Here is a 72,089-nt window from a genome sequence, read left to right as displayed (position 1 = left end):
TCCATATGATGTGTATAAAGTTGTTGTAAATGTATTTGTGAAGATCTCCTCTGTTCAGTATCTCTCTTGGGATAATTAGTACATTATGAAAATACAGTTAAAATGATGCTACACTTGGTGAAATCAGTTCAACATGAAGGTCAAAGGGCTGAATGGCCTACTCCTGCTCCTATTTCTTGTATTCTTATGTTCTCATGGAGATGGAATCAAGCTTCACAAGTGTTATTGAGGCTGCACCCATCCAGGCAAGTGGAGACTATTCCATCACACTCCTCACTTGTGCCTTGATAGTGAATTTAGTGGTAATTATGCAGCTGTATTAAGGTAAAAATAGTCACAAAATGAATGAAAATTTGAAAAGAGTGATGGAAGAGAGAACCTCCTGTAATCATCTACTGACTGAATTTGCCCCAGTACAAACGCCTTGACACAGGTTAATCATGGGACAGTATATAGAGTTTACTGAAATTATTGTCTGTATAACGTCTATCTGATATGAGGATGCTGTGATTGCTTCCCAAAGAAATAGCTGTTATTCATCGCAGATTAAATTAAAAAAAACATGTATTCAGCACAGTAGTGAATCTCACTTGGCAAAGTTTTATGGTGTAACCCCTGACCACATGGAGTCATAAAATAGTGCACAGAAGGAAGACATATAGAGCTGTCTGCACCAGCCTTGGAAGAGCAATCCAATCAGTCACACTCACCTGCTCTTTCCCATATTTCTGTATTTTTTTTCTCCTTTAACTATTTACCCAACTCCCTTTTGAAAGCTTCTGTGTTCACTCCAAAGCCTAAGTACTCATTGTATAAAAGCATTTTACCTCACGTTGCTTCTGATTCATTTGCCAATCACCTTAAATGGGTGCCTTTACTTTATAGGACATTGAAAAAAGTTCTTCTTTATTTAATTTATTTAAACCATTCATGATTTTAAGCACCTCTATCAAACCTCCTCTCAACATCTTTTGCTTCAAGGGGAACAACCCCAGCTGCATTAGTCTATCCACGTAACCATAATCCTTCATCCTTAGAATCCTTTAGTAATTCTCTCTTGTGCACTGTACACAGCATTCAAGTCCTTCCTAAGTTGTGACGCCCAAAACTGGTCACAATACTCCAGCTGGAAATTAACTAGTGTTCTACAAAGGTTTAGCATAACTTACTGGCTTATGTATTTGATGCCTCTATTTAAAACATTTTATTATTTTTCATGTTTTGTGAGTTGCAGTGGACTGGGTAATAAAACATAGGTTGTCCAGTACTAATTTACATACATTTAAGGGTACAGAATTATTTCGAAATTTTATTCTCAGAAACATATTTACAAACAGTTTCAATATTACATGCTTTAGCAATAATGAAGGCTAGAAAGGTGCAGAGAAAATTTCTACAGGTGATCTCATTCATTTAAGAGAATTTGAAATCAGATAATACATCTATGAGATCATGTATGCCTCAAAAGGTCCATCAAGTTGTTCAAGTGGCACCCTAGTTTCAAGTATACAGTGTCCAAATCAAACAGAAACTCACTGGACCTCAAGACATTCAGGAGATTCCTGGACCACAGTCAAAAATGGGCTCGTCAGGAATACTGCAACAACTGATGGATAAGTTTCTTCATTTAATGGTCTAGGATCTGTGTTCGTTAATGGCGTTCATTGACCACATTGTTATCCAAGAAGCTTTTGACCCTTTTTGCTTGAGTTAAACAGATTGTGGGATCAAAGCTCTTTTCAGGGTTTTGCAACTGAATCAGTTCTGAGGAACACAAGATTACATTTACTTATGTTCCCGTAGTTACAAAGATAAATATTTGCAGCAGTGGCCAATACTACATGAAACAGGATGTTGACTATGTTCCTGGAATCAAGAAAATATCATCTATGGAAAGGAATTAGCCAGGCTTGAATAAAAGTGTTGTGAAAATTAAGTATATGTTCTTGGATTTTACATATTGTTTTGGAGAACATTGCTTCAAGATATGGCCTGTGAAAGGAGGGTGCTTTTTTATGCACATCAGAGGAAGAAGTGAAGTTTTTGAAGAGTGTTGCTTTAAATATTTACTGGTATAAACAACAGGAAGTCAACATTCTTTCTATATTACACATGCAGGATGGAAAAATACAGCTGACTAAAGAAAAGAACAATTGAAAGCTGAGGTCCAAGAAAAATACTTTCAACACCAAAGCTCTGGCTTTAGAAACCTCATTGGATGGGGGCTTGTGTTTTTGTATCTTGTGTTGAACTTAGTGGGAAGAATTTTCCCCCCGTTAGGGGGGAGGTGCAGGAGTGGGTGTGGGCAGGTGCGACTCCGATCGGCGCATGCACGTGAAAGAGTGAATTGATCTCCCTGAGGCTAAGTGCAGCCTCAGGGAGATTGGCTCAGAATTAAAACTTTGAAGGTAAATGTTGAAAAAATTTCTCTGATATGTCCCCTCATGTGACGCTGTCACAGGAGTTGGGACATGTCCATCACTTTAACTCAAACATTTATTAAATATTGTAAAACACTCATGAAACCTCATCCCGCCCATGGAAGAAGTTTCAGGCTTTTTCTGAAACCCGCCAGAGCTCCCGGCCTGCCCGCCAACTGTAAAGTTGGTTGAGCAGGTCCATTGACAGGTCGGCGGGCGCACAGCTCATTCGGCTGCGCCCCCACCGACCTGAAAATGGAGATGATGCGGGGTGATGTCGGGAGTTCCGCCCAATGTCATCCCACGTCATTTTACGCGTCGGTGAGGGGCCCTGCCCCCCGCTTGCTGACCTAAAGATCCTGCCCATTGTTATTGTATCCATTATCAAAAAGCAGCTGCGAGGACTGAACGTTGTCCGATGTCCACAGAGGCCACAGTCTAATCATTCAAACAAATCTTCTTGGCATTCAACCTCTTTGTCATCAAAGGTGGAGATTACTGGGGCCAGGATTTCCTGTGCCCGTCAGCGTCGGGCGTGTTCGATGGCATGAGTGGACAATATGGCACGATTGTCCGCTCAGCCCACTGATGGCAGGCCACGTTTCCTGCCATTGGACTTGGAAACCTCATTGTAATCAGCATATCATTATAAGGCCAGTCCGCCGGACACATCGCTCCTCGCTGGATTGTCTGCCCACGTCGGCAGGAAAATACACCAACGTGTTTCATAACAGCACATAAGAGACGTGCGCCTGGTGAGCTGCACTTCGCTCAGGACTTCAAGGTTTGTTTGCCTACCTTGCTTCGGGCAGCACTTGCAGGCATCAGCGCCAGGCTTCACAGGCAGCACCACATCACTTTTAGGGGGTCTCACAGGTAGGTCTTTTCCTACCAGATCACCCATATGTGAGTGGCTTTTCAATGGCTGCAGGGCAAGGTCTTGCTTGGCGAAGGGGGAGAAGTGGCCTCAGGTAAGGGAAGAGGCTGCAGGACGAGAGCTGCACTGGGGAAGGAGGGTATCCCACGGTGTGTGTGGGGGCACATGTTAATCCGTGCAAGTGGCCTCAAGCTGGTGAGGGCTGAGGAGGCAGTCTCCAGAGGATGTGAGGCCAAATGGACATGTGAGGGTATGTGTGTGAGAATGGGTAGTGATGTCCCTTAAGCTGGCAGTGAGCGAGATGTCAGTGAATGTGTGATGGGCTTGAGTGTGTGAGTTTAGAGTGATGAGATGTTTGCCATACCCTGGCTACATGGATGAGATCATTCAACCTCTATCTGCATTGGATGCCCAACCTCTTCTGTGCAGCATTGGTACTGACCGCTTCTGCCACTGCCTGCCATGCTGGATAGATGATGTCCCTGCCTGTCCTGTGGTCAAAGCAGGGGTAGAGGACATCACAGCGGGCCTCCATGGTGTCCAAATGGCATTCCAGTGATGTGTCATTAAACCTAGGGGCTGTAGTCTTTTTGCATTTCATGGACATCTTCCCTGCAGTAGTCATGGGCTGGAAGCATTGAGATATATGCGCGTGGCTAGACTTCAAATATGGTGCCTGGCGTGATGAAGCGGTGAGGTGATGATAGCGTGACAGCCATATAAGAGCCTCTCCGCCATGGAAATGACGTGTTTCCTGGGAACGCATAAGTAATTTGGTGGGTTTGGGACGAAATGGCGTGGAAACCTGCAATTGTGGCCGGTGAATAAAACATCTCTTTACCCGCCCGCTACCATGCTTCGTGCGAATCTGGGACAATTCTGCCATGTGTCTTGTTGAGCAACATTTCGGAAGTTGATGTTTTCCATCATATGTTTTATTTTGAACAGGATTATATCAGGAAATACTAAAACAGAAGCAGATGAAATAGCCCCAAACTGTTGCTTTCTGGTCTAGCAATAAATTGACAATCAGGAAAGGTAACATGGCTTAAAAACAAACCAAGAACCCAGAAAGTGTCAGCTTGTCTCAGTTTTTAGCACACCTAACTTGCATTCTGACGTTGTGAGTTCACATCCCACTATGGACTAGATTACATAATTTAGAAAGACATTTCAATGCAATACTGAGGGAGTGCTGTGCCATTCCTTGGATGAGATGTTAAACTGAAGTTCCGCCTGTGTTTTTAGGTGGATATTTATGATCCCATGGCAGCATTTGAAGCAGAGAAGGGACTTCTATCACTGTCCTGCCAACATTGTTCCCTCAAAGCATCATAACAAAAAACAGATTCTCATCAGTCATTCGTGCACAGTGTGGATGAATTGAATGCTGGATATGCATACAAAAGACAGGATCAGCTGTAATTCATTGGCGTGAAACAACCCTGAGGACACGTTAAAGTGATACACAAATGGAAGTTATTCCTTTATCTTCAACTTCTAGTTGGGATACTTCTTTAAATCCTTTAAGGACTTTGGGATTCTGAGTGACTGTTGACATGCACAGTAACTGATGTCAAGGGAACCTTCCAGTGAACTGGGCATGTGGACCGTGCTGTGATTTTGAAAATAATCATCTTGCCTTATATGAAGCTTGTTAAAGATTGCATGTTGTTGCTCAGAAATTTGGAGTTTGTGAACACACATAACTGTTACTTGAACAATTTGGGATAGATTTATATCAATATCACCTGGGCAGTAACCTGGCAGGGCAGATCATCACCATTCCTACAACCCATCTGATTTTCATTCTATTAATTTCAGTGGAATGTAGAATAAAGTGGAAACAATAAAGAATACATAGTCCTCTCTGTCAGAATAGCGGCCAGCTGCTGAAGCCAAAACTTCCCTCATTGCACATCTGTACTTATGTCCCCTTTGGAAGAGGTTGCTGATAAAGCAGCTTGTTAATTATATGAGACATTTGAAATTGAATATCAGTACAGGTCTGCACTAATTGGCCTGCTGGCTGAGATTATCAAATTCATGAGGTAAAAATCTGACATGAGGAAATCCAGATGCACTTGTAATATGATGGACAGGAGCCCGGCACAGACAGAAATGGATGAGCTTTCAAGCATTAATTATTTTAAAGGAAAATATACCTGTAAGATTGGTCTTCATGAAGTTATCATGAGAAACATATTGTGACAAGTTAAAAATACCATTAATGATCTGACCATGTATTGTTGGCCAGGTTTGTTGTTGTACAGTCAAAATCCTTTTTTACTTATTGTACAGGCCAATACACTTTATCTGAAACCCTTGCGGCCAATTGCGTTTCGTTATTCAGATATGTTCGTTTTTCCGATCCATTAACATTACAATAGCCTAAGCCTAAACTAGCTATAGTCTACAAGTATTCGGTTCTTTCTCCATTTGCCAACTCTAATACCCTCTACTTCTTACCTGTTAATACTTATCATATCTGTAATATTACATTGCTTTATTAATACAAGTTAACTGCATAGCCATTGAAAAGAAGTTTGGTTTTTCGATGTGCTTGGTTTTCAGATGTACAGATAAAGGATATTTGACATGTATCAGAAAGAAAATCTGTTTAACAGTAACAAACACACAAACAGGCACCACTGTAGTTAAAGATAGAAATTAGGCTCATAGACTCATAGGTTTAATAATAAAGTCTTCATCGGAACAAAATATTCCTGTATCAGATTCTTATTGCTGGCAGAAGATGGATGGAATGAAAAGAACAATAATTTGCAACCCTACCTGCCAACTTGCATCCCTCACTTAAAGGTCATAGTCCTAAGATTGTTTCCTGTAATGCACTTAAACTTGAATTTGATCCACTCATGATATTGTGGCTGCAAAGTTAGGCTCCATAATGTTGATGGCATTGGTGCTACAGCTGCCCAGTGTACTGAAAATAGCGGCCAATCGACTCTATTTTTTATTCATTCATGCGATGTGGGCTTCGCTGTCTAGGCCTGCATTTATTGCCTGTCCCTGACTTACAGTAAGCTGCTTTAACTTTCTTTTGCTGCCACAGAGTTAGTGGTAGTACTTTGTACTATGTTGTTACAACCACATAAGAAGGGGTGACATGAGTCCCCTATTCTACCACTCCAAGTCTGACTGTGAATTTAGAGAGGGTGTGCTTTGCCAATACTGCAGGAGTCCCACTATGTACGCTTTCAGATTACAAAGAATTAGCCAGGCAGTTTTTCTGAGTATAAACACAAAACAAGATAAGTTTATTGAAACTATTTCCCATATTAAAAATAAACTAGGTAAATTGCAACCACCACACACATCACACATATTCCTTGGGTCCACACACACACTGGTACAGATGGTAGGATATAACGATAATTTTAGGGTTTACTTTACTGTTCATGAAGAAGATAAAACAAACAAAGGAATAGACAGTTAACTGTCCTTTGGCTGGTCTCAATGTGGTGATTCCATGTTGCAGCTGTTTTGTCACTTGTCTTCCTGGGTGCAGTTTTATGGGTCAGATTTCCATGTTTTAATCCCAAAAGATTTCGGTTTGCAGTAGATTGCTCAGGGTGGTTATTTTGCAAACCTGGTTGCAATACTTTTGGGAGTGAGAGAGAGAGAAAGCTTTGTTGCAGCCTTTCAGTACAACGTTCAGATCTCTGATCTCTCTGGCTTGGTAACAGTTTTTAATGTCCTGCTGGCTATATATTCCACAGGAATTCAATGACTCCAGTCTGCTGTAGTCATTGTTCTTTATAACAGGTAATTGCATTTTGATGTCTCATCTCAGGAACTTTTGAAGAGTTTCAGGATAGTGTGAAAGCCAACAGGAGACTGGGTCTTTCTTGTTCGCCAGGAGGGTTTGGGTGTCAGTTCTATTTTCATCCCACTTGGGTGGAATGCAAGTTGTATATTTCAGCTGGCTGGCAGCCCTCCATTGTCTTAATAAGATTACGGTTCATTGTGTTTTTTAAATCCAGCCAGAGAAAGAAGAATTAGAAACTGTATCTTCTTTTTAAAAAGCACATTCATAACAGTGTTGTGCAAGGAGTTCTCAAAATTGTTGGAGTCAAAAGAGGATGGTGTCTGTCTTTCTCAAGGAGTTAGGTGAAGTCTGTTGGTCTGTCAGCAAAAAAACTTCCTATCACTCATGAGGGCTATAGTTGTGGTATACCTGTGGATGCTCACAACAGGGACATGGGGTACAGGCTGCAGGGATGGGTAGCTGTGCGCCAAAGAAGGAGGAAGAGAAGGGCTCTCAATACAAGGGCACACCCACCAAGGATGTTCAGGGATTTCTTCTCCTATCTCCACATCAGCCAGGAGCAGCGTCAGAGCAGCCAATGTTTCATCCAGGAAGCGATCACTGTCCAACCGGACCTGCAGATGCAAAGCAGGGCAGGGGTGGCACAGCCAGTATCTGTGAAGGTCACTGCAGCCCTCAACTTCTAAACCAATGGATCCTTTCAGCTGGAGCCAGTGATAATGCCAACATCTCATAGTTCACCTGCTTAGTTGCATCAGTAAGGTCTTGTACGTCAGGGGCTGAATTTTACGTCCCACAGGCAGGTGCGCGCCTGACCCGATTGGGCGTATAATCATGCAAGAAGTCAGGTGAGCTTCTCGACGTCATTGAACACTTGTGGGATATTTCGTTTGGTGGGCATGCGCAGAAGCCAGAAGTGCGCCTACTGACAATTAAGAGGGCAATTAAGCCCATTAATGGTGCAAGTGTCTCTGATTTTTCATGGCCCCTCCAACCTTATGGTTGGCAGATGGGTGAATTGGCTAGGTGGACTTTGCATTTTTCATCAAACCTCATCCAAGGGTGGGATGAAATTTCCGTTATGAAATAAAATAAAAATAAATATCTGTGATCAGCGTTTTTATCAGCTATATTTTCAGGTGATTGATTGTGATGCATGTTCTATTTTTTTCAGCTTTTAAAACCTTTAATTGATGATGTTAAGGCCTGCAGCTCCCTGAGGCAGGTTTCTGCCTTCAGGGAGCATTCTCGTAGCGCTCACCCGTGCCCATGGTGACATCATTGCCTGCCCCCTGCCTGCTCCACCCTGGCAGCGCTGAGCTTTTCAGTGCGTGTTTCATGCTGGCTGGCTGTTAATTGGCCGCTTACCATTCGTGGTCCGTTTCCCAACCACTCCCGGGCCCGCCGCTCGGGTGCACTCGCCAAAGGTAAAATTCAGGCCCAGGAGAAGAGACATCATAGTCTCCCTCAAGTCAAAGGGAAGCAGGAAGCAATGGTCATGTAACTTTTCCAGGATAATAGGATTCAGAATGCAGCCGTCAACTGCAGGCTCCTGGCTCTGTGGGCGCCTCATCTCAAAAGTGAGGTTTACTGGAACTACAAACGGCTCCATTCCCTCAATGTGCAGTTGGTGTGCAACCATGCACAGAGCATCACATCAGTGAATGCCCACTACTCTGGCAGCAGCCATGATGCTTTCATCCTGTAATGCCACCTGTACCTGCTGTATTCGAGCCACCATGAAGTACCAAAGGCTGGCTGCTTTTTGACAAGAGCTTGTGCCCTACAAGCTGGCTCAACTCCTCCACCATTCAACCACATCTGGACAACAGCACACAGCCAGAGCTGCCGCCAGGAACATCATGGAGCAAATCATCATTGTTCTTAAACAGCAGTTCAGATGCCTTCACTGCTTGGGGAGAGGTCTTCAGCATGTCTCAAATACCCAGTTTCATGTTCCATAATGTGGTTCTCATGAGGCTGCAGCCATTCCTGCTAGACCTTTGGACCTTGGGAGGAGGAAGAGGAGGGGGAGGAGGAAGAGAGGAGGGATCCGGGATCTACTCCAGACAGGGTCTCCTCGAGCAATTAGTCAAACTCCGGTTCCCCTAAAAGTATCGTCACATCACCAGTGCCCAACTTTCCAGCTATTCATCCCTTTACTACGAATCATGACAGCAACCTCTTGGTTAAAAACTGGAAATAAAAGACACCCTATAAAAACATTTCACACCGATTTTATTGTATAACACATACAAAACTGAACTCTTCATCCTTGTGTATTCCCTTTATTTCTGTTGTCTGGGTGCCTTTGCTTGGCTTAGTGCTCATGTAAAATGTTACCTCAGTGGCTGCAGCCACTATCGAAGGCTGCTGACCTTCAGTTGGGGGGACTGCAGATGACCTTGCAGGATGACTGTTATGACCGATGCAGTTGGTAAAGCAGGGTTATTTTTAAAAATCCCAGAGGGAAACTTTAAACAACTGTCATAATCAATAATTTTAAGTCTTATGTTTGAGATGTGACTCTAAACTCAGGAGTCAGACTTTTTGTTTTTGTTTTGGATTTCCAGCATCCACAGTTTTTTGCTTTTATACCAGTTTGAGGTTTTGCATTAAACTAAATGAAACATTTTATTAATTTACACTGGTTAAAATATATATACACATGGCTACAAATTACTATTATCATAACTTTTAACAAATTCCCAAATTAATCTCCATTAAGGCAACAATAACCCATAGACTTAACCAAAACACCAGGCAAAACATTTTCACCTTACGAATTCAAAATGAGGTTCTTTACACTGTGGAGCCAGTTAGAGACTTGCAGCTGCCTTTTGATCTTACATTGCCTCTGACTGCACATCTGAAAACTACTGAAATTACACTTACCAGCCCCATTGAATATTAATTCTCATTGTATCAACAACCTCTTTGAACGTCACCTTTTAACAATGAAACCCCTTTCATAATACCAATTTTATTAGTAATATAAACATATGGCTTGGTAACTGTCAGAAAGGTGTCAAGTTTTCAGCCCACTTCCTGAATGCTCTATTCAAAAAATGCAAATGCACATTATCTCTCTTACAAATCAAATCATATCAAAGCACCCAAATTAGCTGGTTTTAATTCAATTAAGACATCCCCATAGGCTAACCTCTATTTTAAAAGAAAAATATTTTCCAAAATATTATGTACATTAATAGCTTCATGACAATGACCTTGAGCAGTGCTGGATCTTGAGGGTTCATTTTTGGATTGTCCCATCTCAGCATGGGTAGCAGTATTCTGGGCTGGCTGAGAGGTATCAACAAGGCAACTGGTGGAGTGACAGGGTGGGGTCACGAATGCTGTCATCCTGAAAGAGAACAACAGGATTGTGCTCCAAGGAGCCACTGCCATTTTCCGGGAAGCAACCTCAGCAATTCTAGTAACCTGCTCAATCACAGATTGCTGAATCACTGTGAAAGCCTGCAAGCTCCTTTCAGCACTGAGATTCACAGTAATGATGGCAGCAGCCTGAGCCTGCACGGCACCAAGCATGAATCCCATGACCTAAGTCTTCTAATGCAGAGATAAAAACAAAAAACTGCAGATGCTGGGAATCCAAAACAAAAACAGAATTACCTGGAAAAACTCAGCAGGTCTGGCAGCATCGGCGGAGAAGAAAAGAGTTGACGTTTCGAGTCCTCATGACCCTTCAACAGAATGACCCTTCTAATGCAGCATTAAAATGTTGGATGGCTTCTGCCTGTGCTTCAAAGAAAGCTGGAACATTGACCACTAGAGGCTGCATCACAGCTGGGTCTGCAAGTGCTGTCATAGATTTGGCCAGTCCTGTATCTGACCTGGCGGCTGGGAGTACCAGATCAAGTCATGGTGCTTTTTAATCAAACATAGGCTGTTGCTCACAGCCTTCATAGTAAGACTGCACTGGCTGATCATGTGTGAGTTTTTGGATCACTGAAAGGATAAATGCAGAAGGGTTGGGGTGAGAGAGGGGGGCGTGGTTGGGTGGAAAGCAAGAGGTCCATGGTCACACCATCTGCAGCTTGTACTTTGTGTCAGAAAGCAGAGTAAGGGTGAAGTTGGTTTTGAAAACTTGCAAAAAGCAGGAATATACATATCCTGGATGTTCTTGCAAGGCCTCAGTCACTACAATGCCAATAATTGACAGCACCATCTCCTCCAGAGGGACCCAGGAGATGCAGGTATGCCTGTCTCCTACTGGCTTTCTGCTGCTGCCTCTTGTTGTGTGCAGCTGTGTCATACATGAGAGATGAAAGTGTGTCATTAGGCTGGATTTAATGCATCCCAAGCCCCCTACCTTCACTCACCTTTGGTTTGGGGCCCCATGATGATTCTGAACTTCTGATGGATGCATTGCCATCAGCTGCCGCCGCTCCTGCTTATGCTGGTGGCAGCTTCTGATTGGCTGGCAGCGTTACCGGGCAGGACTTCTGCCGCTGGGGACCTCAATCATGTGGAGGTTATGACGGTGGCCACTTAAGTATCTGTAATGGACTGGAGACTGTCGGACCTCCCCCACAGAACTGATGGGGGCTCCTCGCTGGTTCTCTAAACAGTGGGTGAGAGCCCCATTGGCCCGACACAGCCTCAGACATTAAATGTGTTGCAATGTGTTTGGGTCATGTGTTTGTCATAGGTCAATAACTGGAAGTATGTGGAAGTTGTGAAATGCGGGCCTGAAGCTTGTAGTCGTGGTAAGTGTGTGAGGGTGAGCTAGTTGCTGCTGGGTGAGTATTGGGAATGTGGTGCATTGAACAGATCCATCGTGGTGAGATCACAGCACATAGACTGTCAGTTCTGTGGCCTGAATTTTTCAGGCGGCAGGCGGCAGGCGGGCTTGGCGGGAGCAGGCAGGGGTGGTTGTGGAGCCGATCGCCGTCCATGATTGGCTCCACGCCGCCATTTTACATGGGCGGGCCAATTAAGGCCCGCCCAGTGTAATACGTGAGCCGTAGCGCTCAGCACTACCTGTGCGGATTGGGGGGAGGAGGGAGCATCGCGGCCAGTGATCTTTCGCGCATGCGTGAAGCTGCACGGAGCTGCCTCAGGGAGATTGAATCGACATGGAAATAATTAAATAAAAGGATTAAAAATTTATTTAAACATGTCCCATCTCATGTGACTGTGTCACATGAGATGGGACATGTTTTTAGATTTCGGAAATTTTAAAAATTTATTTAATAAAAGCTTCAGGAAACCTCATTTCACTCGTGGATGAGGTTTCCTAAAAAAACGCGAAAGCCACTTGGCCTTTTTGCCTGCCTGTCAACCGTAAGATTGGACGGGCAACTTTAACAATTACAATAATGACTTTGCTAATGGCCTTAATAGGCCAGTTACATTTTGGCGGGCGCGCAGCTAACTCCGGTGCGTGCCCGCCGAACGAAATATCGCGGGACTGCGCGGTGATGCTAGGATGCATGCCCAATGTCATTGCTTGTAATTTTAAGCATTGGCATGTTGGGCCCGCCCCCACACGCTGACTGAAAAATCCTGCCCTGTGAGTGGGACAGCAAGTCGGGATGATCAGCTCCGGGTTAGCTCAGTCAGGAAAGGCAAGTGACCAGAATGTGGGCTGGATCAATATTGAGCGAGGGAGAGTCCAACGAAAGAAACAAAAGAAAGTCCTAAAAATTGGCCAGGGAAGGTTGCAATTATATCGCATGTGGAAAAGCGCATGAAAGCAGCTACAGTGACACTCATCCCAGGTACTATAAGAGAAGGAAGGTCAAAGGGATATTGTCAAAATGTCCACAAAATCCCCCACTCTGAATTGGGGAGCAGCTGACCTCTTATCCGAATTCAGAATTTTTAAACAGTGTGCGGAGCTATGGTTCCTTGATTCAGGTGTGTCTGAACCAGAAAAGCAAAGCATAAAAAATTGCCTAGCAATTGGGAATGAACAGGCTGAACCTCAGAATTAACAGCAGAAGAGCTAAAGAATTCCTCAACTGTAAACTTGTTGAGTGTACACATTCGAACAACAGGATTGAGAACCTGGAACAAATTGCTGTGACTGAAGTGAACATTTTTAAGTTGGGCGATTGAACTCCTGTGTCAGTGTTCAGATAGCTTAACATGTGCTTTATAACTGCTAGAGCTTTTAAATCGGAAACTGCATTAACTACTCTTTAAAAGTTAAGCAGTAGAAGTTGAATGGTTACATTTGTACAACCATAGGAGCATTACAGATTAAACCTGCCAAAATAAAAACCAGAGATTCTGTTTTTATGTACACAATAAACTTAGCTCGACCGCAGCTTTTGCAATTCCCGGTATACTTCTTGGGAACAGTTGACTACATTATGTTGCAAATAGGGAGAACCTAAGATTATTTCCTGTAATAAAATTGAAGTAAACCATGAGTAAGAAAACTCTCCATCTGCCTCGCAGACGACTCACTCCTGTGATAGGAAGTGTTCTAACAGTGTGGTTTCAAATATACACAGATGTGAGAAACATTTAGTGTTGTCTGTTTTTCCTTCCTATGTGCTGTTATACTGCACACTATTATATTTTGTCCAACTCATTTTATATTTCTCAGGTGCATTCTCACAAAATTCAGTTGGGCAATTGTATCTATCATCTGAAAATCCTACCAATCTTTAATGCGTTTCTGAATCTAAGGCTTGATGTAAAGTAGAAATGGGTGAGAATCCCGACACTAATCCCTAGGGCATCCAATTTAGCATTTGCCTCCACCTTAACATTTCCTTCGAAACAATATTCACTGTTTATTTAATATTCCAGAATTCCGAAGGTTTATCCCAGAACATTACTGCTTTGAGTTTAACTATCAGCCTCAGCTAATTTGCCAGAAACAAATGATAAAAGTAAGGGGTGGCGAAAAGTTGAAAACAGGCGCTAAATGGGTGTTGCGCTAATAGGACACGCCTGTTTGAATGCCTGGTTTTAATACTTCAATTTTGGTCCTAATTAAATAATTTGAACTTGCCTGGAGGTGCTAAAGTAAAGACACATGCAGGTTTAGCACTAAAATACTAATTAGATTCAATTTTCGTCAAACAGCATATGTGGGCTCCAGTCACACACAGCTACACGTTTCAGGATGGCTGAGGAACCAAGGGAAACGATTCCTTAGTTATGTTGAAGAGTCATACGGACTCGAAACGTTAATTGTGTTCCTCTCCACAGATGCTGTCAGACCTGCTGAGTTTTTCCAAGTATTTTTATTTTTGTAAAGGATGCAAGGGTTCTCTAATGCAGCCCTGGAGACCTTGGTGTGGGGTGTCCAGAGGAGGAATGGATGCTTAGACCTGCTGGGGGAAAAAACCCACCTCACCTTCTGTCCCTCTCACCTACAGCAGCTGATACTGCTCTTCCTGGCCACATTTCCTCCTGAAGACCAAAGTTGGCCCCTACCAAGATGACGATAATCAAATGTTCCCTTTCTCCTGGTGATTTTAAAAAGGTTCCCAATACAATTGAGTGGCATAGCACTAATTCTTTTTAGATGAGTTCCTTAGGATTTTTTTTTCTTCGTTATTTGTTCATGGGCTGTGGGCATCTCTGGCTAGGCCAGCATTTCTTGCCCATCCCTAATTGCCCTTGTTCAGAGGGCATTCAACCATATTGCTGTGGGTCTGGAGTCACATGTAGGCCAGACCAGGTAAGGACAGCAGATTCCCTTCCCTAAAGGACATGAGTGAACCAGATGGGTTTTTATGAAAAAAAACAATGGTTTCATGGTCATCATCAGGTTTTTAATTCCAGGTTATCTTTTTGACCTTAAATTCCACGATCCACCATAGTGGTATTCAAACCCTGGTCTCCAGAGTACTACCCTGGGTCTCTGGATTACCAGTGCAGTGACAATACCACTATACCACCGCGCCCCCCTTTTCCAGAATTAATGCTGATAGAATATTAATGAAGTCATGACTTCAAAGATCCCAGAAAGTCTCCCAAGGTGTTTCAAAAAGTCTGCTCAAACCTTCCTAGAATCATAGCATTATCCAATTATATGACACAGAAAGAGGCCATTCAGCCTGTCGTGTCTGTGCTAGCTTTCTGCAACAGCAACTCAGCTAGTTCCGCTTCCCTGCCTTTTCCCAGTAGCACTGCAAATGTTTTCTCTTCAGATAATTATCAGATTCTGTTTTGAATACCACAATTAAATCTACCTCTACCACACTCTCTAGCAGTCAATTCCAGACCCTAAACACTCACTGCGTAAAAAAGTTCTTCCTCATGTTGCCTTTGGTTCTTATGTCAATCATGTTAGGTTGGAGTCCTATATTTCTTGACCCTTCCACCAAGGGGACAATTTCTCCTTTTCCACTCTGTCCAGTCTCCCACATGATTTTGAATACCTCTCCTTCTCAACGTTCTCTTCTCTAAGCAGAATAGCCCCAGCTTCTCCAATCCATTCACATAACTGAAGTTCTCATCTATGGAACCATTTTGTAAATTTTTTCCGCATGCTCTCTCATGCTTTCACAACCTTCCTAAAGACCCATAATGGACATATACTTCAGTTCAGAGTGAACCAGTGGTTTATAAAGGTTCATCATAACTATCTTATTTTTGTACTCTGTGCCTCTGTGTCATATGGCTTATTAACTGCTTTCTCAATCTGTCCTGCAACCTTCAATAGTTTGTGTACACGTATCCACAATTCCCTCTCCTCCTGCATCCTTTTAGAATTGTGTTCTTTATTTTATATTGCCTCTCTTCATCTTCCTACCAAAATGTATCACTTTATACTTCTTTGTATTAAATGTCATCTGCCACATGTTCACCCATTCCACCAGCCTGTCAATGTCCTCCTTGGGCAGAATTTTCTCCCTGTCGGGGACGATGTGCGGGAGTGGACTCAAACCCGATTGGATCCGCGCTGCCATTTTAAGTGGGCGCCCGGAAGCGCTGAGCGCTCCCTGTGTGGGTGGAGGTGGGGGGGGTTGCCTGAGTCGGGGCCTGTGCTCTTTTGCGCGTGCACATGAAAGAACGCAGAAATCTCCCTGAGGCACAGAGGTGCCTCAGGATGATTAGTTTTAAGTTTAAACAGTCTAATAAAGTGTTGTAAAAATTTTTATGACATGTCCCTTCATGTGAAACTATCACATGAGCTGGGACATGTGCATTAATTTTAATTAAAAAAACTCTAAAAATTTTAAATCATGCATGAAAGCTCATCCTGCCCGTGGATGAGGTTCCATGAAAAATGCAAAGGCCGCCTGGGCTCCTGCCTGCCCGCCAACCTTAAGGTTGGATGGGCAGCTTTCTCAAAAGGCTTAATTAGTTCAGTAATAGCCTTAACAGGCCTTTGACAGTTCGGCGGGTGCGCAGCCGACTTGGCTGCACGCCCGCTGAACTGAAAATCTAAATGATGCTTGGTGATGTCAGGACGCACACCCGACGTCACACCGCATTATTTTACACCTTGGCAAGCAGGCTCCGCCCCCGCTCGCTGAGCCGAAAATTCAGCCCCTGAGGTCTATCACCCTCCTCCTTATAGTTTACAATTCTACAAGTTTTGCTCATCCACAAATTTTGAAATTGTGGCCTGCATACCCAAGTATCCACTACCTCCTCCTTTAGGCATTATGCCCTAAGAGGGCATTGCCAATCATGGACTTCCATTGGATTGGTCCATGATTATGCTTGGCAAGGCATTGCAGTGGTTTACCATCGCTTTCTGCAGTGCGTCTGACCAGGAATCTCTCCCGCTATTACCATATGCCATTAGGCATATTGGAAGGATTTACAGGCTGATAATCAACCTGTTGGCCCACGTTATTAAGCCACCTTTCTTGGCCATCAAGCCTTGAAGTGGGACTTTAACCCAGAGCTTCTGGCCCAGAGTTATGGAAGCTACCACAAGACCTCCTTATGAGCAAGTATAAGTCATTAATATAGATCAACAAAAGCAGTGGGCTTCCTCCAGTCCGAAAAACAACCATTTATCATTATTCTTTGTTTCCTGTCACTCAACCAACTTTGTATCCATACTGCACTGTTCCTTGTATTCCATGGGCTTTAGCCTTGCTGACAGGTCTGTTATGTGCCACTTCATCAAATGCCTTTCGGAAGTCCATGTACACTACATCAATGACACTAGCCCCATCAGCCTTCTCTGTTACCTCATCAAAAACTCAACAAAATTGGTTAACACAATTGAACAAATCTATGCTGGCTTTCTTTAATTAATCCATGTTTGTCCCAGTGACTACTAAGTTTGTCCCAGAATATCATTCTAAAAACTTTCCCTCCAGCATGGTTAAGCTGGCTGCTTTGAAGTTCCTGGGATTAGCCTTATGTACTTTTTTGAGCGAGCATAGATTTAAGCAGTAACATTTGCAATCTTCTCATCCTCTAGCATTCCTGTATCTAAGGAGGATTGGGGGATTGAAAGATTATGACCAGTACCTTCACAACTTCCACCATTACTTCCATCAAAATCCTTGGCTCATTCTGATCTGGGCCCTGTTGGCTTATCAACTTTAAATCCAGTCAATCTTTCTAATACCTCCTCCTTATCAATTTTTAGTCCATCCAATACCTTAATGACCTCCCCTTTCACCCTGATTCCGGCAGTGAGTTCTTCCTTGATGACGAGAGATGCAAAGTATTCATTTAGTTCCTCAGCCATGCCCTCTGCCTCCATACACATATCCCCTTTTTAGACCTTAATTGGCCCTGCTCCTCCTTTTACCACCCTTTTACTATTTATATGCCAATAGAAAATTTTGGATTCCCTTTTATGTTAGTTGCCAGTCTCTTTTCATACTCTCTCTTTGCTTCTCATATTTCTTTTCTAACTTCCCCTCTGAACTTTCAGTATTTGGTCTGTCCTCACTCATCAGGCCAAATTTTTTACGGGGGTAGAGTCCGGAGAAGAGGTCTGGGGATGCTTGGTTGGACACTGTAGGGGAAATATGAGTGGGGTAATCCTTGGTGGGGGCCTCTGTTGGGCACAAGATGCCCAAACTGGAGACCACACCCACCCAACAGCCTGGCCACAAGGTTGCCAGATATACTGGGCAGTCTGGATACTATGGTGGGGTGGTTTTATGAAACCTTCAAGAGGTGTGTGGAATTAGGCAGGAGCCAAAATTTCCTTTTCCCAATGGCAGGTTGAGATGCAGAGATTGAGTCAGCAGCGTGTTTGTGGTGTGTTGGGACTCTAGCCATCCTGAGGTGGGTTCCCACGTGTAATACATTCACATGCCATGAATCCTCATTAGCGTAATTTTTTTTAAAAAAATGACATCTTACCTTCATGGTAAAGGCAGTGACATGCAAGAATCTCATGGCACACTGTTCACATTTATTTCGAAGTGATGTGCACCAGTTGGCTTTGTGTACTGGTGCCTGATGTCAGCAGTTTTCCTTGTTGAACTCTGTGGCACGAGGGAGGGGAGCAGCAGAATGGCAGCTTGCATGGAGGCTTGGGGCTGGCAAGGGTGAGTCAGTGCTGGGGGGTGGGGATGTGGAGTTGTGTTGGGGGCATGGAGGATTAGAAGAGGGATCCATGAGAGGAGAGAGAGTGGGATCAGGGCATGGAGGAGCAGAAGAAGGAAGGGCCAGGGATTGTGGGTGGGTGGGTGCATGGTGGGGACAGTCAGGCAAGGCAAGAAAATGAGGGGCCAAAAAGGAAATGTCAGTACTGTCCATATGTGGGTCCATGTCAGGGTATTGGCTGGCAGAGTCCTCACAGGACTTTTAGTTCATCTACAACATTTCAATTGTCCCTGCTAGGAGTGATCCCGGGCAATGTCCTTTACAATGCATAGAAAAGAAAGCCAGCTGACCCTGCAAGTTCAACCATGTCCATTAGAATGGTGGGTACAACACTGGACATGAATGTGAATATTCAATAAAGAGTAAACACAACGCATATCCTTGCTTCTTCCATAATAAAGAAGTCTCCCTAACTCCCGTGTAACCATCAGTGCATGCCAACCAAAATAGAGTATTTAAATGGTGAGAGGCTGGGAAGTGTTGCTGTTCAAAGGGACTTGGGTCTCTTTGTTCATAAGTCACTAAAAACTAAAATGCAAGTACAGCAAGCAATTAAGAAGGCAAATGTTATGTTGGTCTTTATTACAAGAGGATTTGAATACAGGAGCAAAGATGTCGAACAGCAGTTATATAGAACCTTGGTGAGATCACACCAGGAGTATAATGTACAGTTTTGGTCTCCTTACCTAAGGAAGGATATACTTGCCATAGAGGGAGTGCAACAAAGATTCACCAGTCTGATTCCTGGGATGGAGGGATTGTCATATGAGGATAGATTAAATAAATTTGGCCTTTATTCTCTGGAGTTTAGAAGAATGAGAGCTGATCTCATTCAAACATACAAAATGCTTACAGGGCAGATGCAGGAAGGATGTTTCCCCTGGCTGGGGGTAGGTGTGGGTGAGGGTGTTGTGGTGGGGGGCCTAGAACCAGGGGACACAATCTCAGAATAAGGGGTGGGCCATTTAGGACTGAGATGAGAGGTTTTTTTTCACTCAGAGGCTGGTTACTCTTTAGAATTATCTGCGCCAGAGGGCTGTAGAGGCTCCATCAGTGAGTATGTTCAAGACTGAAATCAATAGATTTATACATATTGTTGGGAAATAGAGATATTTAAGTAAGTTATATTGGTATTTGTAGGTGTTAGGAATGAGTTTTAGCTTTAAAATTTAAGTGTGATTTGTATTTCTGTATTTGTGTTAAGAAAGGTCAAATTGAGTTTTAGTTTCACTTTAAAAAGGTGCCTGCATTTCTAATGAGAGTTTTACGATCATATGATAAGTTAAGCAAACAAGTGTTTTAAAAAAACAGTGCTGTTGCCTAGCAACAGGGGTCCAGAGACACACACACAGAAGAAGAGGAACAGCAGTTTGTCTTGGAAGCTGTTTGAGTGCAATTAGTTTTGTAAGTAGCTGCCAGAAGAGACTGGAGCAAAAGGGATAGATAGCCAGCCCCAAGCTATAGAAAAAAGCCCCAGGCAGAATTTTATGTCCCTTGGGTGGGTGTGTGCCTGACCCAATTGGGAGTGAAATAGTGTGCGATGACATTGGGCAAGCGGACGTGCGCAAGAGTTGGCAGAGCACCCGCTGACAATTAAGAGGCCTATTAAGGCCATTAATCAATTAATTTAATCCAGTTTTTTACTGCCTGTCAAACCTTATGGTTGGCAGGTGGGTGAATAGGCCAGGTGGCCTTTGCATTTTTGAGGAAACCTCATCCATGCGTGGGATGAGGTTTCTAACAGTAATTTAAAAAAAATTAAATTTTGAACATCATTTTTATGATGTCCCTGTTCATGTGACTGCATCATATGTGGGGACATGTTTCCCTTATTTTTAAAATCTTTATTTTTTATTTTAAAATTCTTCAGCTCCCTGTGCCTTCAGGGAGCTTTCAGTGTGCGCTCCCCCATGCATGTGCAGACTTCAGCGCTCACGCTCCTTCTGCCCCGACCCCAGCAGCACTGAGGCTCTCAGTGTGTGTTTCATGCTGGCTCGCTGTTAATTGGTCAACCAGCCTGAAATAGCAGGTGGCGGTCCATGTTGCACCCATTTCCAGGCCCATCCAAAATCCAGGGGAGTGGAACAGGAGAAAGTCCCAAACACTTTCTAGTCAAAGGAAGGACAGGAACCTGGAAAAGGTCCTGTTAAGTGAAGCTAAGAGTGAGGGACAGGGAGAAAGGCTCCAAGCTTCAAGTTTAAAGAAACAAAAGCTGCAGGAAGCAGATTTAAAGCGAAAAAGCTTACAAGAGGCATGGAGGTCTAAAGAGACAACTGAAAATCAGTAACTCTTTGCTATGGGAATGTGGAGCAGTGGTACTGTTGATGGCCGAGCCAGTGAGAGAGAGTGCATGGAAGATAGCTTGAATGCATGTGGTGACCCAGGGAAGAGAAACACCAGAAGGAGAGTTTAAAACCCTGAAGATGATACCTTGCGGTAGGCATCTGAGAGAAAGCGTCAGTTTGGGAGAAGGTTCCAAGGTGAAGCCTTGGACAGTGGAGATTGGAAACCCTCATGCGAAAGATGGAGTTCGGTAAGACTGGTTGGTTCACAGTGTGACAAGCGTTTGGGGGAGTTGAAGAGAGATCCATAGCGTCTGTCTGGAGTGGCATCTGACACTTAGAGCAGAATTGTATGTCCCATGGGCTGGCATATGCCTGACCTAATCAGGCGTAAAATCGCACGTGATGATGTCTGGCAAGCATCCCAATCTCATTGCGCACTTGCACGATATTTCAATCAGCAGGCACGCACAAAAGTTGGAGGTGCACCCGCCAAACAATTAAGAGGGCAATTAAGCCCATTGTCTCTGATTTTTCGTGGTCTGTCCAATGTTACGGTTGGCAAACGTCAAATCGGCCAGGCGGCCTTCACATTTTTCATCAAACCTCATCCAAGGGTGGGATGAAATCTCTGTTTTGAAGTAAAATAAAAATACATATCTGTGGGCAGCATTTTTATGAGATATATTTTCAGTTACTTGATTGTAATGCAAGGGTATTTTTTTGCAGCTTTTTAAACCTTTGTTTCATCATTCGAAGGTCTGCAGTTCCCTGAGGCAACTGTCTGCCTTCAAGGAGCTCCCTTGCAATGCTCACCCATGCTTGAAGTGACATAATCGTCCTCTTCCCACCCCCACATTGGCAGCGCTGAGCTTTTCATTTCAGGGCTCGGGCCCACCAATTGCGGGCGCCTGCCAAAAGTAAAATTCAGGCCTTGGTTTCAGAGTGTGGTGTGTCTGACCATAGGGTGCCTATTGGTTTACACGGACTGTGTATTTACTGTGAACATTAAAGTGTAAGATAGCTTTTGTACCTTGTGTTATCCTTACAAATCTGTATATCTCTGGAAATGTATAGGCGTAGATGAAGGAGTATTGTAATATAGTTCATCTTTTCTAGCTGAATAAATGTTTTATTTTTTTGTTAAAAGTTCATCAGCTGACTCCAGTGAATCTGTTCAGTAGCTACTCTCCACGTATCTGAACAAACAAATAAAAGTTAGGATCTTTCAATCTGGGTTCCACTCTGGGATCAGGCTTGTTCAGGGGTAACCTCAGCTGGGGATCATAAAGATATTAAAAACATCAAGAGATATGAGGATAGTGCAGGAAAATTGTGTTGAAGTAGTAGATAAGCCATGATCTCATTGAATGGCGTGCCAGGCTCGAAAGGCTGAATACTCCTGTTCCTATTTCTTACGTTCTTATGAGGCATGCCAGTAAATTTACCTCTTTGACTAAGCTAGTCTCAACAAGTAACAATGATGCACAAATGAATAAAGTGAAACCAATGTAATGTGAAATATTTACATGTGAAATTTGAATTTGGAAAACACCCATGCCACTTTTGTGCTCTCAATAAGTCTTTTGTTAATAGCGATAGAATTGGGCAGGCAAATTATGGCCTCCCTGTTTGTCTAGGGTCATCTTTCGCAGCCCACCTGTACCTGCTGCATTGTCAGGTGGGTTGTACCACTGAAAAGCTTTCCCCGCCATATGATTGCTCATGTTCCCTGTGCATGCTACCAACACTTCAAATTTTAATTTTAATAATCACGTAGGAACCAGTCAAAAGCGAGACAGAGAGTGGAAGTGGTGCTCACTTCCTCATTCATTGTCAAGAACTGCGCTCCACTATTAAAATCCAGCCCTTGGTGTGGACCTCCTCCACAGTTGGAAAAATCACCTTGTGGTCATTAATTGTGCACTTAAGTGCATCAGTTGACCAATGGGCAAGGTGACTGCCTGACTCCTCCCTTGCCACTGGTAAAGTACCTGCATGTTTGCATGGATAGGCGATGGGCATGCTGCTGCTTCCATGGTACGCAATTTTACACACCCCACCCTGTCCTCAGGGGAGCAGGGGTGTGGGGGGTGTATAAAATTCACCCCGTATTATCAACCTGACTTCTGTCAAGCTAGCCTTGGCTATATTTGTCTAAATTAAATTATAATCTCTTGCTGCCTTCTTTGCCTCAAATTTAACAACTGAAATATCTATGCCCTCCTCCAGATCATTAATAAATAGCAGCAATGAGCACTGGCTGGCCCATTAGTGACTGTAACCCGTTGGGCAGCAGCTCTATCTAAAATCCACCCACTCCTATCTTCCTTTAGCCAATTTGAAATCCACCTTGTAATAACACTCTTGACACCATCAGATTTAATTTGAGCACAACGGTTATAATGTAGCAATTTATCAAAAGCTTTTTGGAAATTCAAGTGGTGACATCTATCAAAACTCTCTCAGTTATGAAACTACAGGCTTCATCAAGTAACTGGATCAGGTTTGTCAAACATGACCTCTCTTTTCTGAAGCCTATTTGAGTTCCTCCTATCAAGTCGTAGCTTCTAGGTTATTATGAATATCAAATATAAAATAAAACAGAAAATGTCAGAAAAACTCAGCAGGCCTGGCAGCATCTGTGGAGAGAGAAACAGGGTTAATGTTTCGAGGCTGTATGACTTTTCTTCAGAGCTGAAGAGAGGTAGAAATGTGATGGGTTTTATGCTGTTGAAGAGGGGGTGGGGCAGTTGGAGCAAAACAGAAGATCAGGAAGAGGTTGGATCTCGGGAAAGATTAAATGATACAAGACAAAGGGAGTGGTAATGATAGTGTTAAAGACTAAGGCAGGTGTTAATAGTGGCATTAAGGTCAGATAGCAGAATGTGTTAATAGCAGAACAAAGGTCAACGCTTTCTGAAAGCAAAACGTGAAAACAAGTTACAGACTGAGTTCATTATTGATATTGTGATTATTACTGATATTATTAATGTCATTCCTACTGATGTTTTGTATTTATTTGTCCACTACTGTAGTTAAACTCACTGGTCTGTAGTTGACAGAGAGGGTAAAATTTGTCTGCAACTGTCATACCAAATGGGCTCACAGCAAATTGGCAGCCAATATTTCAATATGCTCCATTTTCTTTTCTATTGAAGTTAAAATGCACTTTGTGGGTTGGATTTGAGGTTTGCATACAGAAGTGACTATTGATGCCAATACAAGAAAATGTGTAGCTTAAACAACAAAGAATTCTGATGGAAATCAGCAATGACATTCAGGACTGTGCACCTCCCATTTACCTACTCTAACCCTTAAGGGTACCTCTTGACATACTTGCTACTGTCCCAGGCTTGATCCCTAAGCCTGCACCTTCCCTCTGTGCCTTTTTTCTCATCCACCAAAGGGCTCATTGAGGCACTTGGCACAGGCTCATTATGAGCGATAAGCCCAGGGTCCATTCTAGTCTCTCATGAACCTGAGGTGCAGCATATCCATGGGGGGCTAGTCTTGCCAATCTCCATCCAGTCCAATTCACCAATCCTGCTGCTGCTCCAGTGGGCTTTCTTTGTGAGCGGATGGGCTCTCACTGCTCCTCAACACATCTCCCTTCAGAATGTGCCTTCACTTGTGAACAAGGCCCTTGTCAGCCATGAACCTTATTGTGGATGATTACATCAACATTGTGGCCTTAACGGGAAGCTGACTGAGGGCTGATGACACCTTTTCCCTACCTGAAGCCTGCCCACCTGGCTATACCTTTCACCACTTGCCCCATTAAGTTGCTCACAATGGGAGAGTGGGATTTATCACCAAGTCACACCTTGGCCTGATCCCCGACTCCTCTGGCACTTTCTTCTCCTTTGAGAATCTCACCTCTCACCTCTCATTCAAACTCATCATTCGCTACCACCCAACAAAGCAAATAAAAACATTTCTCATCCAGACATCTTCACTGCTTTCCTCCCTCAGCCTCTGCACTGAAAAACTTCTCATCCTTAGTGATTTCAACCTCCATCCATGCTCATTATGCTCTCACCTCTCTGGCCTGAATTTCACGCTTGGCGTGAGTGCCAAGTCGACGGGAGCGAACCGGATGTGGAATCCGCTCCTGGTTGTGGTCACGTTGCAAACGTGATTTCACACTGGATGGCCAATTAAGACCTGCCCAACGTGAAATGCATCTTCTGAATGGGCAGGGATGGGGGCCTGTTAGGCACTGGGTCCAACGGTGACCCAGCAGGCGCTTTAAAACCAGCAAAGGCAACTCCCTGGAGGCTGCCAGGAGAGAATCTTTAGAGTCGGTCCAGAGACTGGAACAATGGCCTCACCAGCAGCAGGAAACGTCAGGTGGGAGGGCGAGTCAGGTGGGAACTCGGCCCCCCATTTCTCAGACAAATGCCTCGCTGTCTTGATGCCTGATATGATTCAATACAACTATTTCATACAAGGATTGTAATTAGACTTAGTTTCATACCCTTACGCCCTCATCTCAATGAATTTCGGGCTCGGCATGATGCTGAACTCTTCTTCCGCCGTCTTCGTCTCCGTGCTCACTTCTTTGGGCAGGAGTCCTCTCCCCGTTCAACGGATCCTTTTACCCACCTCCAATATTCTCCCTCCACTTGGACCCCTCCCTCTGGATTCTTACCTTCTCTTGATCTTTTCATTGAGAACTGTCGGCGTGACATTAGCCGTCTCAATTTCTCTGCTCCTCTCACCCATTCTAATCTGTCTCTCTCTGAACTCACTGCACTCCGTTCTCTCAGGTCCAACCCCAACATTGTCATCAAACCCGCTGACAAGGGTGGTACTGTTGTTGTCTGGCGCATTGACCTCTACCTCGCGGAGGCTGAGCGGCAACTCGCAGACGTTTCCTCCTACCTCTCCCTGGACCATGACCCCACCACAGAACATCAAGCCATTGTTTCCAGGACTGTCACTGACCTCATCTCCTCTGGAGATCTTCCTCCCACAGCTTCCAACTTGATAGTCGCCCAACCTCGGACGGCCCGCTTCTACCTCCTACCCAAAATCCACAAACAGAACTGTCCTGGCAGACCGATCGTGTCAGCCTGTTCCTGCCCCATGGAACTCATTTCTCGTTATCTTGACTCCCTGCTCTCTCCCCTTGTCCAGTCCCTTCCCACCTACATCCGTGATTCCTCTGACACCTTACGTCACATCAACAATTTCCAGTTCCCTGGCCCCAACCGCTTCCTCTTCACCATGGATGTCCAATCCCTCTACACCTCCATCCCCCACCAGGATGGTCTGAGGGCCCTTAGCTTCTTCCTTGAACAGAGGCCCCAACAATCCCCATCCACCACTACTCTCCTCCGTCTGGCTGAACTTGTTCTCACACTGAACAATTTCTCCTTTAACTCCTCTCACTTCCTCCAAATAAAAGGTGTGGCTATGGGTACCCGCATGGGCCCCAGCTATGCCTGTCTCTTTATGGGGTATGTGGAACATTCCTTGTTCCAGTCCTACTCCGGCCCCCTCCCACAACTCTTTCTCCGGTACATCGATGATTACTTCGGTGCTGCTTCATGCTCTCGTCGGGACCTGGAAAAATTTATTAATTTTGCTTCCAATCTCCACCCCTCCATCATCTTCACATGGTCCATCTCTGACACTTCTCTTCCCTTCCTTGACCTCTCTGTCTCAATTTCTGATGATAGACTGTCCACCAATATCCATTACAAGCCTACCGACTCCCACAGCTACCTCGACTATAGCTCCTCACACCCCGCTTCCTGTAAAGACTCCATCCCATTCTCTCAGTTCCTTCGCCTCTGTCGCATCTGTTCTGATGACGCTACCTTCAAAAACAGCTCCTCTGACATGTCCTCCTTCTTCCTTAACCGAGGTTTTCCATCCACGGTCGTTGACAGGGCCCTCAACCGTGTCCGGCCCATATCCTGCGCATCCTCCCTCACGCCTTCTCCTCCTTCCCAGAAACATGATAGGGTCCCCCTTGTCCTCACTTATCACCCCACCAGCCTCCGCATTCAAAGGATCATCCTCCGCCATTTCCGCCAACTCCAGCATGATGCCACCACCAAACACATCTTCCCTTCACCCCCCTTGACGGCATTCCGTAGGGATCGTTCCCTCCGGGACACCCTGGTCCACTCCTCCATCACCCCCTACTCCTCAACCCCCACTTATGGCACCTCCCCATGCCCACGCAGAAGATGCAACACCTGCCCCTTCACTTCCTCTCCTCACCGTCCAAGGGCCCAAACACTCCTTTCAAGTGAAGCAGCATTTCACTTGCATTTCCCCTAACTTAGTCTACTGCATTCGTTGCTCCCAATGCGGTCTCCTCTACATTGGAGAGACCAAACGCAAACTGAGCGACCGTTTTGCGGAACACCTGCGGTCTGTCCGCAAGAAAGACCCAAACCTCCCTGTCGCTTGCCATTTTAACACTCCACCCTGTTCTCTTGCCCACATGTCTGTCCTTGGCTTGCTGCATTGTTCCAGTGAAGCCCAACGCAAACTGGAGGAACAGCACCTCATCTTCCGACTAGGCACTTTACAGCCTTCTGGGCTGAATATTGAATTCAACAACTTTAGATCTTAAACTCCCCCTCCCCCCATCCCCACCCCGTTTCTTTTCCCCCCCCCACCCGCCTTTTTTTAAATAATTTATATAAATTCTTCTTTCCCCCCTATTTCCATTATTTTTAAATCTAAAACTAAAACCTTTAGTCTTTCCACCCCACCCCCACTAGAGCTGTACTTTGAATATCCTGTTTTCCATTCTTAATTAGCACTTTTCTCAGACAAAGACCACCACCTTCAACACCTCTTTGACCCTTTTGTCTCTGACATCTTTTGATTATCTGCTCACACCACACCCTCAATGTGTCTCTTCCCCCCCACCCACCTTAAACCAATTTATATTTCTCCCTTGTTGAAACTATGCTTCAGTTCTGCCGAAGAACCATGAGGGCTCGAAACGTTGACTGATTTCTTCTCCGCCGATGCTGCCAGACTTGCTGAGTTTTTCCAGGTAATTCTGTTTTTATTTTGATTGTAATTAGATTCTATTTTATCAGTAATCTCACAGGGTTGAAAGATCAAATGACTCCTGAGTAACAAAGTGGAATGACTGAACAACATAGGTCATCACTGTCAGTGAGAAGCACTGGAGTCCTCAGGTGTCTCTGTGCAACACAACTTTTAAGAGGCCAGACAACAAAGACTGAATGGTTTACAATTGTACCTGTGTTTTCTTTATCAGCAAGTCTGAAGACTGATGATTGCTGCCTCTCACTACTATATATTTTCAATATCTACAACATAACTTTATCACAATATTTCAATACCTCAAGAAAACTCATAAAAAACATAGATATAGAGTGGGTTAAGAGATAAAAAGGACAAAAGGAAAAAATTGAAGCGAATGGAAATGACTCTTGAGAATCATGTGCAGTGTAAAAAAGCAGGTTACTGATTCACTATCAGTCATACACACTTCTGTCCTGGCAATTTCACCCCACAAAGCCCACTCACCGTAAACTTCCATTAGTAACAAAATAAACAGAACTCCAGTCATGATTCCACCCTCTGTTTGCAAGATAATTATGAATGACAAAGGCTAACTATCCCTTCTCACATCATGCATCCAAATGACAAATTAATATATGTATTTGGAGTAGGAGAAAGCCATTCAGCCCCTTGAGCCTGCTCCACCATTTGATAACATTACCTACATTATACCAGTGAATACAACTGATAAGTACTTCATTGGCTGTAAAGCAGTTTGGAACATTGTGAAAAGTGTTGTATAAATGTAGGTTTTACACCTGCATGCAGTAGATAGAGTGACTGTAGCAGTGGTGAAATTAGAGGCCCAATGCCAATTCTCTAAGGATAATTAATCAGAGCAATTGACTGATGTTAGAAAAGTGGTTGCAAAGAAATCACTACATTTACAAAACAATTCAACTCTGTAGCTAATAAAACCTTACCATTCTGACTTCTCTAGCACAAACCCACTATCATAAAGACACTATCTCCAGGATCTGTCAATCAGAGATCTACCAGCAGCTCAGGAAAATTGTAGATTAAATTGTTGATCTGAATTTTTCAGAAAAGAATGATACACAGTACAGAAATTCAGTATGGCCTTAACTCAACAAATGGATTGTTTCCTTTCCCCCAGAAGCTATCATACAAATTATGTTGTACACTGTGAATTTACAGCCAATCCGGGTGATAGAAGTTTTTTTTAAGCAGCCTCTGAGTGACAAATAGGGATTTCATTTCCATACTTTGTAAGAGTAATAAAACGGGTGATAATGAGTTAACACCCTGCTTTGCATCAATCCCGGTTTTTAGTTTCTTACTTTTATTTTGATGAGGCCCAAGATTCTCAAGCCTCTGGTACATTAACACAGCATGTTATCAGAATTGTGTCTACTTTAGGGCATAATGAAAATTTAGAAAACTATTTATATACTGCTTTATATTCAAAAGAGAAAGTTGAGAATTGTTCAGCATTTAATTTTGTGGTACAAATCCTTAAAAGTGACCCCCCAACTCTCCCCATGCCACCCAACCCCACAATTCCCCCCAGCACCCACACACCCCCACTCCCCCACACATGCTCCAACACCCTCATACCACCCCCCACCACCAAATGCGCCAGTTGGAAGGCCCGCCTTGTCAGCCTTGTTATTGTGTAGTGTTTTTCTTTACAGCACTTCTTTTTCCGTCCTCTTGGACGCAATCTCGAATGTCTGGTTTAGCCTTGCATAATGCTCAGTTATCCGCTCAACTTGGACATCTTCTGAATGTGCATTGAGCTCAAGGAGTTGATCCAAAGAAGAGAGAGTGTGGAGAGTACCCCGAATGTAGGGAACTATTATAAGCATAGACCGGCTCCAGAAGGCACTCAAGCCACTCTCGTTTACTCTCAAGGCCAGGTGCGCAACATGTCATGCAGAGTATGGTTGAATCGTTCACACTGTCCATTACCCTCCAAATGTAAGGGAGTGGTGCAGCATTTGACAGTGCCATAGACCTTGCAAAGCTCCTGTAGGATCTGACACTCAAAGTTGCTCCTTTGGTCACTGTGGATCTGACAGGGGGCACCAAAATGGACAAAACAATCGCGTGCTAACACTCTGGCTATAGTTGGGACTAGCCTGTGTGAACTTGGTGAAGACATCCATGAGTATGAGAATGTGCTCAGTCCCATTACTACTGGGGTCGAGGACCTTCAGAGGTCTAATGGCAACCAGGGATCCCTACTGGGGTGACCCCGCTTCCCTGCTTTGGCCAAAATGTACCTCTGACAATTTCAACAGGAGTCATCAATAGCAGCAGTTATCCCAGAGCAGTAGCACCTCTTTCAGGTCAGTGTAGTTGTCTTTTCTGATAGCTGGTGCCCTGCCTGATCATGAATCACTTTTACCACTTGATGCTTGAGACTGCCGGGCAGGATGAGTTACTTCACCTCTCACTCATTGTCATGAACCACCCGATAGCGACCTCCAGCCTCCTCTCAGATCCTCTTCTTGCACCTCAGTAGTTTCTGTGCCTGTTTGAACTCTGACATCTAATGGCACTGGGTTGGTGGATGTTGGGCTTTCCAGTAGTGGTGAAGTCTATTGATATCTGCATTGACCAGCTGAAGCTGCCTGAGGTCCTCTTTTGAGATGGAAGGTGAAACCATACATGGCTTTACCTCACTGGACCTGTGTTGGATCTGATTCATAAGTGCTTCGGTGATGCTGTACTGAATCCTAGTCCAGATGTCACAAGGAATTGGGGTTTGGGTGCAGTCTTTGGCTTGAGGCAAGGGCATAGCATCAGCCATAGCCTCTTCTAATTGGGCAGGGTGGGTTCACCCCCATGGTCAGTCTTCTGAGTAAGGGAATCAGCATTTGCAATACTTTTGTCTGACCTGTACCTGATCTGGAATTGCAACTGAGCGAGTTCAGCGGCCCATCGGATTTCTGTTGCTCCAACCTTGGTGGATGTTTGAATGTAGTTGAGCGGGTTGCTGTCTGTGAACAGTTAAAACTCTGCACAGATCAGAATGTCCCTCAAGTTCTGGGAAATAGCCCACCTCAAAGCTAGCAGTTTGAGCTTCATACTGGAATAATTTTGCATATTCCTCTTGTTCAGCTTGAGACTCTGACTGGCATAAGCGATAACCACGTTTCCTGCTCTTTAACCTGTGCCAGCACTGTGCCTAGGGCAAGGATACTGGCACCAGTTTCCAGTATGAAAGGGGGATGGAAATCCAGGTTGTCAAAGACAGGTGATGAGAAGACCTTATATTTGAGAGTGCAATAGGAGTCTTCACAGGCTGAAGTCCATCTCCCTGGGATGTGTCGTGAAGTATTACACCTTGTGCGTCCTTCCCCCCTGCCCCAGGCTCCCTGGCATTCTCTAGTTTCCTTAGCAAGTCATCAAGTGAGGCGGCCAACTATGCATAGCCTTGCACAAGCCTCCTAAAGTAGCCAGCCAGGCCAAAGAAACCACACAGTTCTCCCCCCACCATCTTAGGCTGGGGCCATTCCTGCACCGCTCAGATTTTCTTATCATCGGGCGTGATGTCTTCCCTGTTAACAAAGTGTCCAAGGCACCATACTTTTGTCCAAGAAAGTTGGTATTCCTTTGGTTTGACTTTTAGGTTAAGCATCAACAAGCCTTGGCTCCTCAAGCAGCGACTCACCATACTTGAACTACTGCTCCAGCTCCTGGCTGCAGTCCCGTTCTCTTTGTCTCTTTCTCTCTCTTTCCTTCTCTCTCTCTCTCTCTCCATGAGGCTTCTTATCCCCCCTTATTCTTCAGACTGTGCTCAGGCTCAGGCCCCGCACCCAGCTTCCCGAGTACTCTGGTTCTTGTCCTGAGGAGAGAACCTAGGACCGACTGAATCCCCTGCCCAGTAGCCCCTCTGATTGAGACCTAGTGCCCCACAGGGAATATGCTGCAGTGGATGGGGCCTGGCCTCTGGTCCTAGTCTGAAGGCAAAAACCAGAAGTCGGGACACCAAGGGCCCACTAACCTACCCCTGTTCAACAATAACTATCACTTAATTCACTTTGAACTGTACTTTCAAAATCCCACCTGTTTAACCTTTGGCCCCCTCTTTGCCAATACACTTCTGCAGCTACTGATTTGCCCAATTGAACTCTCACCTCTACCTTTGATGTCCTTCTACACAATAAAATCATTACTCTCTCTCACCCCGGCCATTCTCCATGGTAAGCCTTCATCTCTACTCACTTAAGTCAAGGGGCGCAGACTTGAAAGAATATGATGGAAACTGGTTTAGCCATTCACCACTTAAAATAATATTGGGTCGTGCTCTCATCTGCTAAAACTCCTCACTGTTCCAAAATTACCTGGACTGTAAAGACATTCCCTGGCTTATTTTTCTCTACTGCAAACCATCTTCTTAAACCCCTCTCCCTTGTTTCCTCCACCCTCACTTCCAACAATCAATGCATGGAGCTCAAAGGCTTCTTTGTCCCTAAAGTCAAGACTATTCAATCAGCTGCCTCTTCTGCTTCCCTCCCTTCCAATAGCCTACCAACCAAACTTCATCTAAAATTTCCCTGCCATAGCTCTGAACTCACATCCCTCTCTAGTTTCTCTCCTATTTCCTCTCCTGCCCTCTCTAGACTCATCATGTCCTCAACCACCCAATTCCCCTCCTAGTCCTCAAAATTGTTAATGATTCAGTCCCCTCAGGTGCTGTCCATCTCTCCTTTAAATCTGCTGTCATCACCTCTTTCCTCAAAAAAACAATCCTTGACCCCATTGTTCTTGAAAGCTATTGTCCCATCTCCAACATCCCTTTCCTTTCCAAAGCCCTTGGACGTGCTGTTGCATCTCAAATCTGTGCTCATCTTTCTCAAGACTCAATGTTTGATTCTCTCCAATCAAGTTTCTACCCCTGTCTCAGTAACAAAACTGCTCTTACTAAAATCACAAATGACATCCTAGTTGACTGTGACATAAGGTAAGCTATCCCTCTTCGATCATTTTGACCTGTCTGCAACCTTTGACACATTTGACCCATACATCCTCCTCCAAGCCCCTTGTAGGGGTCCCTCTTTTCCCTCAGAGACCCTCCCCACTCAAGTTCTTGACACCAGATTCACCTGTGACCAGTGAGACAAGTTTCTTCTGATAATTCACAATCACTTTATTGAATCACCCACAACACCACAGTACAAAACCCCAAAATTTAAAACAACCCGTTCCCAGTACCAGACACACAGTCCCCACGACTCGGGCTTAAACTTTCAAAACCACAGGCAAAACACCACGTATTGCCCTGAAAACCTTAAGAAAAACCCTCAGAGCAATATCACCAAGATATGGTTGAAACAAGTTACAAGGTACTGGCAAAAAACACCAAGTTTTCACCCCAAACGTTCACAAAACACTCAGACCAATATCGCTACGAATTGGCTGAAACTTTCAATCCCCAACACAGCTGGACTGTCTGGCATTGACTGTAGGCCTGAGACCAAACTAGACCCTTCTTCTGACCGCAGCCCAAAACCTTCAGGCCAATATCACCATGATATAGCTGAAAACACTTACAATCTCCAACACGGCTGGTCTGTCCGGTGTTGAATGTAGGCCTGAGTCAAGGTGACCAACACTGACCTCCTTCCAACTGCAGGCCAGGTACTCAGATCTGCCTGCTTTTATAATAATTTAACTCAGCCATGTCCAGTGTCCATTTAGTTGATTCCAAGCAAAGTCCAGACAAAGATCATCAGCTCTTGCTGGTTGAAACAATATAGGGTTTTCCATGGAAGATGTATCTAAATGAATACTATCAGTTCTCATTATATGAGCAATTCTCCTGCTGTTTGAGGTGGCACAGTAACAGCACTTGGTTCCAAAGTTAACGAGGGTTTGAATGACCCTATTGCAGTACTATTGTCTGTGGTGCAGACCTTAGTTGCACAATTCTGTGAGTATTGCATTTATGGTATGTCCTTTGTGCCATTGTATTGGGTAATCAGACTTCTTGATTACGTTAGTTGATGTCCAAACCCTTTTGATGAGTCATTTTTTTTTCACTAAATGTCTGAATTAACCCCTTGTTGCCCAGCCCTGTACTGCTGACTGCCGCTTATTTTTTTTGTAATTTATCGTTCGAATTATGATGTCAAAGGATGTCCATAGATTTGAAATTATGTTCCATAAATTTCCCAGTTGGAGGGGATTCCAATCCTACATCCCTTCACTGTCGTCCAGCTGGGTGGCTCCATTTTTAACTATCTAATCATAGAGTATCAATTGCAATGGCTTCTCTTCTCATACATTCACCGTTTCCTCTGGTGTCCCTCAAGGATCTATTTTTGTCCCTCCTCAGATTTCACATCTACATGCTACCCTCAGCAACATGAAAGGTGCTATATAAATGCAATTCTTTTTTTCTTTGCATTTATGGTGAGACACTGTTCATGAAGCCTTGGGAAACAAGGCTTTGCTTGTAGTCAGTATTAATGGAAAGTGATTGCATTATGGAAATTATTTCCTGATCCTACTTTGTAAACTGATTCCACATTGCAATATTTATTGTTGCTGGTGCTATCTCCTAATCCATTAAACACACACTGTTTAAATGGAGTGACAGCTCAGAGTTAACAAATTTGAATGCAGCCTGGGTAAATCTCTTTGTTCATGCATTGCACAAACACACCACAAATGATGCATAAACATACCCTGTGGGGTGATCTTTACAGATCAAGCTAAATGTATTTTTATCAGTTGTAAATTACATTTTTTTCTAGCTGACATCAATGTATATTTAAATAAGTTTAAGCTGGTGTATGTCTATTGGCAAAATAATTTAAACGGCCCCTTGAAGGCTGTCACTGAAGAATGTCTCTTCTGTCTCTTGTTAGCTAACGTGATGGATTCGAGTGCGGCTGGAGACTTGCAGTCCTCCTGGAGGAGGTGGCTGCCAGGTGGGACACCCTTGTCCCCAAAGATGGGAGGAGGAGGCCACTGCACCTCACAAAGAGGGCATGGGAGGAGGTGGCAATGCAGGTTAGCAGCCATGACCCATGTACATGGGCGCAGTGCCGGCAGAGGTTCAATGATCCTGATGCGCTCAGGAAGGGTGAGTACCGTGTTGGCATGGGTCAGTGTGCAGAAGTGTTAAGGTCTGTCCATCCCCACATGGATCTCAGGGGTGACAGAGTCTGAGTGCCAACTGTCAATGATGCCGGAGCTGGCCAAGGGTGTGGGCCCTGGAAGCTTGGACTGAGTGCCTTGTAGCTCGAGGGCTATGACTCAGATGTGACCTGGAGTTGGGGTTGGCCAGGCTGCAATGGCGCTGCAGATAGAGAGTGGACTGATCAATGCTTCTCTGTTTTTTCACGAGAGGATAAGCCATAACCAATCCGAGGGGTCACGTACAGGTGGAGGCCTGCCCAACCTGCTGCTGCTGACCAGATTCGAGCGGGACGCCCTAGAGCTAGAGAGCCGGCACGCACCACGTGCAACCGGGTGTGGAGAGGTGGGGGTGCCAGGCAATGGTAAGAGTGCGGTGCACAGAGGTGAGAGTTTTGGATTCTGCAACCATTCTAGCGTAGTCTCTTCATTGATGGGAGCCTCAAATTTGGAGTCTCTATTGATCATTGAAAGACGATGGCACCGTGTTGCAGATCTCCATTGTCTCACCAGGGTGCCTGGCATGCACAATGACAATGTGATGACTTTAACTAATGACATGTCTTTGTTCTTCCTTAGATTTGCCAGCATGAATTCGTTCACTGAACCCCGAAGGCCACCCCTGGCGCCGGAGGATCACTGGGCTTCATTTGCACCTGCATCACACCTGCTCTTTGAACAAGGCACCAGCGCAGATACCACCACCTCGGTGGGCATTAGATCGGTGGCTAGAATGTTGGTGCACAGCCATGAAGGCACTTCACACTCACTTGAGATGCAAGTGGAGACAGAGAGTGCCCAGGGTGCCAGCTGTTGGAGGACGGCTGGAGACTAGGATGATGCTTAATCGAAGGCTGATGATGAGCTTCTGGAGATTTCCATTAGGCGGCAGATCCTGGATGTCCACTGAGATGTGCAGGATGATCTGGCGGAGATCCATGAGGGTCTGCGTGACATGGTCTCCATTGTGGAGGGGACCACGCAGAGCATGAGCACTATGTTGTCCCTCATGGCTGAGCGCACTGCTTCCTCCATTGAGAGAGTGGCAACTCTCATGGAGAAGAAGCTCCAGGGTCAGAATCAGGGGTTCCTGGGGTTGCGCTCGGACCTGCAAGCCCCCACACAGGCACTGATTTCAGGTGGTCAGTGCGAGTGTTGGAGATGGATGAGGCAACCAGCATGCTAGCTAAGTGCCCGTCCATCAATGACGAGCAGGGAGGTCCACAGCGACCTCATATTGGTGCACGAGGTGCTTGTTGTCTCCGCAGGCTCCTGTCAGGGCGCTCTGGATAACAGCAGCAGCTCCTCCACCCCTCTTCCAGCGACCGTAGCATGAGGCTGCAGCGACTGGGGAGAAGCCAGCCACAAAACGGGCCACTTCCTTCCAGGCAGGGCCAGCTCAGGCTCCACTGGCCAGTGGACGATCGCCAAGGTCATCAAGGTCAACAAGACAGCAGAGTCAGCAGGTTCTCTCTACTGCCGATGCCAGCGAGAGGTGGGGTGGGGGGCACCAAGACATAGCACTCGCAAATGTAAGTTTAAGGCACCAGGAACACAAGAGGGACTGTTCGCAGGTGCTCTTCTGTTCAGTTATGTTTGGTTTATATGTATGCTGCTGTAGACATCAACAAAAAGCAGTGATGGTCATGTCAATGTAATTTCGATATGATAATGTGACAATAACATTAATTTTGCTTTTGTTGTGATGCTTCACCTTTTATTTTTGGTGCAGGGTACACCAGTACCTAATTGATGGCTCTAAACTTTATTGCACAGGCACTGAGTGGACTTTGGGTTCACATAACAGGGACATTTCGGACACCCTGGACGGAAGCAGCAGCCCTGACATGAGGTGGGAGTGGATCTTCGGCAGCCTAGCTGAAGGAGCATTGGATCAAGCTATCCCTGCTGCCCTGGAGGTTACAGAGGTCTGCCTCCACACCCTCAGCGTTCTCCTCACTGTGTTCCTCTTTTGACTCACTACTGGATTTATCCTCTGTGGCCTGTGGAGCTGTGTCAAGATCCTCTTCCTCCAGTGGGTCCCCCCTTGCCAGAGCCAAGTTGTGGAGGCACAGCATGCAACCATGATCAGTAACACCCGCTCTGTAGGAGAGTTGTAGTGCTTCCTCTGAATGGTCCAGGCATTGGAAGTGCATCTTCAGAAGACCTATGGTTCTCTCTATCATCGCTCTTGTGGAGGCATGACTCCTATTATAACGCTACTCTGGCTCTGTTCTTGATTTGCGGAGAGGCCTCATAAGCCACTTTTTCAATAGATAGCCCTTGTCACCCAGCAGCCATCCATCCAGTTGGGCTGGAGCACTGAAGAGCCTTGGCACCTGGGAGTGTCTGAGAATGTAGGTGTCATGGGAGCTACCTGGGTACCTTACACAGGCTTGCAGAATCTGCATCCTGTGATCACACACTATCTGGATGTTCATGGAGTGGAAGCCCTTCTTGTTGACGAAGACACCCGGCTGACCCGTTGGCGCCTTGATGGCCACATGTGTGCAGTCGATGGCACCCTGGACACAGGGGAGCCCAGAAATTGCTGCAAAGCCTCTGGCTCGCTCAGCCTGGCTGCCTTTGTCCGTAAGGGAATGATTGAAAGTCAATACCTGCCTAAACAGAGCTCCTGTCACCAGCTTGACACAGCTATGGACAGCTGGTTGGGAGAATCCATACACATCCCCCACTGACTCCTGGAAGAACAGGAGGCCTAGAAGTTGAGGGCCACTGTGACCTTCAGAACCACTGGCATTGGGTGTCCACCTACACAGTCAGAGCTGATCTCAGGCCTAATCAACTGGCAAATGGAGGTCACTGTCTCCCTGGAGAGGTTGAGCCTCATTTAGCATTGCACCTTGGACATGTTGAGGTAGCTGCATAACTGCCTGTAAAAGCTGGCAGCAGCATAATGGCATCTTCTAGGACCCCTTCCGCCTTGGACTTCCTGCTGGCCCTGAGCACCTTGTGCCTGTGCCTCTCCTCCCACAGGTTGCTCCTCTGGAAGCTGCATTGGGGCACCTGGTCTCCTCTCCCTTCTGCCCCTCTCTTCCTCCTCAGAGGAGGTGCCTCCAGCAGAGACCACAATCCCCTTTACCAGGGTCACGGAAGGCTGCCTGATACCTGGAAGAGTCCACATGGCCTGAATGCTCCGGGTGCCTTGAAGACACCAATGAGTCCTGAAATGGGGCCTGGAAATGCTAAAAATGAAGCCCCGAACAGAGATGAAGCTGTCCAGTACCAATAAGCAACCAGCAGCAAATGATCTCCAAAATTCTTCACTACTCACACTGGTAATGCTGCTGACCCTTTTTATCCTGCCCTTGGATGAGGTTTTGCAAGTTGTTGCCTGCCTGCCTGCCCGTTTTGCCCATGCGACAAGCCCGAAATCGCACGGGCAATGTAAAATCTAGCTTAATTGCCTTTTTAATGGCCTTAACTGACCTCATAATTGATGGCAGGCATGGCTCCAACTCCTGCGTGGACCCGCCGACTAAAATGTGCGAGTGCGCGATGACGTCGGGATGCTCGTCCAACGTCATTGCGCGCTATTTCATGCTCAAGTGGGTCGGACGTGCAGCCGCCCGCTCAGTGAAAAATTCTGCCTCAGGCATATTTGAAACAGGTCACCTCCCCTATGGCCTTTTGGGAAAGACACCAGTTGGTGCAGGAGGAGATAGCGATATAATCCAGTAGGGAACATTTAGGGAGTAAATTTCCTTGAACCTTCTCTGTTCCACTGCCATAACACAACTTCTTTCAATGTTATGTCAGTCAGCCGGGAAAGGATCCAAGAGAATTCCTGGTTTTAGAATGTAATAATGACCTGGTTATCTGTAGGAAGCAGATCCACTCTACATATTTTAGCTCCTGAAAATTAATTTGACAGTGTAAACTCTGGTGATTGACCACAAAACTAGAAAGCTTTTTTTCAAGAACTCATGTATGCAAATGACAAATGCCCTCCAGATATGCATTATCATATGATTTTAAAACATATAAGGATATATGCTTGAATTTGTGAATTTATGAATTTGTGCTCGAGAATGGATTGGACATTGGGTCCTCATGTTACGTGGGATTTTTCTATCTGTTAAACTTAGGATCTGTCTGTCCTATCCTCTGAGTTCCATGCCTGAATTCCTAATATGTTCTTCAGTGTGCAAGTTCACCCAATACTTGAAGTTACAATACATGTGGGGGAAAGGCCTTTAATGCCCCCAGACTTAACTATCATTCTGTGTTCTCCCTGGTGCTATCATGATAAATGGCAGCTGAGTTAACTAGAAAACACTTAAGAACATAAGAACATAAGAAATAGTAACAGGAGTAAACCATTCAGCCCCTCAAGTCTGCTATGCCATTCAATAAGATCATGGCTGATCTTCGTGTGTTTCGATTTCCACATTCCCATCTAACCCCGATAACCTTTGATTCCCTTGCTGAACAAGAATTTATCCATCTCTGCCTTAAAAATATTCAATGACTCCGCCTCCACCATCTTAGGAGGCAGAGAGTTCCAAAGTTGCACAACCCTCTGAGAGAAAAAATTTATCCTCATCTCTGTTCTAAAAGGGTGACCCCTAATTTTTAAACAGTGCCTCCTAGTCCTGAACTCACACACAAGAGGAAACAGCCTCTCAACATCCACCTTGTCAAGGCTGTTCAGGATTTTGTACACTTCAATCAAATCACCCCTCACTCTTCTAAACTCCAGTGGAAACAAGCCCAGTCTGTTCAATCTTTCCTCATAAGACAACCCACTCATTCCAGGTATCAATCTAGTAAACCTCCTCTGAACCGCCTCCAATGCATTTACATCCTTCCTCAAATAAGGAGACCAAAACTGCACACTGTATTCAAGGTGCAGTCTCACCAATACCCTGTATAACTGAAGCATTACATATTTACTTTTATGTTCAATCACTCTTGTAATAAAGGATAGCATTCAATTAGCCTTCTTAATTACTTGCTTTACCTGCATACTAACTTTTTGTGACTCATGTACAGGAATATCTAGAACCTTCTGCACCTCAGAATTATGCAGCCATTCTCCATTTAAGTAATACTTTGCTTTCTTATTCTTCCTGCCAAAGTGACCAACTTCACATTGTCCCACATTAAACTCCATTTGCCAGATCTTTGCTCACTCACTTAATCTATCTATATCCATCTGCAACCTCCTCATATTCTCTCACAACATACTTTCCTAACTATCTTTGTGTCATCTGCAAATTTAGCTACTATGTCTTCACTCCCCTCGTCTAAGTCACTGATGTAAATCATAAAAAGTTGAGGTCCCAGCACAGACCCCTGTGGGACTCCACTCATTACATCCTGCCAATCTGAAAAAGACTAATTTACACATATTCTCTGCTTTCTGCCAGCCAGCCAATCTTCTATCTATGCTGATATGTTACCCCCTACACCATGATCTTTTATTTCCTGTAATAACCTTTGATGTGGCACATTATCAAATGCCTTCTGAAAATCCAAGTACAGTATGCCTATAGGCTCCCCTTTATCCACCGCGCATTACTCTTTCAAAAAACTTCAATAAATTGGTTAAACATGATTTTCCTTTCACTAACCATGCCGACTCTTCCTGATTGCCTTGTGCTCTTCTATGTGCCCAGCTATAACCTCCTTAGTGATCGATTCTAAAACCTTCCCCACAACAGACATCAAGCTAACTGGCCTATAGTTTCCTCTTTTCTGCCTCCCTCCCTTCTTGAATAGAGGGGTTATATTTGCTACGTTCCAGTCTGATAGAACCTTTCCAGAATCTAGCGAATTTTGGAAAATTAACACCAGCACATCGACTACCTCATTAGCCACCACTTTTAAGACTCTACGATGTAGCCCATTGGGATCTGGAGACTTGCCAGCCCACAGTTCCATCTGTTTGCTCAGTACCATTTCCCTAGTGATTTCAATTTCACCAAATTCCTCTCTCCCTTTCACCACCTGATTTGCAACTATTACTGGAATGTTTTTTGTATCCTCTTTAGTGAACACAGAAGCAAAATATTTGTTTATTTCTTCCGCCATTTCATTATTATCTACTATTAACTCGCCACTGTCACTCTCTTTATTGTAGGAATGTATTTATTCTTAATACTCTAAAATATCCCCTTAAATGCCTGCCACTGCTTCTCTATTGATCTATGCTCTAGCCTAGTTTCCCAGTTCACTTCAGCTAGCTCAACTTTCATCCCCAAATAGTTGCCCTTTATTTAAGTTTAAGATACTAATCTTAAACCCACTATTCTGCCTTTCAAAATGGATGAAACATTCAATTACATTGTGGTCACTGCTACTTAGGGATGCCTTTACTCTGAAGTCATTAATTAATCCTGTCACATTACACAATGCCAAGTCTAATATAACCTGCTCTCTGGTTGGATTCAGAACATGCTGCTGTAAGAAACTATCTCGAAAGCATTCTAAGAACTCTTCATCCAGGGCACTACTGCCAATCTGATTTTTCTGTTTAGATTAAAATCACCCATGATTATTGCTGCCCCTTTATCACAAGCACACAATATTTTCTCTTGAATACTTTGTCCTACACTGTGGCTACTGTTAGGGGGCCTGTAGACCACTCCCACTAATCACTTTTCCCCCTACTATTCCCCATCTCCACCCAAACCAATTCTACATCCTGATCTCCAGAACCAAGTTGACCTCTAACTATTGCACCACTGCCCTCTTTGAGTGCTACCCCTCCACCTTTTCATAGCTTCCTATTCTTCTTGAATATCATGCACTCTCAACATTAAGGACCCAATCTTTGTCACCCTGGAACCACGTGTCCATAATTGCTATCAATTTACTTCAATGTAGGCCATCAATTCATTTACTTTGTTATGAATACTGCGCATATTCAGATAGAGAACCTTCAGTTTTGTCTTTTTGTTACCTTTAATAACATCTAGTCCTGACTGTTGATGTATTCTTAGGTTTTTTTGTCTCTGTCCTTTCCTGCCATTCTCTGACTCTCATTTCTCATATTACTACTTTGCTCTCCTGTCTTGACTCTACACCTTGAATTGTTACCCCTACCCAAGCTTGATCCCTCACCCCTCTTGTTTTAACCATTAATGAAACATTTAAACAAAGCAATTAAAGGTAATGGAACTTAGCTGTGGTGTTGTTCAGAGAAACACTTCTGGTATCAAAATTGTTGCCAAAAATTATGCTTATAAAAGTAGGTATTATAGTAACATTGAAAAATGCATAACACCTTATTACATGAAAATATCCTTCTAAAAATCTGAGCTATGCTTAGAATCAGGATTAAATTATTGGACAAGGATTGTAAATAGTTAAGGTATAGTCGTCAACATTTGTCGCATTGGTTTGAGTCCCACTGGTGATTGGTTCTTTGACCAGTTAAACACCCATTTTTCACATACTCAGCTAGCAAAGTATTCTATCAATATTGAATACAAAATGTGGAGTTTATGCTTCAGTTGTACAGGGCATTGGTGAGACCACATTTGGAGTACTGTGTACAGTATTGGTCACCTTATATAAGGAAAGATATAGATGCGTTGGAAGCAGTTCAGAGAAGGTTTACCAGACTAATACCAGGAATTGGTGGGATGGCTTATGAGGAAAGGTTGGACAAATTAGGCTTGTATCCACTGGAGTTTAGAAGAGGAAGAGGCAACTTGATTGAAACATATAAGATCCTGAGAGGCCTTGACAGGGTGGATGTGGAAAGGATGTTTCCTTTTGTGGGAGAATGTAGAACTAGGGTCATTTTTTTAAAATAAAGGGACCCCATTTAAAACAGGGATGAGGCAAATTTTTCTCACCGATGACCGTGAGTCTTTGGAACCCTCTTCCTGAAAAGGTGGTGGAAGCAGAGTCTTTGAATATTTTTATTGGTAAGCAAGAGGGTGTTAGATTATCGGCAGTAGATGGGATGCAGATTTCAGGTTGCTATCAGATCAGTCATGATCTAATAAAATGGCGGAGCAGGCTTGAGGGGCTGAATGGCCTACTCCTGCTCCTTGTCCGCATGCTCATACCTGGAATGAAAATTGATTTCATTCCCTCTGTACTCATCTTCAGAAAAATGTGTGCTTCATCAGTTGATCTGGTCATTGTCATTGATATGAATAGTGCTGAAATGAGCCTGGCTCCCTTTGCTGCTAGCTGAAGGAAAGATGTATTGAAGTGGACTCAACTGGATCTGATTGTGTTGAGCTTAGTCATTTTTTCGTAAACATTTTGAATCACTGAAATTGAAGCAAAATGCAAATTGTAGTGCCATATGCCACTTTGCAATGGCCTTTGGGACCAAGGTTCAAATTCAGACTAGACAGTTTGGGAGGGTGAAGATCATCTTCCTCTGATGGCTGTTATAAGCCATGTTTGAGCAAACACTGGATTAATTTGTAATGTAAACCATGGAGCAGTGTATATCTAACATTAATTTGACAATCTGAGGGTTTAATTTTTACTTTCACCCATCTGGACATCTGGTGGAGGCAAATACACACTGCTGCAGAAACTGTCCATTTTCATCCCACTGAAAGTTTTATAATGGATGGGAGATCAACAGCGTCAAATTACTGGCTGGGGATGAAGGTGAAAATTACAATCGCCAATTCTGTAAGAGGCTTTTGCCAAATGGCAATGTCACAGCACTGCAAGATGTGCTATGCTGAGTATTGAAGGGTTGAGATCATTGTTAAGACTATGTAATGTATCCTGTACTGAAATTGGGAAATTAAAAGAAGTCAATATTGATGTCTTAATCATCCTACATGTTGTAATTTTGCCTCCCCTCCCAAAGAATGTGTCTGCTCTTTGTTGAAAAATATATCAATGTGAAAGTTTAAATACAAGTTTCCCAGAGAGACGAGATTCTTTGAATCACAGTTGCAGACACCAATGAAACCGAGGGCAGAATATTGAGCTCGGCGGGTGGGTGTGCGCCCGACCCAGCCGAGCGTAAAATGACACGTGATGACATCGGGCGAGCGTTCCGGCATCATTGCGTAGTCCCGTGAAATAAAAGGCCTATTAAGGCCTTTAAAAGGTAATTAATGTTAAATTTACGCTGCCCGTCCAACCTAACGGTTGGCGGGCAGGCGAAAACGCCAAGCAGCCTTTGTTTTTTTCAGGAAACCTCGTCCACGGGCGGGATGAGGTTTCCTAAAGCAAATAAAAATAAAATAAAAATTTCACACTTGAATTAAAAACATGCCCCTGCTCACATGGCAAAGTCACATGAGGACATGTTTTATGACATCTTTATTTTGTTCATTAAGTTTTTTCAAAGAGCGCTTCACCTCCCTGAGGCAGCTATGTGCCTCAGGGAGATTGAAACGCTCTTTGGTGCGCATGTGCGAAGTTCATGCTAGACCTGCTCACCCTCCTCCCCCCGCCTACACAGGCAGTGCTGAGTGCTGCCGCTCGCGTTTCATGCTGGGCTGGCATTAATTGGCCCATCTGCTTAAAATCACAGTGTGGTGACGATCGCGGGCAGCAGTCAGCTTCCCGCCCACCCCCGCTGAGCACCACCCCCCCCCTGCCGCCAAGGGCAATATCCTGCTCCTAGAGAAATAGGCATTATTACCTGATAAATTGTTTTAACAAGGGACTTTGGAAAACAAACAGGAGATTACAGCTATTTTATTCGTGACATTACAGGCTGGATTTTCAAGAGCCAGTGAGAGTGACGTCGGGTGCAGGAGCACATTGAAAATTGTGATCTTGGAAAGCAGCGCTGGTTCCTGACGTATCCAGAATGGGTTGTAATTTCAAAGGGAGGAGGGAGGAGGCAGCCGGCAACACAGGTGCCTCCAATTAGCAGATTGTTGAGCTCATTGTGGGGCGCATTAGTCGTCTTTGGAGCAGCAGTTTGAGATTTTCAATTGGGAGACACAGGGAAAATGGAGGATATGGGATATATTAGAGTATAGCTGTTGGGAACACAGCAGGGAAGTCATGAGTGCTAATGAATGCAATAATGAGAAACATAAGATTTAAACTCAGCAGCTCAACCAGCTGAACAGAGTTGCTGGTGCTGAGTGGCTTCCATTTGTGAATAGTGAGTGGTTGGACTCCTGAGAAGAATGTGAGGCTGCTGACATCACTTGGGCATCAGATGAATGCAGCTTGATTGGCATCGCATTCATCACAATAAACTCCCTCCACCACCGATGCACAATGGCAGCAGTGTGTACCATCTACAAGATGCACTGCAGCAACTCATCAAGGCACCTTCAATAGCACGTTCCAAACCCATGACCTCTACCACCTAGAAGCACGAGGACAGAAGATGCATGGAAACACCACTACCTGCAAGTTCCCCTCCAAGTCACACACCATGCTGACTTGGAAATATATTGCCGTTCCTTCACTATCACTGGGTCAAAAACCTGGAACTCCCTCTCTAACAGCACTGTGTGCATATCTACATCACATGCACTGCACTGCTTCAAGAAGGTGGCTTACCACCACTTTCTCAGGGGCAATTAGGGCTGGGCAATAAATGCTGGCCTAGCCAGCGATGCCTACATCTCACGAAGGAATAAAGAAAAGGTGGGTCTCCACCTCCCCACCACAGTTGGCCACACTCAGTTTCCCCCACCACAGATCATGGCACTACATGAAACCCAGAACTGCTCCCCTCTCCCCAACCCTGACCCTTTACTCCATGGTCCTTTTGACATTAAGCAATGATAACACACATGTCTAGTCATTGACAGAATTAACAGTATAATAAAGGAAAGGTCAATAAATATACACTGGGTGAACCACACCTCACAATGTGCAGGAAGAGGAGAGTGAGACAGAGTTAGTTGTGGGTAGACTCCTTGGAGGATGGAGGTCAGACACAGCCATGCTCCACTGGACAGTATTGCTGGCCCCCAGGTCTCAGACACAAGGAGTGCATTTCTGGAGCATCAGAGGCAGATGAGTTCCTACATTTTGGAGCAGAGACAAGAGGTTGGTCACTCTCTGAATGGAGGAGCTCATGGGGGTCTGTGGTGACTAGAAAGTGTGGAAGGGGGATATGATGGTGCTGCCTTAGGGACATCTCTTCCCACTGAGGAGTCCAGTGACAACTGAACTGCTACGTCTTGCTCCGCTCTGCAACTAGCCCCATGGGAAACACAAGAAGGTGAAGAGAACTCGGGATGCTCAGTATTTACCTCAGTCCCCCATATATGATAGCAGTTGTATAGTGGCAGTGTATTGGGTAGGAATGACCTCCATGCCCTTCGCTTGTAGGTTGAGATATCAAATGACCCTACACTAGACAATCTCCCATCTGGCCATTACCCAGCCCTTGATGGGATGGCGCCCTTGCCATCTCTAGACTGCCTCCGATGTCATGGTCAGTGCAATGAGCTGTGGCTCACCACCACTAGTTTGAGACATCTCTCATTGATTATGTGCTCTCTTCTCCTACAGAGTGAAGAGAGAAAGATTGATGAGTAAGCTGCCCTCACATTTACATGAGATGTTGCGCTCCTCAGTGATGTCCCCTATTCAATTGCTTATGTTTCATCTGACCACTTGGTCTGAAAATGTTGGGGAGAATTATGAGCTTCTCAGCTCGTGTGCATACTGGTGTTTACAGAGTTAGAGGCCTGTCACCCAGGTGTCGCTTGCCACTCACCTTTCCAGACCTTAGCAGATTATTGATGTGCTTTCTGCACTGCACCCACATCCTCCTGATGACTCTGTGGCTGCTGACCTCCATGGCCTCTTGGGCTGGCTGGGAAGATTTCTTCTTCTGGACGTTGAGAAGGGCACATCTCTCCTCTTGGAGGCAGCCTCAAGGAAGGCATCCGAAAGATATGGGGCTGTCAGAGGATGCCTGCCCAGGCCAGTGCTGGCCCTTTGAGCTCTCTGCTGCTCCATAGCTTCAGACAATGGCAAGCCAAGTCATGGCTGCAGTTTGCCTTTAACGTTGCCCTCTGTCACGAGATCCCACCTCCAGGTTGCTCCTGGCACCACTTACTGGACACTGACCTCGCCTCCGTGTTAGTTAGGACTTTTGCCTTTTAAAATCACATCGCATCACTGAAGCTGATTTGGCAAGAGGCTGGGGCCTGGGTATGATCCAACCCTCAGGCTCCTGAAATCCAACCCCACATATCACACATCTCTAACCTGGACCACATAGGGTGCAACATTTAAAAAATATTGTTAGAAACACAGGAAAGAATGTTGCAAATGTTCATATTGTGGCAGGTGGTGATTCTACTACAATGTAAACTTCCCTCAGAAACCAACATGACACCATCAGAACTAATATTTTGGTGCAAGCTGTTTATGAATTTGCCAAGAAGTGAGCAACCCAAAAGCATCCCATTGAAGTGATTCAGTGATGTGACATGATTGAAGTGATTGTGCCTCAACTTGTCAGATCTTTTTTACCAGCCAAAGCTTTAGATTGCAATTCAATCCATAATTATTTTGGAACGTAATCCTTTCCCTCCTTTCTGTGCTAAAATAATTGGTAATGAATCACTGAGTGAACAGTCTCTGCTGGCAGCAAATAAAGCCTTTCACACACCTAATCAGCCAATGAGAGATTTCTTGGGTGGAATTTTCCTAAGCAAGGGGAGGTGGGTTTTGGCGCATGCGGAGTGTTAAATGCAATAAAACTGATGTCAGGTCAGGATCCAGACTGCTATCCTGTCCTCTTCTGGCTCCAGACATTGCCCCCACCCCCACCCCCTACTCCCCACCAGGCAGGTTCCGAGGCCAATTGGAAACCCCCTTGGATCTGCTGGGAAACAGTTAAGACAATTAAAAAGACAATTAGGTGCCTCTTTAACCCTGCATTCTGACTTTAACTTTGTGTCCATGTTCCATGCTGTTTCCACATCTCACCAGGTTGGAGGAGGCCAGTGCTCAGCAGGAAGTCATTGTAGATGAAACTGACAGCTAACAACAGTATAATGGCTGAAATCAGCAAGTTTATGGTCACAGTGAAAGATTTGTATTGATAGAAACAGTTCTTTCAATCTGAATTCATTGATTTCTTTGGGAATAACAACTTTTGTCCAGTGCTATTTAAGTGCCTTGAAATTCACTGAGCTCAATCTCAACTCCTTGCCTGTGAGAATTCCCTGCAACATGGAGTCTGCCTGTGCTGCAGTAGCTTGGAGCTCTGAGGAGGAGCAGCAGCTTGGCCCAGCCCAGCAGCCACAACAACAGGGGCAGTGACTCCAGCAGCAGCAGCAGCAGCAGCAGCAGCTGCCATCTCCACAGGCACATGGAGCTCCATGCAACAGAGGGAATGGACACAGAGCTGCACCTCAAAGGAGGCAGTTACCCCCAGCAGACGTTCATTAGACCAAGGGTCAACTCCCTCCACGTGTGCAAACAAGAGTGCCTTGGAAGGCTCAGGCTGTCACAGCAGGTAGTTACAGCCTGCTGGAGACCTTCGCCACGAAGTGGCCACCCATTGCCTGTGGCTGTCAAGATCACCATAATCCTCAACTTCATCATATCTGAGTCCTTCCAAGGATCTGCTGGTGGCATCTGCAGGATTTCACAATCTGTAGCCCACATCTGCATCACCCAGGCCACAAGCCTGGTTTGCCACAGGCCTTCAACTGTATCAACTTTGACATGGATGAGGTGAGTCAAACCCAGGGGGCTGTCGGCTTCACTTCATTCACAGGATTTCCACAGGTCCAGGGGCTAATTGATTGCATGCATCTGACAACCAAAGCACCATCAGATCAGCCAGAACTTCTGCTCCCTTAGTGTACAGCTTGACTGTGACCACTGCAGTGATATCATGCGTGTCTGTGTGAAGTATCCAGGGAGCTGCCTTGACTCCTTCTTCCTTTGACAGTCTCGTTCTGTAGATGTTCTCTCCACCAAACAGTCTGAGTGGTTGGCTCCTAAGAGACAAGGGAGGCCCACTCAAGACCTGGCTGCCGACCCGAGTGAGACCCTACCACAGTGGCACAGGAGAGGAATAACATTAACCATGGCAGCACCAGGGCAACAATACAGTTAGTTATGGGCTTGCTGAAGGTTCTGGTGCCCTGACGGGTCTGGAGACACTCTTCATTATGCCCCAGCAAGAGACTCCCAAGATTGTTGTGGTCTCCTGTGCCCTTCATAACATGTCACTGCAGAAAGGGCTGGAATTGGCACATGAGGAAGGCGGAGAGAGTGCCCGGCATCCTGGGAGAAGGCCTGATGTGGCCATGTGTTTGCAGCCATATACCTGGCCTCCAGAGAAGTCTGCAAAAGATTCATTCAGGACTCTTCACTTGAAAAGTGTGTTTGCAACATTCTAAACTTTCTATAAAGACCCCAACCTCCACAAGACAGCTCCTTCCTACAGTCACCCAGTCAATCATCATACTCACACCCTTTCCTCTTCATCAAACCTGCTCATTCCTTTCAACGGAATGAAATTGACCCAGGTCAATGAGGTTGCCACAACGTAGAAGCCATGACAATGAAGAGTTCACATCAACTCATTCTTTCATTGAAATAAAGCACATTAAAACACTGTTATAAACACCCAAATAAATCCCTCTATGCATCTAAACTGTTCCCCTTGTACACCTTCTATTACTTCTACATGCTACTAACTTTGTGACCTGAGTGGAGCCAGAGGCAGGCTACTTGTTGTCCTGTGCCTTGTTTCTTGTTTCTTTTTTAAATAATGCACACAGGCTGTCAACATTGTAGCTGAGCTAACTTTATTGATAACACATTTTCCTAACATGAACACATATCTGCAGTGTCTGAACAAGACAGGTTTCAACATGTGCCATCCAACCTTCAGTCCTCAGGTCAGGTGACCCCATATATAGTACAGAGTGCCATATGGTATCTAATACTGGAGTCCACAATCACAATCAGCTATTATCATGACATTTCCCTTTTTAAAAAAAACTTACACAACTCAAATACACAAAGTCTCTTATCTATTCTTTCTCACACTGTTTTGATCAGTCTGTTTTGCCTTTTACTCATCTCTGTGACTTTTTTCACAATTCTTCCACTAGATGTTCTGGATGGTGACAAAGGTGATTTTGGAGGACAAGGAGCTTTCTCCAGCTCCGTGTCACTGTCAACCCTTGGATAGTTTTCTAGAATCTCAGACTTTGTCTGGTTATCTGTTGCTTAACTGGTGCATCTGGTTTTCAATCTTCGGCTACACTTTCTGGCTCAGAGCAGGATTGTGTTTCATTTGTTTCCTGTAAGAATTTCCAGTTTCTCCTGTACTGTTGACGGTTTGGAGTCTGCGCAATGTAAGACCTTAGTTCACCTGTGATTCCTGTGATAACAACAGGATTCCAGATCCCTTCATGCTGAATCCTCACTGTCTCTCCCATGTTCAGGTCAGGCAGAGGTCAGGCGCCTCGATCAAAGTACTGTTTCCGCTTCTGCTATCTCAGTTTGAGCAGGTTCTGCATGCTGTAGCTCACTGACTGTGGAAATAACAGTTGGGGCGCAGTTGGAAGCTTAGTTCTTAGTCTTCTCCCCTTCATGGGCTGTGCTGGGAGATGATCCAATGCCCTCTAATGGAGTATTCCCGAAACCCAGCAGAAACAGGTAGGGGTCTTTTCCATCTGCCTTTGCCTTCTTCAACTGGTATTTTAAGGTTCCATCATTCCATTGGATTATGGACATTTGGGACTTGACGTAGTGTGTGGCAAAACTCCCAGACCTGTGCAAATTTGTGAAACTCAGTGCCTGAGAATTGTTATCTGAGATGAGCATTTCAGGTACGCTGTGACGAGCAAAAATTGATTTTAAGTGATTTATTACAGTGATGATCTTACTGCCATTTCTGCAGCACAGACTTTGAGTAATAATCTACTGCTAGTAGGTACTCACTGTTGTCAAATGTGAGCAAATCCACTCCGATTTTCTGCCAGGGCCTCTCTGGAACACTGTGGTTGAAGTGGTTCTTTTTGTTGCGATTTACTGTACTTTTGACACACTGCACTTTCATTCACCATTTCCCCGATTTGTGCTCCTATTCCAAGCCAATACGTTACATCTTGAGTTCTTCTCCTGCATGTTTCTATGCTGGAGTGACTTTGATGTATGTGCTGCAGCAATTCTTGCCTCAGTGTTGCAGGAATTATGATCTTTTCTCCCTTGAAAAGTATTCCTTCTGCTACATGAAGTTCCTCACGAAAGTTCCAGTACTCTTGTACAGCAGAAGAGGCTCTGCTCCAATGTGCAAATTGGTTGGCCCACAATCTGCTGCAGTCTTCTCAGGGTGGTGTCGTTCTTGGTCGCTTCCCTGATCTCATCCAGTTTGGTTACAGCCACAGGTAAGCTCTTTGTCAGCATATGAACCTGTGCTTCCGTTTCTTTATCCTCTTCCTCCGTGATGGGTAGGTATGCATGTGACAGAGTATCTGCGATGTACATTTCCTTGCCCGGTTTGTATTTAACTCTGTCCTGGTACTTCTGCAGACACATTAATAATCTTTGGATTTTTGGTGGTGCACAGTTCAGGGGATTTTTAAGTATAACTTCCAAAGGCTTATGATCAGACTCTATCCCCACATCTTTGCCATAGACAAATTGATGGGAGCGTTCTAGGCCAAACACAATTGCTCACATTTCTTTCTCTATTTGGGCATATTGCTGCTGTGTTTCAGTCATTGCCATTGAAGCGTATACCACTGGTGTCTCACTTTGCAAGAGGACAGCTCGCAGGCCAGTTTTTGAAGTGTCCATTGAGATCTTGACTGGCTGACTGACATAGTATTACTAAACACTGGTGCCTGGGTCAGTGCTCTCTTTAGACTGGTCAAAACTTCCTGGTGACTTTGTTCCCAGTGCCATTTCACATCATTTTGTAGAAGTTCTCTGAGAGGTGCTGTCAGGTCTGACATGTTCAGAATGAATTTTCCAGTGATAGGTCACCATTCCCAATCCCCTCTCCAAGTCTTTTTAACATTCTAGGGGTGGCATGTTCACGACAGCTTCGATTTTACCTGGGTCCGGCTTCAGTCCCTCACTTGTTAGCACATGTCCCAACTATTTGATTTCATGAAGACCGATTTTGCACTTTTCCTTCTTTAGCTTGAGGCTCCTTTCTCTAGCCCTGGCCAATACCTGCCTCAGTCTGCGGTTGTGTTCTTCTCGTGAGGCTCCCAAGGCCACCACATCACCGATACAGGTTTCCACACCCTCTGACTCTTCAAACACCTGCTTCACTGTTCTATGGAACTCCTCTGGAGCTGAATTAATACCGAAAGGTAAGTGTAAAAGCCTGTATCGCCTGTATGGTGTGTTGAAGGTACAGAGATAGGAACTGTGTTCATCCAGCTTGACCTGCCAGAAGCCTGAACTCACATTCTAGGCTGAATAGTATTTAGCATCAGCTAGCTTACACGTGAACTCTTCTACTGTGGGCAGCTGCTAATGCTCTCTTCGTACTGCCTGGTTTAGGTTTCTGGGATCCAGGCAGACTCTCAGATTCCCATCTAATTTTTCTACAATTACAATTGGATTAGTCCACTTTGTCGGTTCTTCAATTTTCTTGATGATGTGACATTTCTCCATTCTGTTCAACTCTGCTTTCAGTCGGCCTCTCAGCATTACTGGTATTTTCCTGGGTGGGTGTATTTTGGGTGTCACAGTTTCATCAATCTTGATGGTGAGTTCTCCTTTTAGACACCCAATCCCCTGGAACACATCTTTATACTCGCTCAGGATGTCATCAGTGGTGACAGTCATTGTTCTCTTGATTAGCTTCAGATATTCACAAGCTTCGATTCCGAGAATGGGTTTTGCATCAGTTTTCACCACTATGAATGGAAGTGCTTGAGACTGTTTTTTATAGTTCACTTTAAGTGTGCACTTGCCTTCTATGCAACTTTTTTCACCTGTATAAGTAGCCAGCTTCACTTTTGTTTTAGTTAGCTGTTTCTCTTTGCTTATGTTATGATACAGGCTGATGGGAATGACATTTGCTTATGCACCTGTGTCAAGCTTGAAATTCACCATCATGTTGGCAACTTTTAAATTAACCTTCCATTTGTCGTCTTTGGAATTTGTTGTTACTGCACCAGTGAAAAGTTCAATTTCAGTGTCTGTGTCATCATCTGTAATTGTGTGCATTTTCTTCAATTTACACATCTTAGTAAAGTGATTTAATTTATCACAGTTCTTACACTGCTTTCCATAGGCTGGACAACTACGTGGTATGTGTTCCGCATCAGCTGCATTTAAATGTTTAAATGCAGTTTTGTTCTTTTAATCTTTAGGCTGATTCTGTTTAATTGCATCTAGCTGCTTGACTGTTTGCAGATTATTATCTTCTGTCACCTGTTTAATCTGGAATTCTATTTTCTCTGCTGCTCTGCAGATATTTATTGCTTTCTCCAGCATGAGATCAACTTCTCTGAAAAACTGTTCTCTCAGAGAGTCATTTGCGATCCCGCAAATTGTTCTATTTCGGACGAGTGATTCTTTGAACTCTTCAAAATCACATGGTTTAGCTCTTTTTCTCAGCTCAGTTATGTACTGACTAATGTTGTTGCTGCCTTGTGTGCATGTAAAAAATTAGTATCTTTCATACGAAGTGTCTTTCTTAGGGCTGCGGTAGGCTTCGAATTTTTCTATTATTTCTTTCAAGTCATTTCATTTCTCATCATTTTCAAACATGAATGTGTTATAGACTTCTAGGGCTTCTTCCCCTGCTATATGAAGAAAGATGGAAGACTGTACCTGAGGGTCTTTTTTATCACTGCCCATCGTTGTGAGGTACAGCTCTAATTGCTGCCAGAACCTCCTCCAGTTTTTGGCAAGATTTCTCTCCAAACCGAGAGAACCTCCATTGTTGCATTTAGTTTACTTCTGATGCCATGTCTTGTTTCTTTTTTAATGATGCACACAGGCCGTCGACATTGTAGCTGAGCTAACTTTATTGATATCACATTTTCCTAATGCGAACACATATCTGCAATGTCTGAACTCTATCAAGACAGGCTTCAATATGTGCTGTCTGATCTTCAATCCTCAGGTCAGATGACCCCATATATAGTACAGAGTACCATATCGTATCCAGCACTGGAGTCCACAACCACAATCAGCTATTATCATAGCACCCCGCTCTGACACTTAAGATGGCTGTAATGGATATTCTCTGGATTTTGGGGTCCGTGAGGACCCTACCAAAGGCCTCACCACCTGCAAAGCCAGACTCGGTAACTAGGGCAGGAGGCGACATGTGCGGCTGTCTGAAAGGGAGAGGGCAAGGGATGTGAAATGAGGACACCACGAGAAAAGCCCCACTGCCATAAGCCCTTTCTCCATCTTCGCTCTGTCATGCCCAGTACAGGTATGTCATATTCTGAACTTTCAGTCAATACTTTTAAAAATTGGACACAAACAAACTGTTAAGGTGGCTGTGACTTTTGGAATTTGGACCACAGACAGTCTCGAATCTCCAGTGAATACCTAATTAATTATAGACATGGTGATGGTGCCTAGCAGCCATCTGTGGAATTCACACATCTCATTGTTGGAAGATAGATCAACAGCTAAAGACCATGGAGTTTCCAGACCACCTATCTCCATGCTTCATACTGGACAAAAGGGAAGAGCAAAACTCAATGGCTACTATCAACTTCCCATTGTATCATGATGGCCTCCCCCAGCTAAACTAGACTGGGTAGGCCTCAGAAGTATTAACCCAGTGATCATGTGATTGAAGCTGTTTTCAGGGACTGCATCTTTATTACCCAAGGCCCCAGCAGATTCATCAGAACCATCAGTTGTCAGTCCATCTGAGAACCAGATGCTGCAACTAGCTGCAAGACATCAAGCAGCCAAAGTGCTTAACCCATTCCAGTTTCAAAGTCCACCTGAGAACCAACTTCCTAGATGCTCAACAACACTAAATCTTGCTGTGAACCCTTCTCTTACAAGACAGTCACTTCAACCACAGACGTGCCATGTGGGAGACCAGCAATTGTAAATCAGAGACCCAATTAACTGTAATCTGTAAAAGCACACTATCTTCATCGGTATCCATTCTTTATGTGTTTATGCATGAGACAGAGTGTGTGAAGTTGCGTTTATTTAGGATAAGTGTGTGAGAATAAATAACCTTTATTTAAACTCATGAAAGCTTGCCGCTGAATTATTTAATTGGAATGCACACTCCAAGGGTAAGAAAATGCACACCTCTTTCCATACAAAATGTGCTGTTTACAGGCGATAAGAGTGCAAACACATTCTGTCTGTGGCAACTCTCAAAGCACATCTGTATGTTCCTACTGAACAATGTCAGTGTGGCATTAAGGAACCAAGATGATATTTTGTTCGATCCTCTGTAAACTTACAGCCAGAGTATGCAGTACATTGGTAAGGGCCAGCATGCATTTGGTGGCCAGCCATATCTGATTCTCCATGAGGTTGGTCACTCTTTCAATGCAAGTGGCCATCACCCTGAGACATCATGACTCTTGTGCTTGAGATGGACTCCTCCATTCTCTCTCCAAGGCTGATGACAGCCTCTGGAAATGGAGACAGAAGCACAACCATTTCCATTTGCTGCTCCACAAGCACTCATTTCATTGATGACCCCTAAGCCTTAACATTCTTGTGAAGCTGAGCAGAGCAGGGATTGCACCTGCTCCTGCAGATATGTCATGTGCTGAACATGGTATGCCACCTTTCAATCTGTAATAATGTATCTGCCCTGGTGAAGGACACTCAGGAGAGATGTAATGTTGCATCCCCAATCTGCTAAATCCTCCTCTGAGGACTCCTCCCTTACCTCCTTTGACAGGATATGCAATCCACCAGTGCAAAAAGAAGGACATGAGTTAGTGCTGAAAGTAGGTGATATTTTATTTCTTTTTCTTTTTTTTTTTATTCATTCATGCAATGTGGGCTTCGCTGGCTGGGCCAACATTTATTGCCCATCCCTAGTTGCCCTTGAGAAGGTAGTGGTGAGCTGCCTTCTTGAACCGTTGCAGTACATGTGGTGTAGGTACAGTCGCAGTGCTGTTGGAAAGGAGTTCCAGGATTTTGACACAGCGACAGTGAAGGAACGGCAATATATTTCCAAGTCAGGATGGTGAGTGACTCGGAGGGGAATTTCCAGGTGGTGGTGTTCCCATCTGTCTGATGCCCTTGTCCTTCTAGATGGTAGTGGGTTTGGAAGGTGCTGTCTAAGGAACCTTTGTGAATCCCAGCAGTGCACCTTGTAGATGGTACACACTGCTGCTACTGTGCGTCGGTGGTGGAAGGAGTGAATGTTTGTGGATGTGGTGCCAATCAAGCGGGCTTCTTTATCCTAGACTGTGTCTAGTTTCTTGAGTGTTGTTGGAGCTGCACTCATCCAGACCAGTGGGGAGTATCCCATCACGCTCCTGACTTGTGCCTTGTAGATGGTGGACAAACTTTGGGGAGTCAGGAGGTGAGTTACTCATCACAGGATTCTTAGCCTCTGATCTGCTCTTATAGCCACAGCATTTATATAGCTGGTCCAGTTCAGTTTCTGGTCAATGGTAACATCCAGGATGTTGACATTGGGGGATTCAGTGATGGTAATGCCATTGAACATCAAGGGGTGATGTTTGGATTCTCTCTTGTTGGAGATGGTCATTGCCTGACACTTGTGTGGCGCGAATGTTACTTGCCACTTGTCAGCCCGAACCTGGATATTGTCCAGGTCTTGCTGCATTTGGACATGGACTGCTTCAGTATTTGTGGAGTGGAAAATGGTACTGAACATTGTTCAATCATCAGTGAGCATCCCCACTCCTGACCTTATGATGGAAGGAAGGTCATTGTTGAAGCAGCTGAAGATGGTTGGGCCGAGGACACTACCCTGAGGAACTCATGCAGTGATGTCCTAGAGCTGAGATGATTGACCCTCAACAACCATAACTATCTTCCTTTATGCTAGATATGGCTCCAACCAGCAGAGTGCTTTCCCCCTGATTCCCATTGGCTCCAGTTTTGCTAGGGCTCCTTGATGCTACATTCGGTCAAATGTGGGCTTGATGTCAAGGGCAGTCACTCTCACCGCACCTTGGGATTCAGCTCTTTTGTCCATGTTTGAACCAAGGCTGTAATGAGGTCAGGAGCTAAGTGGTCCTGGCAGAACCCAAACTGGGCATCAGTGAGCAGGTTATTGCTAAGCAAGTGCCTCTTGATAGCACTGTTGATGACCCCTTCCAATACTTTACTGATGATCGAGAGTAGACTGATGGGGCGGTAATTGGCCGGGTTGGTTTTGTCCTGCTTTTTGTGTACAGGACATACTTGGGCAATTTTCCACATACCCGGGTAGATGCCAGTGTTGTAGCTGTACTGGAACAGCTTGGCTAAGGGCGCGTCAAGTCCTGGAGCACAAGTCTTCAGCACTATTGCTGGAATATTGTCAGGGTCCAGTGCCTTCAGCTGTTTCTTGAGCGTGGAGTGAATCGAATTGATTGAAGACTGGCATCTGGGATGCTGGGGACCTCTTGAGGAGGCCGAGATGATCATCCATTCGGCACTTCTGGCTGAAGATTGTTGCGAATGCTTCAGCCTTTATCTTTTGCACTGATATGCTGGGCTCCTCCATCATTGAGAATGGGGATATTTGTGGAGCCTCCTCCACCAGTGAGTTGTTTAATTGTCCACCATCATTCACAACTGGATGTGGCAGGACTGCAGAGCTTAGATCTGATTCGTTGGTTGTGGGATCGCTTAGCTCTGTGTATCACTTGCTGCTTATGCTCTTTGGCACGCAAGTAGTTCTGTGTTATAGCTTCACCAGGATGACACCTCATTTCTAGGTATGCTTGGTGCTGCTCCTGGCATGCCCTCCTGCACTCTTCATTGAAACAGGGCTGATCCCCTGGCTTGATGGTAATGGTAGAGTGGGGGTGTGCTGGGCCATGAGGTTACAGATTGTGTTTGAGTACAATTCTGCTGCTGCTGATGGCCCACAGCGCCTCATGGATGCCCAGTCTTGAGTTGCTAGATCTGTTTGAAATCTATCCCACTTAGTACGGTGGTAGTGCCACACAACATGATGGAGGGTATCCTCAATGTGAAGGCAGGACTTTGCCTCCACAATGACAGTGCATTGATCACCACTCTTCAGAACGACTAGTCACTCCTACCGATACTATTAATCAAACAAGTTTTCTACCCACAAGTGGCCTCATTGTTTTGACAGGGGCTCAGTCTGCAAAATTCCGGCCCCTGTATTTTATTCGTTGTGAAATTGTAAATATGTTCTTTATGAATAGGTTAACATCTTTGCTAGAGTAGAGAATTTTCCTTAATGTTAGCAAAATAAAGCATGTTACAAAGCCCATGATGAATATTGAGGCTGATGGAGTATATGTGTGTGTATATATATATATATATATATATATATACACATATATTTATTTATTTATATATATATATATATGTGGTGAGCTGTTTGGCCAGCCCCTCTGCATCTCGAGGGGTGTCATAGAGGCTTGGCCAATTTTAATAGGCGGGCCTCATTAACTTGCTTTTTCCCAAATTTATAACTCAAACAGTCAATGGGAAGTTGCTGCCCATTAAAATTGGACATTATGAAGCCACAGTTGGGAACTCAAGGGAGTGGGACCCAACAAATGTTAAGTGCTCCAAATAGGAGACTTGGTTGTGATTGAATGTTGGGTATACCTACAGCTTAAACCGTAACAAACCTCTAATCAACTGCATTTTTATTGCACGTACATTTTATAAGCCCACATGTAGGACATTTTTGAGCTCTCAGTTTTATTTTTGAAGGTTTTGGTAGTTTACAGTTTGACACATAAGAACTTTTTAGATAGGCACCCCAGGTCAGTAGTGAATAGCTCAGTAGTGAAATATGTGACTATGGGCCATGCAGACCAGGAAGGTTTAAAGTTTGAGCTCTAGAATCTGGGCTAAATTAGATTATATAAATGGAGGTAGCCAAGGAAGGTGAACAAAAACTAGCTAGGATTTCTGATCCTAATTCTCAACTAATGATTCCTGTTGGAAGTGTCTGTGTGCATACTGGTGGAGAACAGGGCCCAGCCATTATGGAATGGGTTGCTAACACTCATTGTTTAGGCTCACATTTATAGAACAGTTCCGTGCATGCAGTATTGGAACATGCTGGCACCCATTAAACTGAATAAATCCATTGCCTTCTGGTGGCGTAGAAAAGAAAGATTAGAGAAGGGGAAAAGAGTCTCCACACAGGTTTTTCATCACAGCAATAAAAAAAAAATCATATATTTCAATTCAATCAAATGAAGCTTGGCATCAGAATCATCTTGTTCTGGTGAGGAATAGGATTTGCTGTTAAGATTGAAACCTGGCGCATTCACCTACTTCAGAAGTAGTGGATGATGTTATGAACAATCAACGAGAAAGCATTCCCCCCAGGAAAATTACATGTTTCGAAAACAAATCTGTGAAGATTAACAAATTTTTTGTTTGCCTATCAAAACTTTCATTCAACTATGCAATAACAACTCCATCAGTTTCTAATGAGATCAGCAGTGACTGTGATCAACTTTGTATATATTTATGTCATCGTTTTAGAGATTATAGCCATGCCATTGTAGATAAAGTAACATAAATGCATTCCGATTCTACAGTATGAAATTGGAGCTGTGTGGCAACAATTGAAGATAAATATTTCAGTGCTTTGGAGTATTTGGTTGAAAATGACTCAGTCAGCACCCAGGTATTCTTTGGTAGTAAATAAAATCATAGGGAGGCCTGATTACAAAATCCTTGCTGACAAGCAATCAGAATGACAGCATGCAGGAGCTTCAGAAGCAAATGCTACATGACTTTGAAATTTTAGTGCTGAAGTCCGGACAGAGATGTGAGGAGGCAAAGGTATTTACAAGATCTCCAGCAAGAAATTGAAACTCAATTGAAAGACACAGTAAGTGGTTCTGGAGAGAGTTAACTCAGATCAAAATACCATGCACATTATTGTGTATACAGTGTACTGATGCTTGAATGTGCCAACTCTAAAGGGACTCTTAATCTGAGAAAATATAATTGTTTAAAGGTTGCAGTGCACTGCACTATGCATAGCAAGCAGACTCAGATCTATTGTGCCTTTTGCTAATCTTTTTCATTTTCCGATACATGAATTTGTATAATTGCCTCTCTTTTCATCAGGGTTTACTATCATAATTTACTTGGATTTTACCTCAACCCTTTTCAATAGCAAAACACATTTCTTTATCAATTAATAGGAATAATAGTAGACAAAATGACAAATTCACATAGCATAGCCCACCATAAACTTAGTTCATAAAAAAACACATATAAGCTAGGGGCCGCATTCTATGCTCCCCAGCTGGTGGGTTTGAAGGAGGGTGGGGGCACTTAAAATCCAGCACCCACCTGCCCACCCCCAACCTGTCTGAAATTTTACAGGAGCATTGGAGGCACGGACAGCCTGCCTGCTCTTGGGCCTATTGAGGCCCTTAAATGGTCAATTAACGGCCTTATTCTACCATCGCCGGTAATTTATTCATGGCGGGGGGAGGCCCACTCCATGCGGGAAGCCCAGAAGCTTTAGCTGCAGGGGCTGGTGTCAGGCAAGTGGGGGGCCCTCCTTAGGAGGGACCCTTGTGCCCAGCAGAGGCAACCCTCCCAAGGTCATGCCCTTGCTTTTAAACCTCCTCCCTGGCTTCTTGAACTCAGACCGCAACCCGACCCCCACTCACCCCCATCACGGAGACCCCTGACCCCAGACTCAGCTTTCAGTCCAGGCTCCTCAGCGTTGGGGGCTGCTTGTAGTCCCAGCAGAGGCCAGCACTCTCAGCTGGCACTGCTGGTTGGACTACAAAGCTGCCGGCCAATCTGATGGGCCAGCGGCTCTCTAAGGCATGACTTCCTCCTGAGAAAAGGGCGGACGTCTCACCTTAAAGCAATTAACGCTGCTGCCAGCATTAAATAGCTGACAGGAAGCCATCAGGATTGTGGATGGGCTCCCGCCAACTTATTAGATGGGTGTAGTGAGGAGGGGGCACTGCGCCCTGTGAAATGCAACATTTGCAAAAAAATTGTGGCAGTAAAGTTCTCAGATGTGACATTAATTTGTTTTTTTTTAAAGTTGGATTTGCAGTTCATTAACTTTTTTTTAGTATTCCCAAGCTGTGTCATAGACACTGAAACCAGCAGGAATAATGGTACAATTTGTTTATGTGCAGAATTTGAGAACTGCGTGAAATTGAATACAAGGTATTACTTTCCATGGGCATTTTGTGCTGCAGGAAATTTGTTGTTGAAATTGACCCTTTGCACGAAAGGGCAGAATCATTAGCCGGGATTTTCCGCTCCTATTTGTGGAGGGCGCCATAGCAGGTAGGAGCGGAAAATATCCGGAGATTGCAAAAATCGGTTTCACGTCATCATAAAACCAGTTTGCGATCGTCTGCTCCACAAGTAAATGAAGGGCTACAATTCCCGCCGCCGTACGTCGGGAAACTAATTTCAATACTTTAGCATCTCATTATAAGCCCCGCTCACTGGAATCATCCCCCCCAAGCTGGATCATGAGCTCATGTTGGCGTGATTGCACAACGATGTGCTTCACAACGGTACATAAGTGACGTGCACCTGGCAACCTGCATTTCGCTCGGGACTTCAAGGTTTGTTTGCCTACCTTGCTTCGGGCAGCACTCGCAGTCATCAGTGCCAGGCTTCACAGACAGCACCATATCACTTTTAGGGGGGCTCACGGGTAGGTCTCTACTTACCAGACAAGCGGGAAGGCTTTTAAATGGCTGCAGGGCTAGCACTTGCTTGGGGAAGGGAGTATCCCTGGGTGTGTGTGGGGACACATGTTAATCTGTGCATGTGGCCTCAAGATGGTAAGAGCTGAGGAGGCAGTCTCCAGAGGAGATGAGTCCAGATGGAGATGTGAGGGTGTGTGTGAGTGGTGATGTGCCTTGAACTGGCAGTGAATGAGATGCCAGTGAATGTATGATGGCCTTGTGAGATTTTTTTTATTCATTCATGGGATGTGGGCATCAATGGCTAGGCCAGCCTTTATAGCCCATCTGTAATTGCTCTTGAGAAGGTGGTGGTGAGTTGCCTTCTTGAACCACTGCTATCCATGTGGTGTAGGTACACCCACCATGCTGTTAGGAAGAGAGTTCCAGGATTTTGATCCAGCAATAGTGAAGGAACAGCGATATATTTCCAAGTCAGAATGGCGATTGTCTTGGAGGGGAACTTCCAGGTGGTAGTGTTCCCATCTGTCTGCTGCCCTTGTCCTTCTAGATGGTAATGGTGTGAGTTTGGAAGGTGCTGTCTAAGGAGTCTTGGTGAGTTCCTCCAGTGCATCTTGTAGATGGTACACACTGCTGCTGCTGTGCGTCGGTAATAGAGGGAGTGAATGTTTGTAGTTGGGGAGCCAAACAAGTGGGCTGCTTTGTCCTGGATGGTGTCCAGCTTCTTCAGTGTTGTAGGAGCTGTACTCATCCAGGCAAGCAGGGAGTATTCCATCGCACTCCTGATTTGTGCCTTGTAGATGATGGACAGTCTTTGGGGAGTCAGGAAGTGAGTTACTCGCCACTGGATTCCTAGCCTCTGACCTGCTCTTGAGGCCACAGTATTTATATGGCTGGTCCAGTTCAGTTTCTGGTCAATGGTAACCCCCAGGATTTTGATAGTGGGGGATTCAGTGATGGCAATGCCATTTAATGTCAAGGGGCAATGGTTAGATTCTCTCTTGTTTGAGATGGTCACTGCCTTGCACTTGTGTGCCACAAACGTTACTTGCCACTTGTCAGCCCAAGCCTGGATATTGTCCAGGTCTTGCTGCATTTGGACATGGACTGCTTCAGTGTCTGAGGAGTCGCGAATGGTGCTGAACATTGTGCAATCATCAGCGAATATCCCCACTTCTAACCTTATGATGGAAGGAAGGTCATTGATGAAGCAGCTGAAGATGGTTTGACCTAGCTAGGCACTACCCTGAGGAACTCCTGCAGTGATATCGTGGAGCTGAGATGACTGATCTCCAACAACCACAACCATCTTCCTTTGTGCTAGGTATGACCCCAATCACCAGACAGCTTTCCTCCTGATTTTCATTGGTTCCAGTTTTGCTAGGGCTCCTTGATGCCACACTCTGTCAAATGCTTCCTTGATGTCAAGGGCTGTCACTCTCACCTCACCTCTGGAGTTCAGCTCTTTTGTCCACTTTTGAACCAATGCTGTAATGAGGTCAGGTGCTGAGTGGCCCTGGCAGAACCCAAACTGAGTGTCAGTGAGCAGGCTACTACTAAACAAGTGCCACTTGATAACACTGTTGGTGACTCCTTCCATCGCTTTACTGAGTGTGTGAGTTTAGAGTGATGAGATGGCAGCAAGGAAGAGATCATTCATCCACTTTCTGCATGGAACCTCGTTAGTGCAGTGTTGGTACTGACGACCACTGCCACCGCCTCCCAAGACGGAGTGGTGAGATTGCTGTACCCCCTGAGGCCAGAGCAGGATTGGAGGGCATCACGACAGGCTTCCAAAAGGCATTCCAGATACGGGTCACTGAACTCTTCTTGGTTTCCGGAGCCATGTCTTCACTGGAGCATCCCTGGTCTGCAAGCATTGAGAACTCTGTGCATGGCTACAGTTTAGATAAGGCACCCAGGGTGAGGAAACAGTGAGGTAATAGCGTGGCGGGCGATTCGGAGGTCATCCACCAGCGATGTGGTGTATTTCTGTGGCTGCATAATTGATGAGGTGGGAAGAGGATGATACGGTGTGAAAACCCAGCCTTGCAGCTGGCAGGAAAACTGTCATTTTTCACACCCGCCACCACACTTATTCATGTAAAATTCCAGCCATTATTTTGCACTCCTACCACCTTGATGCAAATGAAAATCATAAAAGAACATTTTAATGTGCCTTCTGATGCACCCAGACAATGGTGATTGATATTTTCAGTAGAACCATTGAGGAAAGGCCATATCCAACACAGGAGGAATATAGTCAATTCTTCTGGCATTTGTGTGACATGGGGCTTTATATTATATGCAGAATGTAGTATAGCTTGCCCGCATGATGTGGGCATTGCTGGCTGGAGCAGTATTTATTTCCCATTGCCAATTGACCTTGAGAAGGCGTTGGTGAGCTGCCTTTTTGAACCATTGCAGTCTCCGTGTTGAATGTACTCCCACCGTGTCATTAGATAGGGAGTTCCAGGATTTTGACCTAATGACAATGAAGGGATGAAGCTGTGTTGCCAAGTCAGGATGGTCCATCACTGGAGGGGAACATAGAACTGGTGGTGTTGCCATGTGCATGCTGTAGGTGATAGAGGTTGCGGGTTTGAGAGGTGCTGTCGATGAGAAATTGACAAGTGCTGCAATGCATCTTGTGTATATTACACACCACAACCATGTTGCAGGGGCTGTGGAGAGGGTGCATGTTTAAGGTGGTGGATGGGTGTTAATCAACTGGGCTGCTTTACTCAGTATGGTTTAGAGCTTCTTGAGTGTGTTGAAACTAGTCATGCAGACAAATGGAGATTATTCAATCACGTTTATGACTCATAAATGTTGGAAAATTTTAGGAGTCAGAAAGTGAGTCTCTATCCAAAATGTTCTTGTATCCACAGTATTTATCTGGCTGGTCTAGTTAAGGTTTTGCTCAGTGGTGCAAATCTAGGATGTTGATAGTGGGTATTCGCTGATGGTAATGCCATTGAATGTCAAGGGCAGGAGGTCAGACTTTCTCTTGAAGTGTAAGACTTTGTTATTGATACCAAAGTTAGCTGCTTAAATGTGGAGTTAGGCATCTCAATGAGTAGAATCTTACTTATGTCGGGTGGGCAGTTCGGGAGCGGGCAGGGGCGGGCACGGAGCCGATCGCCGCCCATGATCGGCTGCACGCCGCCATTTTATGCGGCAGGCCAATTAAGGCCTGCCCAGTGTAACGCGCATCCGGTAGCGCTCAGCATGCGCATGAAAGAATGCAGCAATCTCCCTGCGGCATGGATCTACCTCAGGGAGATTAAGTAGTGAATAAAAGTTTTTAGATAGTAAAGTAAAAAATGTTTTAAACATGTCCCCTCATGTGACAGTGTCACATGAGCTGGAACATGTTTGTGAAGTTTACAAAATTTATTTATTAATTTTATAAAACCTTCAGGAAACCTCATCCGCCCGTGGATGAGGTTTCCTGGAAAACGCGAAGGCCGCTTGGGCTCTTTGTCTGCCCGCCAACATTAAGGTTGGATAGGCAGCTTTGTTAATGAGGCCAGTTGCTTTCTTAATGGCCTTAATAGGTCGTTGATAGTTCGGCGGGCATGCAGCCACCTCCGGCGCGCACCCACCGAACACAATATCGAAATGACGCGCGACGACATCGGGATGCATGCCTGACGTCATCTTGTGTCACTTAACGCGTCGGCGTGTCGGGCCTGCCCCTGCACGCCAATGACAATATTCTGCCCAATGTGTTGTATTGAGTATTTTATGTGTGTTTCAGGTAATTGTGCCAGCAGGAGGTGAGTAAAATGTACACTTCACTCAACAGAGTTAATGAGTGGCAGTCTATTAGACTTAAATGGGTTCATTTTGATTTTGTACAATACTGTCCAAAAGGTGTTCATGAATCAGCAGCCTGTTTTACATTTGCCATTATTTTTATTTCTATTAAAGCCATTTTAGACTAATGTCTGTGAGGCTGTATTACAGCCATGTGTCAACCACTGCCATACTGCTGTTACAGTAAGATCTTGGTAAACCTCAGCAACTGCACTCCAGGTCCCATATGTATGGATTAAATTTGAATTTTTTTTTAATGTAACACAAAATCATTCAGGTGATTGTACAGGGTCTAAGGCTGGAAGAAACATAGCTTACTGGTGATGTAACATAGAGCAATTATTGGCTTACTGAGTCTCAAGAATGAACCAGTACTATGAAGAGCAGGAAAATGTTTTATCTTTCTGTCAAATACATTGTACATTTGGGAAATGATGGATGATTGGTATCATCATCTCCAGTGTAGTTATACAAAGTTTCACCAATGGGGAAGTCAGGCATAGAAATTACAGGCATCACCCCACACTCCAGCAAGGTCTATTTTAACATTTCACCAAATATATTGATGAAAAGTATTTGGCAGGGTACTGTGCTACATTAGTTCTTGGTGAAATCAGCATTAGTCATGTAACTGACAAAGGCTGTATTGTAAGTGCTCCAACAGAGATCAACAGTCTCAAAGCAGACTAGGAATCAAACTTGACATTTCCTTGTCTGTAGCTGCTTTCACATTCTTTTAGTTTGGATCCTGGAAGCTTCATAATGATGAGATGATTCCCACCACTTAATGCTGTTCAATCTATTTTCTGCAGTCTGGCTAATATGTGTCTGCTGTTGAGTTCTAGAAAACTGATTGAACAGCATCATGCCAAGAACTGGCTCCTTGACATTAAGCGCTCGGAATCCGAGTAAAAAGGAAAAACCAAGCACTTAGACTGCAAAGAAAAAATATAAAATCAAAGCATAAAAAAGGAACAATAAACTACTCTGCAGACACATAAGTACCAAAAGAAAAATTAAAGTAGGTATAGGCCACCACTAGATGAGTAAGATAAACTCATGGGCAATGACAGACAAATGACAGAAATATTGAATATATACTTCATCTCAGTTTTTTACGAAAGAAAGCAAAGAGACACCACTTGAGGATGGCTTTAAAATAATGTTACAATTGAGATAGAAAGGGAGAAAATAATTGATAAAGTAGTGAAACTGAAAGAGGATAGAACCCCAGTTCTGGATGCTATGTACCTACACATATTTAAGGAAATTAGGGAGGAGATAGCAAAGACAATAGATACGTAGCCTCTATGTACTTAAAGGAAGATAGAAGAAAACCTGGAAATCATAGACAATGCGGCTTACATCGGTGACATAGAAGAAAGATGTTGGAGTGATAGTAGAGCAGCTAGAGACAGAAAATGTAATAAAAAATAGTAGGCATGCTGTTATGTCTTCTGGTTCTCATAAGTTAGAAAAAAAATCACAATTCAGACTCAAAATGCTGGAGCTTCATCGAATGCATTTCTCACTGCTCTCCAAGTGACTAATAGCCTGAAGCTATATAGAGCTGTAACTCTGATAGCTTGATACTATTTAGGGGAGGTGATAGTATGGTAGCATTGTCGCAGAACTAGTAATTCAGAAACCCAGGATAATGCTCTGGGGACCCGGATTTGAATCCCACTATGGTGTTGAATTTGAATCCGATAAAAATCTGGAATTAAAAGTCTAATGATGACCCTGAAACCATTATTGTGAAAACCAATCTCATTTGCTAATGCCCTTTAGGGAAGGAAAGCTGCCGTCCTTACCTGGCCTACATATGACTCCAGACCACAGCAATGTGGTTGACTCGTAAATGCCCTCTGAACAAGGCAATAAATGTTGGCCTGACCAGTGATGCCCACATCCCATGAATGAATAAAAAAAAATATAGGGCCGTAGCTCCGATCACCTGATACTATATAGGGCTGCAAATTCCAAGCTCCAGGGCAGTGTAATTGGGCAATACCCCAAAGATGCGCTGGTAAAGACACCCACAAGTTGAGGTAAGGTTTGCGTGGCAATTGCCCTGCACTGGGACCCATCCAAAAATGCAATTTGAATCACAAATTTCAGGTGTGTTACATCATTTGTTAACCAGAAAAAGTTAGAAGGTAACTATTGTACAGACCCATACTGACGCCCCCAACCGGGTTCCCCCACCCTACATGATACCTCCCACACAAAACTCCGCCCCCCCCCTCCCCTGGGACTCTCCCACCACCCCCTTGGGAATCCTGCCCCTGCCCCTCCCAATAAGGATTCCAGCACTCCCTCCAACAGGCCCGATTCCCTACTTTCATCACTGCTCCCCCCTTCTACCGAGGCCCGACCCAAACCCCTCTCATCCCTCACACCCAAGACCCGACCCCACCCTACCCCCGAGACTTGATTCAACCCAACCTGACTCAACAAGGCCCAACCCAACATGAAACCCCTTGAGGCCCAATCTGACCTGAACCACCCCCCCACCCACCTTAATGCCTGACCCACCCCACTTCCTCCCACCGATCCAACCCCATCCCCACCCCCAACTGACCTGACAGCCCCCCAACCGGACCTCCCATCCCTTAAATCCTACCCACTTACCTTATATACTTTTGGCTATGACATCTTAGGCAATCTCCACCTATCACTGGCCCTCTATCCAGCTCTACCTGTCCTACCCCACCTTAATCCAGCTTATATTTCACCTCTTTTCTATTTTTCCTTAGTTCTATTGAAGAGTCATACAGACTTGAAACGTTAACTGTATTCCTCTCCGCAGATGCTGTCAGACCTGCTGAGTTTTTCTAGGTATTTTTGTTTTTGTTTTGGATTTCCAACATCTGCAGTTTTTTGCTTTTAGCTTATATACTTACCTTGTCAAAGGCCTTTAAACCTGGCTACACCTTTAAACTTACCTGGTTAAGAGCAGCTAGTGCCATGATAAAAGGCAGGTTTACTTAGCTTCAATCACGCCCGATCCAACCTATGGAGTGCAGTTGAACTAACTGAGTGAAGACTTGGAGTTTGGTGACAGGGGGAAGTTTGTTTCCTTTTTCTATCTTTCCCACCCCATGGAAATTGTTTGTTGCTTTACTACAGGGAAAGGAGCTCGCTGTTTTGTGAGCATCTGGTAAATGGGTAAGTTCTATTCTACCCCTAAGATTTAAAATAGTACACAAATTGTTTGTAGGTTTAATAAAATATACAAGAAAGCAACATAAATAAGTGATTAATATAATTAAGTAATTATTTAAAACACATTTGTGATAGCTGGACAGGTGATTTGTCAAGGTGATGTGTCACCCAGCACATGGGAGCTCCTGAGTAGCATTATGATCCAGGGCAAACACGTCTGCAGTAAGTGTTTGAGGTTTGAGGAACTTCAGCTCAGCGTCATTGAGCTGGAGGTTGAGCTGCAGACTCTGCGACACATCAGGGAGGGGGAAAGTTACCTGGATGCCTTATTCCAGGAGGCAGTCACACCATTTAGAGTAGGGTCTTCTGATTTGGCCAGGGACAGGGGGGTATGACTGTGGGTGAGGCAGGTAAGGGGACCCAGAGGGCAGGAGTGTGAGCCTCTGCAATTGTCCAATATGTTTGAGGTTCTCTCAGCTTATTTGTATGAGAGCAGGGGCTGCAGGGTGGATAAGCAAACTGACCATGGCGCCGTGGTACAGGAAGCCATTCAAGAGGGGGGAGCAAAAAGGAATGTAGTGGTAGTAGGGGACAATATAGTGAGGGGGATTGACACTGTTCTCTGTATTAAAGAGCGAAAGTCCAGGTGGCTGTGTTGCCTGCCTGGTGCCAGGGTTCAGGACATCTGCTCAGAGCTGGAGAGGAACTTGCAGTGGGTGGGGGAGGATCGAGCGGTCATGGTCCATGTAGGTACCAACAACATAGGCAGGATGAAGGAGGCTCTACATAGTCAGTAAGAGGGGCAAGGCACCAAATTAAGAAGCATATTACCTCAAAGGTAATAATTTCTGGATTATTACCTGAGCTACGTGCAAATTGGCATAGGACAAATAAGATTAGAGAAATTAGTGTGTGACTCAAAGATGGGTGTGGGAGAAGTGGGTTCTGCTTCGTGGGGCACTGGCACCAGTATTGGGGAAAGTGGGATCTATACCATTGGGCTGGTCTACACCTGAACCATGCTGAGGCTGGTGTTCTTACGAGCCAAATAACTAGGTAAGTGGAGAGGGTTTTAAACTGAATAATAGGGGCAAGAGATAAAATTTGGGAAGATGTACTAAACCAAAGAATAGAGACAAGGGAAGAAAGAAAGGTATTAATATGGGAAATGATAAACAGGCCATGACAGGAAGGGACAAAGGATATAAATCTAGGAGTAAATCAGCAGATAAGGCTAGACACTACACAAATAATCAAAGGACAAAACTAAAGGCTCTGTATCTAAACATACTTAGCATTCAAAACAAAACAGATGAACTAATAGCGCAAATAGAAATAAATAACTATAATCTGATAGCCATTACAGAGACATGGCTACAGGATGACATGGATTGGGACCTGAATATTGAAGGGTATGTGACATTTAGGAAGGGCAGGAAGTTAGGAAAAGGTGGAGAAGTGACTCTGTTAATTAATGATGGTATTAGCACATTAGAGAGGGATGACCTAAGTTCAGGAAACCAGGATGTAGAAGTAGTTTGAGTTCACATGAGAAACGATAAAGGCAAGAAGTCACTTGTGGGGGTGGTGTACAGGCCCTCTGATTGTAATTACATGGTAGGACAGAGTATTAAAGAGACAATGGGAGCTTGTCAGAAAGGTACAGCAATAATCATGGGGGATTCTAATCTACATATAGACTGGAAAAATCAGATGGGCGTGATGACAATCGCCCAACATCATCGCGCGTGATTTTATGCCCAATCAGGTTGGGCGCGTGCCCGCCTGCGGGAGGTAAAATTGTGCCCACAGAAATATACATTCCAATGAGGAAGAAAAATCCCAAGGGGAGGGCCCGCCATCCATAGTTAACTAATAAAGCTAAAGACAGTATCAAACTTAAAGAAAAAACATATATTTACGCAAAGATGGGTGGCAGGCCAGAAGATTGGAAAGATTATAAAGTACAGCAAAGAATGACAAAAAAGGTCAATAAGGAGGGAAAGTTCGAGAACGAAAGAAAGTGAGCTAGTCATATAAAGACAGAAAGTAAGAGTTTCTAAAGATATTTAAATAAGAGTTAACAAAGTGAGCATTGGCCCTATAGAAAGTGCATCTGGGGAATTGATAACGGAAAGTAAGAAGATGACAGATGAATTAAACAGCTATGTCGCAACGGTCTTCACTTTAGAGGGCACAAGTAGAATTCTGGAAATAGCTGTAAATCAGGAAATAGAAGAGAGGGAGGAACTTGGGAAAATGACAATCACCAGGGAAGTGCTATTGAGCAAATTGGGGCTGTAGGCTGACAAACCCCCAGGTATGGATGAACTTCACCCTAAGGTCTTGAAAGAAGTGTCTAGTGAGACAGTTGATGCATTGGTTTTAATTTTCCAAAATTTGCTAGATTCAGGGAAGGTTCCATTAGATTTGGAAAACAGCAAATGTAACTCCTTTATCCAAAAAAAGGAGGGAGACAGAAAGCAGGAAACTACAGGCCAGTTAGCCTAACATCTGTCATAGTGAAAATATTAGAAGCTATTATTAAAGGTGTTATAGCAGGGCACTTAGAAAAATTCAAGGCAATCACGGAGAGTCAACATGGTTTTGTGAAATGGAAATCATGTTTAACCAATTTATTGAAGTTCTTCAAATGAGTCACATGTGCTGTGGATAAAGGGGAACCTGTGGATATACTGTACTTAGGTCTCCAGAAGGCATTTGATAAAGTGCCACCTCAAAGGTTATTGAGGAAAATAAAAGTTCATGGTGTAGAGGGTAAAATACTGGCATGGATAGAAGATTGGCTAGCTAACAGGAAGCAGGGAGTAAGCATAAATGGGTCTTTTTCTGGTTGGCAGGATGTGACGAGTGGTGTGCCACAGGGATCAATGCTGGGGCCTCAACTTTTTACAATTTATATAAATGACTTGGACCAAAGGAATGGTTGCTAAATTTGCTGATGACACAATGATAAGAAGGAAATTAAATTGTGAAGAGGAAATAAGGAGGCTAGAAAAGGAAATAAGTAGGTTAAGTGAGTTGGCAAAGATCTGGCAGAGTGGGCAAAGGTCTGGCAAATAGAATATAATGTCGGTAAAAGTGAAATTGTTCATTTAGACAGGAAGAATAAAAAATAAACTTATTACCTAAATGGTGGGAGATTCCAGAACTTTGAGATTCAGAGGGATCTGGGTGTCCTAATGCATGATTCCTAAAAGGCTAGTATGCAGGTGCAGCAAGTAATTAGGAAAGCTAATAGAATGTTATCATTTTTTGTGAAGGGAATTGATTACAAAAGTAGGGAGGTTATGCTTCAGTTGT

Source organism: Cetorhinus maximus, chromosome 3, assembly GCF_964194155.1.
Source record: "Cetorhinus maximus chromosome 3, sCetMax3.hap1.1, whole genome shotgun sequence".
NCBI lineage: Eukaryota > Metazoa > Chordata > Chondrichthyes > Lamniformes > Cetorhinidae > Cetorhinus > Cetorhinus maximus.
Note: the sequence above shows the minus strand (reverse complement) of the source record.